Here is a 59994-nt window from a genome sequence, read left to right as displayed (position 1 = left end):
CGTACATTAATCATGGTGTGTGATATTTAAAGATATATAATTTGCGTCATCAAACTTTACGATGCATTGAAATCAACTCCAAAAAATTGTGCAGTGGTTTTTACATTGTTTACTCTGTAAGATGTTAAAGAATTAATGTTTTCATGCAATTTGTTTACATTTTTTTAGCAATGAAATAATTGAAATCATTGTTCAATGATGTTTATCAATAACGTGTATATGTTTTTAAAAGAAACCCACACATTTTGGTCAATCGTGCGTCGTTTTGCAAAGTTATTCAACATTAAATATTCAACATCAGCCAAATGTTTGTTTTCAGGAAGTCGTGATGCTTAAATGGTATTTCTGATTTCATTGGACCGACCAACGATTTCCAAATCCTTTGCTGCTTCATTCATCAAACATCAACTGTAATGTGTGTTTATTATGCTCACTGAAGCACTGTAAACAAAACTAAATCTTAAAATCACTGGTAATTCTTAAATTGTTTAATTTTTCATCTAGTAAGGTTTATGATAAAACATATAAAACTGATTATTTGTTTCTGGTGTTTATTCGCACAAAATACAAAATATGTTCTGTGTTTTGTTCAGTTCTGCGAAGATCTTATCGTTTGTGCTTATATATGATATACAAACAAAGTTACAAAAAGTCTTCTCGAAAAATTAAATGCTTAATCAAATTTTGTTTTAACTATTGCCAAATTGCTTATTATGCAAATATACTACGGGAAATACATAACTTAAATGTTTTGGTTGCGGTAGAATTGGGGGGGGGGGGGGGTCATTTCTAAGCATGTTTATTGTGGTAACAACAGTAAAATGGTAAAACAATATTTTCTATTGTCATATTTATTTTTAGAATTCATTTAACCCACCGATTAATGAAGATAAGGATTAAAACCAACAATCGTGTAGATTCTAAAATTGTCAACTAGTACCTAGACTCTAGAATATAGACTTCAACCATGAGGCGCGATTTTACTGCGAAAGTGAATAAAAAAGGACTAATAAAACCACAATGTTTGAATTTAAATGACAATACCATTCACAGGGATGAAGCATCCGATCAACGGGGATAGCGGGAAGCATATTCAATACTTATTGACTTTATATGATTTAATTTAAACAGATTTAAAATATAAGAACTGTGAATACATTAAAAAAATTGACACATACAGATATTAATGAAATTTATAAGAATTAATGACTGTTCGTCTTGAAAATTAAAAAGATGCAAGACGAAAAAAAAAATGGCACGTTGAGCAATAAAATTTACGTTGTAGAAAAAGAATTCAATTCTTGGTCACAACATGACAACTTCAAATGTAATGATAATGTTTAAATATATCATGAAAATTGTAGTGTTCAAAATCTTAATTCTCCTAGGAAAAGAAAAAAATGATTAGTTAGATACTAGTGCAGAAACAAAGCAAAAGACTTAAAAGCTGATATGTATGTGATTAAAAAAAAGATGCGACTTCAGCTACAAATATTACAGATTTGTATTGTTATGGTATGTACATGTATGACGAATAATATTCAGATCGGAATCAAAAATTAAAATAGATTAGATGAATACAATGTACATGTGTATTATACACACCAGAAAACTGGGACGATCTAAAAGTTGTAAAAAAACCAAACTTGTTCTAGATAAAATATCCCCAGGGCTTAAATTCAATGACAGAAAAATGCAAAACGTAGAAACGACTGTAATTAAGGGATCCACCATTATGGTCAAAGTTGTTGACAAGCTCGTATTATAGAAGAACTATATAGACGATCTAAAAAGTGCAAATTAGGAAAGATTTAAAGACAAGTACAATGATAGTTTAACATTATTACATGTAGGACATACATATTAACGAGTCAACTTGACAAGGAAAAATCTAATAAAACCTTACTTAAAATTTGAATGCCTCAAGGTTTGTTCATTCAGAGGATGTTTAAGGGGTCGGAGACAAAAGAACTTGGAAATTGTGGCAATTCCACATACAGAGATTAATAGAGGTAGTTGTGGGGTTGATGGACAAGTTTATCTAATAAACTTTGAAAAGAACAACTCACAACAGAAGAGCAAGACGCAATAATGATGTAGGTAATGAAAAAAGTAACAAATTTTATGCAGATAGATTAAAATATATTTAGAGGAAAGTTACATTAGACAAAAACAAAGTAAATATAATGAAAAAATGTAACATCGAGTTATCGACATATACCAAAATTTAATAGTGTAGAATATTTATAGAATTTATAGATCAAGAAATCAAAAATTTAATCTATCAAAAGCAGAAATTGATTTTACTCCTACACACTATATAAGATAACTGTAGCATTACTATTGATTAATATCATCAGACAAAACTGGCATATTTTTGCCAATTACATATATCTCCAATACTCTAACGCTACAACCATTTTTGACAGGCAAACAAATGTTGAGATTGGTTGTTTTTACAAATCATTATTAATCCAGGTGTGACTCTGAAGGTATAACAAATTATGTTGTGCAAATTAGAGATTTACATGTATACACATTTATTATAGAGGTACTTCATAAGAAAAATGTACCATAAAATATCTTGATCCTTATTTCACCCAAAACATTTAATAAAGTAACAATGTTATCATAAATACTCATATGAGTGCGTCTTTGCTTACATTAAAAAGAAATGTCAGTGGATATTTCCCCAGCAAATATGATAGCAAAACAAAGTAGATGTCATCTATTTAATCATCCTGACGTCGATGTAGTAATCATGATTGCAAGCCTGACTGACGACATTGAGTACGGATCAGCTGAGGTGTCTTATTTCCTGCGACTCTCTGCTACTGATATTAATTTGAATCATCTTAGACAAAACCACCCTATATCTTGTAAAAAAAAAAAATAACATTATAGGTTATATCGAAGTCAGACTCTACAAAATCCCAAGTTATTCATATAGAGAAGATTGCTGTTTACTTACATATCTTCGTTTATCCTCACCAGAACTGTGCCCTTATTGTTTCTATCGTAAGCCTTTTGGATTTTAATTTTTTCTGAATATGGAAACGAAACCCAGTTTCCCTCCTTATTTTTCCATTCCCAGGATGATAAATCATCTGAGGAGTTGCTGTTATCTAGTTCCTTTGAAACATCCCCTGTGTTTTGATTTGTAGAAGTGTTTTCCCCTACCTTGTCTAAAAATTCAGTTTTTTCTTCTGAGTCTGGTACACTTTCATTATTTGTTTGATGATCTCTTTTGACAGTTTTTGTGACATTTGTCGTTGTGTTCCTCCCATTTTCGTTACATTTACTTCCTATACAACCACAGAATAGAGTATATTATTTATAATTAATTTATTAAAAATCATATTTTTTTTATATTGATCACATGGGTGTAAAAGAAAACGTGATATCAGATATAACTTATTTCAACCACTTGATTGAAAAATAGTAATTCTTTATTTCAAATTTTTGTATGGTTCAGAATTGCATTGGCAAAGTGTTTTGCACAAAAATGAACACTAGAAAACTTAATATTTAAAATTGGTTTATTTAAAGAATGCGTCATCTTACAAGAATTAACTGGTTACATATATATGGGCAGCGGAAAGGGCAAAAAATGCATTTTTACAAAATCAATGGTGATTTAAATTCAAAAATGCAAAATAATATTATCAATGACCATAAATGCAAAACCAACAGGCTTCTTTGCAATATAAATATACATAAAATCAACTAAAGATGTCTTTATACAAATCAATCAAACAAAAAATAAAACCAACATACATAACTGCAAAACGAACAGACATATCAACATATAACAAGCGGACGCACAAAAACGAACGCCAGGAGGCGTGTTGGAGAAACAATATGCGCGGTGTCCAGTCAAGTCGTCCACAGACCATCTCGTAGTTCATGTATACAACTGGTCAAATCGTATACAAAACCGAGACTCAAGTCCTTTTCAAAATTTTATTCGTACAAAAGGCTTAAAAATGTTTACAGTATTGTGAGAAGTTCGTATGCAAAACGGAACGTATACTTTAAGGATGACGTTTACTCAGAATGAAAAAAAATTCCACTGATGATAATGAAAACCAACTATTGTGTGCTATAGACCTTACATGGTAGTGTTATTCTTCACTTTCAAAAAAGTCAATAACATACTTTTTGAGTTAATGGCCATTGAAAATTTTTTGAAAATTTAAGAAAAATCCATAAAAATTTTACTTACACTGTGATTGAGATTTTCTTAATTGTGAAAATAATACAAATTGCTAAACTCTTTAACAAATGAAATACATTTATTGAATGGTAGTGACATTAAATAGATACAAAGCATAAGGTTTTCATTCACAATTTTTATAGATATTCTAGTCCGAATTTCCTCTATCGGTTTTCAAATTACTACCCATTTTTGATTATATATAACAAAAAACTGAATGGTGATAAAGCTAAAATATTTATAGTATTAAACTAAGTATAATAACCTTTCTCTGCTGGCATAAAATTTAGATGAGGTCAATGATCAAAATTTTGAGATATGGTGTCTTATCATTTTTAATCATTTTACAATATTTTTGTAGTGTGTGCCATACGATTATCTAATCGAAAAAGCAAGATAAAACCAACAGGAAATATTCAAAATTATGTTGAATAACAAATAAAATCTTAACTTTAAATATTATAGTACTACCAAAAATATTTCAGTGGAAAACAAAATCTGAAAAATTTAGTCCGAATTTCCTCTGTTTTGCTAAAAGTCAAAATTTTTTAGAGCCTAATTCTATAATTTAGTAAAAATGTCGATTGTTATGTCAATAGTAATAATTAATTACAGAAATACTTTTTGTATCTAAAACAAATTTTACTCATGAAATTGAACTTTTCAGCAATCCGGATTTGCAATTGAGAACTCAAACCCTGAGTAAACAACGTCCTTAAGATACTGTAAATTAATTACTTTATAGTGATTTAAAATCTCCTACACTCATTTGGTGTAGACATCGTAAAAGGTATTGTCTTAATATATGTAGATATTGGATCATGTAATATATTCACAATATTTTGAATCAAATAGTCAATACAGTAAAGATATTATCAATATAATCCATGCACAGTGTTATATATATCGCGATCAATTAATTCGAACACTTACCATAGGTGGGACTACGCCACTGTAAATAATATTTTAGAAAAAGAATGCGGTGTGCAGAAATTGATTGCTGTTTAAAATGTATACTTCACTATTTGTTTTAAAAAGAAAAACCACACATTTTTAGTTCCAAGTTATGACTTTAGCTAATTAAAGATCACCCCTTACCCGCGAAAAGCTTATAAATGCGTGCATGCGCTTAAAGAAGCCAGTTCTCCGCTGACTTAGCTTTATTCTTAGTTTCCTGTGTTAAGTTTTAAAAAATCTTGATATTCTTTTTAAATTCAGTGATGGATCGACAGCATCCTCTGTAACACCCGTACACTTCATTTATAGATCCGCTCTATTTACATATATCATTCTATGTGAAGCGAAAGTTCAGGTCTTGGCGATTACAAAATTCAAATTCATCCCGGTTCATATTCTGGATTTTAAAGACTTTTTTGCTGATAATTAATTAATTAATCAATTAACACTTAAAATTTTATATACATGTATTAAAATTACTTGTTCTAAAAGTACAAAAGGATTTCTGATATTTGTAGTAGTATAGATATCTCTGTCATTAGATCATCGGAATATACAATTGCATATGCAACAACATGTTTGAGCCATTTGTGTAAAACATGATTTCATATACAAAAATTTTGTCAAAGATTAACTCTTTCTTCTCTGTCTTGTTTACGAGTTGATTTTTTGCAAGCGAAATGACCTGTGTACGAGATGGTCTGTATAAAACTTCACGGGACACCGCGCATATTGCTTCCCCAACACGCCATCTGGCGTTTATTTTTATGCGTCCGCTTGTTTTATGTTGATATGTCTGTAATGTAATTTTTGCCCTTTCCGCTGCCTATACATATACATCATACTCTCTTCAGGAAGTGTCTGAGAGCACAGTTTTTAACTACAGGACGGATGTGTAAAAAATATTTACCGTTTTTCAATACGACTTTCTGCGAATCATCTAAGCGCCAAACATTTTGTTGATTTCCAAGTGTTCTCTTAACAGTTTCATCAAAGGGATCACTTATTTAAAAAAGTGTTACAATATCAATTATTTTATCATCAATTGAGTAACCGCATTTTAAATCGTTATACTACATACCAAAGTATAACATCATATTTTCCATCATATCCAAATCTGTAGTTGCTTTTTATACCGTTAGTCCATCGCACCTACTCAAAAAATTTTAAAAAGTAGGTTTTTAACATGTGTTATAAACATTTATGTGTCGTGCATGAAAGAGACAGTACTGCGCATCTTATCAAAAACCGATTATTATTGCGATACATTGGGTGGATCTGAAGTTAAACATACCTTCCTTTTCAGTTGTACTGTCTCTTTAAGGATAATTGATATCAACATTAATTTTAGTTTAAGTAAAACACGAAAATTAAACCATTTTGTGGTTGTTGTTAGAAAAATAATTGACAGTAATGTAGACATTACAAATACGATATTGTCTCCCTTTACTCTGTAGACCGTCCCAATATTATCCTTCCCGCCATCTTGGTCAAACCACTTCCAGTCAGGACCTTGAAGATAATTTTATTAAATAATGATACATTTTTATTTACTAATGTCATTAAATCTTTTATAAATTATATTTCAAAATGTAGAAAAGATTTTGGAAAACAAGACACAAATCAACCAAATTTGTTGTAAATTTATCAGTACCCAACACTGCAGACAGCATTATTAGTACATGTAATACAATGATACTGTTATTATGTATGCATATTGTTTCGGCGTTTAAAAAAAAGGAATTTAAACTCTTAAGGTACGCCTCATCAGGGTCCACTTTAGTGATGGATAAACGCTATGAAAAACTTTATTAAATCATATTTTCGAATTTTTCGCTAATGATTTTTTGTTAACTTTAGACGTTTTGGTTCATTTTGTGAATGCGCTTTTTAAGACCTTTAAATGTCGGTTATCTCGTCATTTGCATTTTAGATCTGTTTCACCCAATTATTTTTTTCTATTTGTTTTCCCCACTTTGTTAATAATGAAGGTTATATCCTTATCTGAATAACCTCCCTTTAATTGGTGTGCGTTAAAATTCTGTAATGCTAATTAGCTGTACTTCATTGAACTTTGAGTCTTCCAGATAAAACTTATGTAATAAAATGCTGTATAAAGGATCATTTAAAAAAAGAACAGTTTCTTTTGGTTTACATTTTGCCTTATAGTTCATGTATTGCATAACCTCTCTTAACAAGACATCCTACGGCAATTTTCTCTGTTTGTAGAACTCTTGGTACGTCACAGACCACCACATTAGATTTTTGATGATCTCCATGCTTGTCGAAATGATATGGAAATACCATGCTCGTATCCCATTCAACTAGTAAGTTGAAATCTGCAATGTGTAGCTTTGTTACCGTCATGTATTATAAAATAAGTTTCATATACAAGAAGGAATACTATTCGTTTTCACATTTTTTCATTTATATATTCAATATTTGCTACTTTGTGTATTTTCATTAATATAAATTGTAAAAATTTAAATCTAAGGACTTAAGTTTGATATTTTATTATTTTCTAATGTTTGCAAGTCAACTGAATGATAATTTCAAAACCACTTATAAAAAAAATTATTAGGAAAACTATAGAATAACATGTACAAGTGCTAATGCACAACATAACTACAAATTAAAATATTTACCAATTAAGCTCTTAACAATTTTATTTTCGTTATAAATATAAATATAAAATTTTATAAAAAAATATATATATTTCAAATAAAAAGTTACAAAGTCAACCGGGTTATTTTTAATCCAGACGTTTCATAACTTACGGCTCTTTTTTTATTTAGAAGTGTTATCGATTAAAAAATTAAACTTTATATAAGTACCATTCAACATCATGATAACTGTATATATACTAGCGGAAAAAAGAAACTGTGCATTATTTAACATATAAAAAAACATTTAGAAATTATAATGAACAAATTTTATTTTTTGTAATACTGTTAACACATGTATTCGTAACAACATTAAAGTCAACGTCGAATAACGTCAATTTCAGCACACTCGAAAGTCACTGTTATTTGAAATTGAATTAACAAAATTAATAACGCGTGTGACCACCATTTGCGTTCATGCATGCTTCACAGCGACGCCTCATTGATGCCACTAAAGTGTTCAGAAATGCTTGAAGGATGTTGTTCCAGATGTTGGTTAAAGCCTGGTCTAAATCAGCCAATGTCACTGGCTGATTTGGTAAACGGCGTAAACGTCTCTCCATTTCATGCCAGACCTGCTCGATCGGCGACAAATCGGGGGAAACAGCTGGCCAAAGCAAAACATCGACATTCTGTTGAACAAACAAGTCCCTGACTCCACGTGCAACGTGTGGCCTTGTGTTGTCTTGCTGCAGAGTGAAGTGATTTTGATGTCTCTGTATGAAGGGCATCACATGACGCTGAATAATTTCATCTCGATAGCGTACGCCGGTGAGATTTCCATTGACAATCTGTAGAGGGGTCTTTCCACGTGCTGATATTCCATCCCACACCATTACTCTACCTCAACCAAATTGTCGACGTTGCACAACACAATCGTCCTGGTAACGCTCCCCAACGCGACGATACACTCTACAACGACCGTCACTGCTATCAAAATGAAATCTGGATTCATCAGTGAACGGAATATTGGCCCAGTCCTGTATTCTGAATCGCAGATGTCGTGTGCACCACGCTAGTCTGGCGATACGATGACGTTGAAGCAGTACTGGGCGCACCGCTGGACGTCTTGGTCTGATGTTTTGCTCGCGCAGACGATTACGCACAGTTCTTGAACTAATTGGTCGAAGCCCTGGAATGCTACGGGCAGTCAAACTTTCTGTCTGGAAACGATTTCTCAGATGCACAAGTCTAATGTGGTTGTCCTGTTGACGTGGCGTCCCACAAGGTCGCCCAGAGCGCGGTCGATCCTGAGTGTTGCCAGATTATTGAAAACGTCTCTATAATGAATGGATGGTGTTCCGATGAACTCCAAAGTGTCTTGCTAAAGTATTTTGTGCCATTCCAGCTTGCAGCATCCCAACAGCACGATTACGTTTGTTTTCGTTGAGTCGTGGCATGACATAGGGGTTGATTTTGTTGAAACTAAAGTGGTTTCCTTAACAAAAAAAGTTTAAACAAATCCTTTACAGTTCTTAAACTAAACAGTATTGGCCCGTAAAACTCGTGCGTACAAATTCTTCAATTAAACAACAGGTGCTCACTAACCATAAAAAAGTCCGTGCACCCGGACGGTGACCATCCGATATTGTCAAAAACATTACCATTATTGATTGTTTAAATTTTATAAATACAAACAATAGACATTGAAAAATTATACTATATTTCATAATGCACAGTTTCTTTTTTCCGCTAGTATATGTCTGATAATCTTTTTTTCATAATGACTAATGTACTTACGATCATCCCTATAACCAACTACTGTTCCAGACATGCCGGAGTTCTGGTTGGTGAATGGCCAATTTGGACCTCTTCCGACACGCGTTCCAATCGGTGGTAACGTAGGATCACCCTCACAACGTAAATCATTTTCAACGCAATCTACGTTTGGATATGAACCGTTTCCATATGCCTGCCTTTTAGTCAGGATCTCATAAATGTCACACTGAATAAAAAAATACGTTATTTTCTTTTTGATCTCGAATCCGGTGTTTTAAATTCTTGAATTCTCATGCAAACAGGAGTATAAGCTTGAATCTGATTTAATAGTTATGTTGTTTACCAATGATGTCAGAAAGACGAGACTCTTTAAAACAAGCTTCTTTTATTTTCTCTCACAAAAATTAGCGTGAATAGCCCTAAATTCACTTTAAATTTGTTGTAAGAACTAGTTATTTATAAATACATATAACATACGTTTTTATTTATAAATGCAAATGAGTAGCTTTTTATTTATGAATTGATGATTTTACTATATCTTTCTCTGATGTTGATAATTTGACTTTAGACCTCACAGCTTCCCTTACGTCATCTACAGAGTAATTTCTTGTTGGAACACTGCCCATAATCTCAGATGCTACTACCTTATAAAAATATTCATTCTGTTCATTAGCAATGAAACATTATTCTTGTATTTTTTTTTACTCATTAAAAAATGCATTCAAAGACATGTGTTTTATCCCGGCGCTGAACAGAAAAAAAGACTTCACCATATTTGTTGAGTATCTCGCAAACTGTGGCGCTTCGTCGATATCCAATATTTTTCCACGTATCGATGAATATGCAAATGATCCCAAGAAACACTAACAAGCAAACAAAAAATAAATGAAAAAAATAAGATGTGTACTTAAAAAAGAGTTCCATGAGCCACATCGCTCACCTAACCAACAGTTTGTTAATATCTCTTGTACATCTCTTTCAAACATTTTTAAAATATGAAATTCTTTTGATTTACTGTAATGCTTAATAAGAAGATTTCATATATTTGACAAATACTTAAAACAACAATATATAAAAAGACATTTACTTTTGGGATATCATATCTAAAGATATAAGATATATTAACTGAGTAATTTTACTATATTATAGGCATCAACATATCAAAGATAACAATAAAATGAAAATTGAACTTAAAATTATTGTACAGATTTAAAAAAGGTCATTGTGACATTAATGAGGAAATGACGATTTGAGGATGTTAACATAGTGCAAAACCTAGCGATAGATTTTCAGGAAAGGATTTTTAAAGTGTGTCCCTATTTAATACTATCAATGTTAAAATTTGAACCCCGCTTGGTGCTCAGCTTTAGTTCGGGGTCTCATCTTTTCTAATCTATGCTAATTTAGGATGCTTTCATACTAATCTTACAAAGTGAATCACTGTAGTCCCGAAGAACCTTTTCCCTATTTGTTTATAAATAAGAATCCCTTTTGGGTTCAAAGCATTGGCAAAGGCATTGATGATTGAATAATAAAGAATCTATACTACCTGATAATGATTGCACAGTAAGCGCACAATTCATTGCAAGATATCGCTTGGGGAAAAAGGTTTTAAACGTGTCGATCCCCTTTAACTTTCCTTGTTCAATTTTTAACCACTTTGTTTGGCCCCAGTTTTGTTCTGGGAATCAGTTTTATCCATTAAAAAGCTACATTATCTAAGGATGTTTGATGGTAATTGCTTGCATAGTAATAACACTGATTGTTGAATTGTAGTTTCTATTTTAAATTAAGAACCCCTTATGAGACCCCAGAACTTGCAATCAACACTATCATCAGATGCTTGCATAGTTATCTTGAAAAGAAGGTTTTTAAACATTTCCCATATATATATATATATATATATATATATATATATATATATATATATATATATATATATATATATATATATATATATATATATATATGTCTATATTAAACTTTATAACTTTTGTCTTAGCCCCAGTATTGGTTAGAAGATCAAAGGTTTTACAATATGAAAATTTCACAACGTAAACAGATTTTGTGTAAATATTGGCATTACTGCCGCAGTGGTTCTTGAGGAGAAGATATTTCATAACAAACACCTTATCTCTACTGTTTTGTTATTATCTTTTTTCTGAAAATTCCTTTCCTTTAATCAATTTTGAAATCTCTTTTCTTTTCATAATGATGTTTTTACCAAGTTTATTTAAAAACGGCCGTGTTGTTCTAAAGAAGTAATAAAAATTGAAAGTTTACAGACATGCAGACTGCCGGACAGACAAATAGAAAGACAAGGCAATGGACAACAGATGATTAGAAAAGCTCAACAATGAGCTAAAACCGCACAACATTATTAAACACTATCAACGTAGCATATCCTAATTTATTTAGGGGAAATAAAAATAATATACCATGTCCGGATTGTCGCCAGCTGGAACACATACAATCGGATTTACTTTGCCAATTTGTTCAGCTATCTGCAGTACATTCATTTTCTGCGAATATAATTTCAAATTGATAATCTGTTGTAAGGAATGCATGTAAATGAAGAATTTGTTATATTACAGATGCCTACGAGCAATTTTATTTTATAAATTTGAATGATTTCTGGGAGTTGATTTTAATCAACTCTCCTATGCAGTTACTCAGACAAACCGAAAGTGAAACAGTGTTTGAACCTCAGCACAAATCATCGCTGCTGACAAGACTTCGTTCTTGAAAATAATTGATAAATTCGATGTAATGTATGCTAAAGCATTGTTTTTCAAGGAAAATTATTTATAAATACCTTGAAAATAGTCAGATTTTAAATGGTACGAACAATTTAGATATTTTTGTAGTCGTATGTATTCCTACGCCAGAGTTCAATATAGTCTCCTTCAACCCGATGCTCGTCTGTCTTCGAAAATCTTCGACAAGCAGAGAGTCTCTCTTGCTTGTCGGAGATTTACGGTGTCAGCCGAGCGTTTGGTTGAACGAGACTAGAGTTCAATATCGATTGGATCCATACAATTTTCGCGAAATATTTCTATTACTGATACATAGTTTGATTGAATCAATAATTATTTCATCTTTAAATATTATTTAACATGATTCATGTGAGGGTTTCTCGACATTCTTGTCGAAAAAGTCCAAAAATTTATAATATAAAAATGTGCGTCATTCAAATACAAATTAGAAACTACATGTACTTGTCATGCAAAATAACATATCATTGATTTTAAAAATAAATAAACATCGACAAAATCAACTCCCTTCAGTTCTTCAGTACTTTGATTATATTATTTATTTGTTTCCTTTGTCAGAACAATTTCTGTAGTACTTTATTTCTTTTGTCTTCGTTGTCCTGGCCGGTTACATCACCTCCAGAGATGATAATCAAGTTTGCGTTGATCGAGAAAGGTCCAATGGAACTCCCGTTCAATCCTTTTAAAAGTTTAAAGGGAAAGTTATAAAGGAATAATTGTATGATTTGAGAAATGACAAAACACGTTTGCTATTTTGAAATCCGAAGTTTCTATCTTCAACTTACCCCACGCTCTCGTGATCAGATAACCACAAAATAGAATAACTATATGGTATATGATTTAAGGTCAAGATCTAGTAAATGAAAGGTGCCTACAGGTTTATGATATTCAAGATATAAGCTCTTTAACGATGCTTCATAACAATATCTTTGTTTCATAGGGTGTACTGGGGCTTAAATATTTGGTAAATACACATTAAAATGATGTTTTAAACAACTATTTTCTATGAAATATGAAGAATAAAAGAAACAAATCTTGAAGTTTTGTCCATTTTTGACTAATGAAATATATCTAGAATGCCTACAGTCTCTCCAAAAACGGCATTAAACAAACTCTTGATCTCATCTTTAAAATGATGTCAAGGTGAATATAGGTTCCTGGATTACTTTTCCCGTGATTAAATATAGTATGTCAAAATATTGATTTATTTTCTACATAATTCCTTTAAAGCCGTAAAATACGGGAAAAGATTGATTTATAAAAGAAAATATTTGAATTTATGCCAAGTCGATGGGAAATTTAATTATGGGAGTTTGCTAAAACTAAAACCTTGTATGAATATAGTCTTATTCCCTGGAGGAAAATAAAACTTCGTTACCCGATCGTAAAAAAGGTGCTGCTGCTTCCAGTGCTTCTTTAAATGACGACGGCCCTTCACATTGTATGTCATCTAAAATACGTTATTTTGAAGGAAAAAGGTATAACACTTAGAACATTGAAAAAATTCAAGATTAAGGAATTTTTGACTTGGAACTATAACACTTACCACCAGTTTTATATTCATTGACATTTATATTCTATGTTTTATATTTTACCTTATGTAATTATTGATTGACAAATCAATTTTTTTTTATAATAAATCTCACCGAGAATGTGTAAAATTGCCGTGTAGTCGTTTGAGAAACTTTGTAAAACTTTTGTTTCTCTTCCAAAACTTATGACAGCAACACAATGATCTACAGAGGGTTGATCAGAATACCCTGTAACGTATACATTTTCCAAAGTGAAACAATTGTTTTGAAATATATTACAAAAAAGCAAATATGAACAGGATAAAAAGAGGATATTTATATTATGTGCTTTTATACCTGCTTTATCCAACTCGTTGAAATGATCATATATTTGCTCGGCAAGCCTTGCGAATATATATACACCATTTCAACTCGTTGGATAAAGCAAATATTAAATCACACATTTATAGATGTTCGTTTTATCTCATACGATTTGATTTATATTGTCACAGGTGGTGAAAAGTCAAGTCTTAACCGGGACTCGAACCCAGGGCCTCTGGCCTACCGTGCCAGCGCTCTTACCACTGAGCCATTGAGACCCGATATATTGACTGATAGTCACACACCTGTGAACCCGGTGACAATATTAAGGAGCTTTTGAGACGGCTCCTTAAATGACGATTAATCGATGATGCAACGTTGTGTTATGCGGTTAGTGTGACCTTGCGCAATGAAATTTAGTACGTCATTTTGGAGATAAATATGTTATACATGTAATAAAAGGTTTCTCTGAAATAAACCTTGAAATAATTTCTTATCTCTGAATAGTTTTTCTCAGAGCTTAACTACTTAACTTAATGGAAACACTGATTAAAAGACTTGAAAAACCAAATTTGTACACAAACATAAAAAATGCGAATGCTCGCTTTGAATAAGGATGCTTACTGGTGGTGAAATAAAAGTTTTGGGAGACATTATTTCAGTAAGTTCTTGCATAGAAAAAAACCCAAAGTGTTCTGTTTTCATCGCGTCGCCAGGATGAACTCTTTAATAGCTAACGTGAATTGCAGTTTTATAAACTTCACAGTTATATATTTGCATTTCCATTGTTCTTTCCCACTGTAAGCCCATACGGAGGAGCTGCAATTATTTAAGAAATAAACAACGTTATTTAGTGAACATGGCGTTATGAATAGCAACTGCTCTGTTGGCATATTCCATGATGCGCGCTAGCGCATCATGGAAAATATGCCAGCAGAGCAGTTGCTATTCATAACGCCATGTTCACTAAATAATCGTTGTTTATTACTTATATTTGCATTTTACCACTCGCAAATACCCTGAATTAGCTTAGACCTTGACATTTAGCTATTACATCAAAAGTAAACATTCAGACTGTAATATATCTTTTTAATTCACATAGATTTGTTAACAGAATCAATGATATGTTATAACAGTAATTCCTTTAAAATATTATCAAAAACATGTTTTAATATTACATGTAAATACGTCAATTTTAATTGAGTTGGCGAAAAACACATGATGTATCGTATAGTGGTTTAAATCTATAACGTCATGGAAAAGTATATATAACGTTACACCTTTATGACGTCATAGTATACTGACAGAGCAATTGCGATTATAGAGAAATAATTGCAGCTCCTCCGTATGGGCTTACAGTGGGAAAGAACAATGGAAATGCAATTATTTCTCTATAATCGCAATTGCTCTTTCAGTATACTATGACGTCATAAAGGTGTAACGTTATATATACTTTTCCATGACGATATAGATTTAAACCACTATACGATACATCATGTGTTTTTCTCCAACTCGAATAAAATTGACGTATTTACATGTAATATTAAAACATGTTTTTGATAACATTTTTTAGGAATTACTGTTATAACATATCATTGATTCTGTTAACAAATCTATGAGAATTAAAAAGATACATTACAGTCTGCATAGCTAAATGTCAGGTCTAGGCTAATATAGGGTATTTGCGAGTGGTAAAATGCAAATATAAGTAATAAACAACGATTATTTAGTGAACATGGCGTTATGAATAGCAACTGCTCTGCTGGCATATTTTCCATGATGCGCTAGCGCGCATCATGGAATATGCCAACAGAGCAATTGCTATTCATAACGCCATGTTCACTAAATAACGTTGTTTATTTCTTAAATAATTGCATTTCCATTGTTCTTTCCCACTGTAAGCCCATACGGAGGAGCTGCAATTATATCTCTATAATCGCAATTGCTCTTTCAGTATACTATGACGTCATAAAGGTGTAACGTTATATATACTTTTCCATGACGATATAGATTTAAACCACTATACGATACATCATGTGTTTTTCTCCAACTCGAATAAAATTGACGTATTTACATGTAATATTAAAACATGTTTTTGATAACATTTTTTAGGAATTACTGTTATAACATATCATTGATTCTGTTAACAAATCTATGAGAATTAAAAAGATACATTACAGTCTGCATAGCTAAATGTCAGGTCTAGGCTAATATAGGGTATTTGCGAGTGGTAAAATGCAAATATAAGTAATAAACAACGATTATTTAGTGAACATGGCGTTATGAATAGCAACTGCTCTGCTGGCATATTTTCCATGATGCGCTAGCGCGCATCATGGAATATGCCAACAGAGCAATTGCTATTCATAACGCCATGTTCACTAAATAACGTTGTTTATTTCTTAAGTGTTTTCCTTCATATTTGTAATTTAAATCTTCGACAAAATCCAATTTTAATAAAGTTCTGGTAGTAGATATTATAGTTATGTGTAAAATTAAAAAAAAAACGAAAATACGTTACTTACGTCACTACGTCACATAACGCAAAGGTTTATAACACGGTTAGTATACACCACACGTATGAGATAAATATTATTGTTACATTCAGTAGTACAGGTGTATATTCTCACTATATATCTCTATAGACGAATGGTCAATATTTGTAATATTAGCTCGTCCGAAAAATATTGACCGGTCAATATTTTTTTGATATTGACCGGCTAGGAATAATATCTAGTGAACATTCCCTCTATTTCAAATAATCGCCTTTGATTTGTTGATTCGTTAACGATGACGTATATAACTCTTCGCGACTCCAAAACAAGGTGACGTCATAATAGACAGCCAGTCAAGGCAAGTAAACAACGGACGCGCAATGCGACGGTTTGCTATCAAAACGGATGTAAGGATATGCGAATTACTGTGAAGTAAAATCAGGTAGAACATCTGTATGTTAATTCTTACGGTCGGCGGAATATCACCAGTGACCGTTTGATGCTGAGGATAATTTGGTAATTAACTTTACAAAAAATTGAATTCGTGAATTCTTTGTTGAGCTGAGAAAATAACGGCGTTCTGTTTTCAATTACTTTCTTAAATTATGGTTTGTTTCTTCATATAACAAAACAAATGTTGACTGTGTTTTCGGGCAACATTGATTACATAAGCTCCCTTGGGACAAAAATATTGCCCTCCGCTTCGCGTCGGGCAATATTTCGTCCCTCGGGGGCTAATATAATTAATGTTGCCCTCAACCCCAGTCAATATTTGTACTATATTACGTTATATCAAAACTGAAATAAAATAAACATTTGTGAGTATATGCCTTGAAAAAATGCAGCGTTTATATTAATGATAAAAAAATGAAAGGCGAAAATGAGCAAAGATGTATTCAAAAGGGAATTTACCCCGAATAATAGACAGGAACGCTCTTTTCATCTGATCAAAGCCCTCTCCTCTCATGCTGTTGGAAGTATCAAGGACAAAGACTACAGGTACTCCGTGAATCCGTCTTTCCATGACCACAGTGCTTGAGTTTTAGAGTTTAAATTATTGAAGCTAAAAATACGTGATTTGCTATTTACAACCATTTATTTCATTTACGATTTTGAATTGTTAAGAAAGTCATTGTTCTATTTTATTTTCGGTGTAACGACGAAAAGTGATCCCCCGAAAATACTGACCAAGGGGGGTGTGGGGGGGGAGGGGGTGAGTCAGATTTCTGCGTAGAAAACTGACACATGGTCAGTATTTTATGACGAGAAGAGTCTTTTTTTAAACTCTGGTTGCTCTCAGCAACAATGCAGTTAAGATCGCATAGTGTTTCGGCAGTATGATTTTAACAAGGAAAATGGATTGATATATTATCAATCATTTTACTCTCAATCCATCCACATACCCAACTCTCTTTCCCAAAGCCTTTAAAAGCCTTTTGAAAAAAACTTCTAGATTGGCGCTTATTTTAATTATTAATCAAATAATGTTCAAACCTAGAATCAATTGTCAACTAAGATACGCATTTTCTTTGTTCCCAAGATGTACGGTAGAAGATGCTTTAATCATAGGGTACATTAATTGACGAAATTTGTCTGCATCTTTTCTTTTTTAATTAAAAAAAAATAGAGACAGACTGAGACCCTGATGATACATGTAAGCTAAAAATGTAATCGGAAAAACGCACTCAAACTCGTTATTTGGACGAGCTGATACAGAAAATATATATATTTACATAATCTAATGATCATGCAAGTAATATGACCCCCCCCCCCCCCGCACACACACATACACTAAAACTGCTGTTAGGAAAAATATAGAACCCAAATTAAATAAATATAGAATATGAATAAATAGTAAATATTCTACGGAATCATTTTTTCTCCAACCCACACGGATAAAAATGACCCTAAAGACATAATTTATACGAAACATTCGAAGTATTTCAAAACAAGCTTGATCATGTTCTTATGTAGAAAAAATAACCCCAATTAATATTCTACGGGGGACTCTTTTTGTCGTTACATCAGAAATAAATGTAAAATATGATCAAATTACTTTGAAAGTTTCTACTCAGATTGCTGAGAGTAGCCGTGCTTTTCTTAATATATTTGCCTTGGTATTCAGAGTAAAGAAATATCTCACCTATAATTGTCTCGTCTTGAAGACAACGCTCTTTTAAAAGATTACAGCAACATGATGGAAACCTAATTAATCAAAATTCCCTTGAATATACTTTTATTTCCTTATTTGTTATCTGAATTTGATAATCAGATATAAATAGACTACACTTCAGTTTTCAATTTTATTTTCACATTACACACACAATGAAATCCTTTTATAATGAAAACACAATAATTTACAATATTATTGAGATATCGTTGGTGTGTAAGCAACATCAACATTTGATTATTTGTAAGTAAATTCTATCAACTACTCGGTAGGTGATGTTACTATCATTCAAATAGTTTATATCATTTATTCGAATACATTATATCACCTGTTCAAAACATTTTGGAGATATCACTTAAATTGATTAATGATATCACTTGTTCGACCACTTAACATCACTCTTTCGTAATGAAATAAGTTTATTTCCCAAAGTCCAGTCGTTTCCCATTCTTATATTCTCAACTATATATTCATTTCCAGCTCTATAAATAGAATTCTCTCCACTCATCTGTACTTTGTACTTCCTCTTTTTAAAATCAAATTTAGTGCAGGGTATGGTCAGTTACATAAGTCATAATTTTTCAAAAACTTTTACTTTACCAGACAAAACTATGGTAAATTGTACACCATAAATTTCACACGGTCGATAGTTTTTGAAAATATCATTCATTGCTATGGAATGTTGCCCGTTTCTATAGGCTATTACATGATTGAGAGAGAGAGAGAGAGAGAGAGAGAGAGAGAGAGAGAGAATTCAACTTGTTTATGACAAGGGAAGAATTCATTTTTGGGAGTTGATTTTAGTCAACTCTCCTATGCAGTTACTCTGGCAAACCTAAAGTGAAACAGTGTTTGGACCTTAGCAAAAATCATCACCGCTGACAAGATTTAGTTCTTGAAAATAATCGATAAAATCGATGTAATGTATCTTGAAGCATTGGTTTTTAAGAAACTTATTTATGAATACATTGAAAATAGTCAGATGTTAAATAGTACGAACAATTTAGATATTTTTTGCAGAAGTATGTATTCATACGCCAGAGTTCAATAACGTCTCTTTCAACCAACGGCTCCGACAACCAGAGAGTCATTCTATATTTAGAGGTCGCGTCATCAAGCTATCACGTGACCTGGTGCACACATTCTCCTGCTTTTTGGAGATTAACGGATACAGCCGAGCATCTGGTTGAACGAGACTAGAGTTTATTATTGCTTGGATCCATACAATTTTTTGAATATTTCGATTACTTATACATAGTTTGATGGAATCAATTCTATCTTTAATCATTACACAACACGATTCATACGGTTTTTTTCTCAAAATTCTTGTCGGAAAAGGCCGAAAATTCATATTATAAAAATGTGCATAATTCAAAGACAGATTATACTGCCAAGCAAAGTAACATGTCGTTGATTTTAAAACGAATAATAATCGATAAAATCAACTCCCGTCAGTACTTTAGTACTTTGATTATTGATTGTTTCTCCCCTCTTTAATGAGACTGTCGCCCCTGTGCTTAATGTTGCCGGTGAAATGAAGAATAATGACCCCCGTAGAATAATGACCGGAGGTTATTTTGCGACGTAGAATAATGACCCCCCAAGCTGAAGAGTAATTGGATTTTTCTGAAGAAAAAAGACCCAGGGGTTATTTTTCTTCATGTTAAACATGAAGAAAAATGACCCCGTAGAAAAATGACCCCCTCTGTAAACAAGAAATTGGTTACCCCGTATTCAAGATACGACTTTGAAATTACTTACTCTGTTCAACTGATTTTGAAGTTATAAACATCAAACTTGTAAATAAATCGTTGTATATAGTTTTTAGCTCACCTGAGCTGAAAGCTCAAGTGAGCTATTCCGATCACATTTTGTCCGTCATCCGTCTGCCCGTCCGTCCGTCTGTCCGTCTGTCCGTCTGTCTGTCCGTCTGTCCGTCTGTAAACTTTTTACATTTTAACTTCTTCTCTAAAACTGCTTATCCAATTTCAACCAAATTTGGCACAAAGCATCCTTATGGGAGGGCAAATATAAGTTAGAAATGAAAGTCCGATCTATATTCAAAGCGGAGAAAACCTTGAAACTGTAGAAAAAGGGGGGGGGTGCATTTTTAAAAATCTTCTTCTCAAGAACTACCGAGTCAAATTCAACGTAGTTTAGCATAAATTATCCTTATGGGAAGGAAAATATAAATTGAAAAAATTAAGTGCTAATTCTGTTTCAAATCTGAGTTATTACGAAAATAATAATAAAGGAAAGGCGTATTTCAATCAGTTTAATAGCTTCGGGTTCGGCATACGGTAAAATGGGTAGGCAAGACTTGGCCTGAGCAAAACAAAAGATTGGCAGGTATTAATCTGCCAATCTCATTAAAATTTCAGGATATTTGATGGACCAGTATATTTGTATTCGCTGTAAATATTGCTGCAAAATAATGCGTATTTGGAATTGACAATTCCCGATCTGCCCCGGCTTTTATTTTGCCACGGCCCGGGTTTGCGAATGTCAGACATGTCGGCCCAACGACAATTCGGCCCCAGGACACCTCGGCCCAGACGGGTCAGCCCAATATTTGAGACACCTCGGCTCACGTAAAAGACATCTCGGTTCAAGCAAAGTTAAAACAAAAATATTTGATTTAAATGTTTTTATTTTATTAACATATATATTTTATCAAAATATTACATATCAAAGACGTGTAAAAGAAATTGAATTAATAAAAAAAAGGAGACCATTAAGTTCTAATTGTACAGCAAACAAGAAAGTAAAATTAAGAAAATGACGACAATTTCGACAATGACACTAATAGTTAAACAAACAAGAGGATGCAGCACTTTCCTTTGGAGTCGCAAACGCGTGTCAAGGGTGACAATGAAGATTTAAGTACGAGCAGTTATTAATAGACGATAATCACCTAAGTCCATATATATCCTTTCAAAGATTACCACCCCATATCAGATTTACAAAATCGTCAGAGAAACAACACATCATGACATTTATATATAAGATCTTAGAAAATCGTCTTCTCTACTCCCATATATATTTGTGCGCAAAATATTTTTATTCTGTCCACTTTCTGGTCAATCTTTGTTGATTTAATAAATTTATGAAAATATCTAAATATTGCAATCTTTATTCAAGTGTGTCATCAATTCCTGAAATTTCCGATCTACAAAATTCACATATTCTATAATTATTGTAGTGAAAAAAGTTAAGTAATTAGATTTCGACAACCTTAAAGTCATCAAATTTCTATTGGCTGTTGACAAAAAATGCAACATTTCCCGTATGAAGGGAAATTTTTGAAACATGCAAAATATATTGGTGCCGATTTTGTGAAGTAAATTGAGGCTAAATATTTCAATGCGTTGACAGTTTTTACACATGACGTTGGTGTTAGCTTGTTCTGATTTTCGTTTCGTTTTCATTATTTATGCTTTGTAACCTGGGAGCTATCGTCTGTATTTTGTGATTTTTACGTATCAAATCAAACAGAGACTTCGGTAAATCAAACAGTTAACTGTTTACCTGCGCAAATTAAGCAAAATCTGATGTATTAAAAAAGTACTGAAATACAATTCATTCTATCGGTATTTCGGCATTATCTTTTGCGTAATGGTAAATTAATGCAGTAGGTTTTGTTGAGATGCTCGGCATTTTCTCGAGTTTATTCAGTTTAAATAGGGTTTGATATCGCTGACGGAAATATGTAGGTATATACATGTATATATATGATTCATTTCGAAAAAATGAATTGTGTTATTTTTTTGTTATAGTGCATGTTTCTTGTGTTTAATTGTTTACAATTTCTATTTACTAACCATATTTGAGTGTTAAGCTTCGAATTATAAGCAAGATACAGAGATTTGCTAACAATTCTATGTTTGTACACAGATCTTAAAAACTAAAGATTAAAAAAGTAAAAAATTGGTCAATATTTATAAAGAAAATTTTCAAAGTCTGTTCTTCCAGAAACCAACTTTAACAACTTATTGTATAGTAAACTTAACCTTTTTTCGTCATTATTACTCCTACTGTACATGTGATCCTTAACTGTGTTTGTGTTCATTGGTATAAACTAATTTTGAACCTCAAATACCAGTGAAATGATCTTGAGTGAATAAAAGAATTGAAAATCTTAGGCCATTCTTTTTTTCCATTTTAAATGCTGAATAGGAAATACCAAGTTAAAAATCTTAAGCTGAATGTAATAAACTCATGTGAACAAAATATGACTCAAACCTAGGCGAACTGTGAGCTCTGTTTCTTGCTTATAATTCTACGATTGACGCTGAAATTTTGGTTGAATATTAAAAATTCTATATGAATTAGAGTATGTTAAATACTTGTACAAACAAAATAAAAGAATGATATTCTGTATATACCTACTCTCTGGGGCCCCCTCTTTATACAATAAATAATGTGAAATCTACATCAATTTTGATAGTTTTTCAAACACGAGTAAATAAAAACGACATCTTTAAAACAGTTTCAATAGTTCTGACACATTTCTGTTGCGGGGACAAAGTAATTATCGCTATTCCTAAGAAAATATCACAGCGGGAAATTATCCTGGTTTGTACGCAAAGTAAATAACAGTCATTTAATTATAATGGAGAAGACAAATAAAATTTTTGAATGTTTTTAATTTGAGGAATTGAGCACATTGAGGTACAATTTTCTTCTTCACATCTATACATGTAGGGTTTTTTAAATAAAAAACAATAACTATTATATTTTTTTTTAAAAATACAATAACTAGTAAGTAGTTGATGAAAAAAATGTACCTTTATGCTCTCATATATTTTGATCGCTTTACAAAGTGGGGGGGGGGGGGGGGGGGCAGAACGAAAATATAGGGAATTGGAAGTTAACAACTTAACAGTGTACCCCTACCAAATGTTTAGTTTTATATCTTGCGTAGGATTTTTTTATTCTGGTAAAAAATAGTATTTCATGAAGGTTCAATGTCAAAGATTACGTGTATGTAAAAATAAGTGTAAAATTCGAACACTTTACAATATTTATTTTTTGTTATTCTACCGAGGGACCATTTGGCACAATATCTTTTGAACGCCCATTGTTGCTCAGGTGAGCGATGTGGCCCCATGGGCCTCTTGTTTTTATATCCGTAGCAAGCACACACAAACATTCATACACAATGAGGATATTGTGTGATAATTACCGAACAATAATCATGAAAGAATAATTGTTGTAATAATATAAGCAATATTTATTTGTGAATGAATTGTCACTCAAAGAATGTTGAATATATATTTTTATGGAAAAAAGACTACGGAGGCAGGTAACGTAGGAATATGAATACCCTTATTTACATTTCTGGGGAAAGTGATTTTTAAAAAATAATTTTACATTAGTTTTGTTTCCTTCTACGTAATACATCAACATCGATATTCTAAACATTTGTTGTAATGTTGTATTTGTGATCATGAATAGACTTTATTCTTTTAGAGAAAATATGTGAAGAGTACCTGACTATAGTACATTTTAAAAAGATAATAAACACTGTTCGATTATAATAAGAAGAGATTGTTTTTAAAGGCGTTGATAAGGGGTTCGGGGCAAATTAGGGGGTTTTATTCTTTTTGATTTTGATCACACGTTTTTATTGTATCCAATGTTATCAATGCTCATACAAACTATTGATATGCATTAATCATCTTGATGTTAACTAAAGTATGCCGATGATAAAGTGAAATATATTTTCTGTTCGAGTACTCTCAGTACTTTGAGGATTTTCCTTATTGGCCGTTAACTTCTACTGGCGTAATGGATGCTGTCAGTGCCTGCTAACTTCATCTTGGTTATAATGCCTAACAGTGGAGTAAACTTTTCATAATTTTGATTTCATCATGAATTCCGCTTGATGCACTTACATACCCAGCAGTTTGTAGTAGGAAAAATCGTCAATGCAATTATAATTCATGAACAATATCGACGCCAATAAATAGAATTTTGTTTTATAGTGTCTTGTATCTCGAAATAATTTTAATGTGTTGTCACTCGTAATAATGAGATACATATGATGTTCCGATGGGGCCACTTCGACCTTCGCACTTTCGCCTATAGTGCGAAGATGCGATAGTGCGAAGTTGCGGAGGCGAAGGTGCGACGGCGAAGGAGCGAAAGTGCGAAGATGCAACGGCGAAGATGCGAAGGCGAAAGTGCGAAGTTCCGAAGGCGAAGACTCGCCGTCGCTCTTTCGCACTCTCGCCTTCGTATCTTCACGCTTTCGCCTTCGCCTTTTTATCATTGCGGAGTTTTCTTTTATTTAAAGGGTTCCGAGGTTTATTTTGGAAATTTTATTTTATAAAATTAAAGCACGATGGTCTAGCGCATGCGTAACAATAATAGCATGAATTAATTGGAAAACTTTTGTGAGTACGGTGCCTGCATTAAATTCTATGTAATCGACCGAGACTTGCTGAATGCAATCAAAAAAAAAAAAAAAACGAAGGCGAAAGTTCGGAGATGTGAAGGCATCTTCGCACTTTCGCCTTAGCAACTTTGCACTCTGGCATCTTCCCCCTTAAGGCAAAGGTCGAAGTGGCTCTATCGGAACACCATGGATACATGTAAATTTAATCGTTAAGATGACAGCCATACTTCGATGCAATACGTCAGTATCTTGTTATAATGGCAGGATTTTTATTTTCTAAGATATACCCCTTCTTTCACTTTAAGTTTATTTGAATATAAATTATAATCTCTGTTACTTTCTGTAAACTATAGTAAAAATTACAATATTATAATGACTATTTCACAATTAATAAAAAAATAAACTGAAAAACTTTAAGATATAAGGAGGTCATTATTCTACAGGGGTCACTTTGATTCATGTAGAGTGTGCTCATTTTTATGAAAATGACACTTTTTCTTCAGGCAAAGGGGTCATTTTTCGACGTAGAATAATGATCGGGGGGGGGGGGGGGGTCATTATTCTACGTCGAAAAATGACCCCGGTCATTATTCTACAGGGGTCATTATTATTCTACGGGGGTCATTATTCTACGTTACAGGCGTAACATCGGCACTAATGAAGCAGCTACAATATATTACTTTGTAAGTTACACCGTAAAGAAAGATATTGTTTTGATGAAATTACATGAAAAGACCCTTCGTTTCCACCTCCATGAAAAACCCGCCAACACGTTTTAGCATTATTCATTTCAGAAATTCACTGCCAATGTTTGTTTCTAAAATGCATGTTTATTAAGGCGTTCATCCTACCGGCTTTGTTTTGAGTTAATAATGTACTCTCTCTCTCTCTCTCTCTCTCTCTCTCTCTCTCTCTCTCTCTCTCTCTCTCTCTCTCTCATGTTGCCCTTCAGTTTTTCCCTTCTATCTAAGTTAAATGAAACATTCATGTAAGATGCTACAATAAAACAAAACACGCTCTGCTGCCAGTTTATCTTAAAAGACACAATGTTTTTATATATGCGGAAATGGTGTGACTCATATCGACCTTGAAGGTAATGCACCATTACTCTTCATTCATATTTATACCGCAGAACTAGCAATTTGTTTTGCAAATAATTAAGAATTACATGTATCTCCCACACTCTGCGCTGCTATTTGAAATTTTGACAGGCAAACAAATGTTATAGGTTGAATATTTTTACAAGTTATTACGAACACCTGGGTATAAATCTGAAGATATCAATTATAAATTAAGAGGAGCAAATTAAATAACTACATGTATCACCAATTTTGTAGCGGAACTTCATTAAAATAAAACATCATGAAACGAATATCTAACTCATTATCTTACTCATCATTGGACCCTAATCATTTTAAAAAGCGTAGTAAAACTGTTAAAGTATAATAGGTGTGGTTTTGCCAAAATTGAATGTCAATGAAAAAAAATTCCTCAGCCTTTCTTAGTTTCCGGTGACAATTGTCATCAATATGTAAAGCGATGAGTGGAAGTTGTACTTTTATTGACAAGTCTAAGCATTTTACCACCTGTGAAAAGTTATCTTGTGGTTAACCTCTTGAAGCATTTCTATTGACGTTTTCTTGCATTGATATTACCTAGGCGTTATATAGAGAACCAAAACAATGGCAGTATGATATAATAAATGCACTATACTGATCAATTTAACCCTATAGTTTTTAACCATAAAGTACGTTTGACTAATATCCGGTCTCACGCATGACATTTTAAGTATTACTCTCAGTTATCATCTCTAAAAAATAAACTTACATACATAGATTTTAAGAAATAATGAAAAACGTGATGGTGAAAATCTGACAAATGCTGTTATAGAAGCATACATTATAATACGCGATTTTAAACAAAATAATTGTGACATTTTACATTGTTTCAAATGCTATTCATCAATCATCAACAATTTGTAGTTCCTGGTGAATGTTTACTTGTCTGAAACTATTTTAAGAAGTTTGGTTAAATGAAAACATTACAAGACATCCACATTTAAGTAAGAATTTTTGTGTATTACATAATGATATGACAACAATGTAAATTTTCTCCTTTATAAATCCAATTTCCATTTTTTTATTTATCTACTGTATGCAAAAGATACTGTATGCACCTGTTTATTTTATGACATATGACATATCTTTTTCGTCGAGAATGAATCTTTTAATCTGGATTTTACACGCATTGTTATTTTTTATTTTATATCATGTTTTAAATTAAAAAACTAGCTTATACTTTAAGGTACGACAAAAGTAAAAAATAATAATCTTTTTAATTCATTTAGTTTACCCAAGTAAAAATCAGAAAAATTAGTTTGAACTGAACACAATGTACACTACATTTTCAGTTACCGTGTTTTTTGAATGGAGCCAGGAAATATATTTTGTTTAAAGTTCCAAACCGCAATCCAATTACATAAGGGATCTTTGATTTACTGCACTAAGTTAACCACTTTATAACGATTATATAACGACCGTAATCGCGCACCTGTCGAATGTGAAATTGATTGGTGTCTGCAATTTTAATTATACATTAGACTTGACCCGTAGTAAAGAACATGACAGTTATGTTTTAATTCTTTACAGCCGCCCGTCTATATAAACAAAAATGAAACATACAACCGCAGGATTTCATTTGTCTAAATCTAAAAATGCTTCTTGTCCTCGCCATTTTAACGATATTGCTTGAATTTGAGGCAATTATATCTTGTCAACCAAAGGTTTTACACAGACAGCAACTCTTCTGCAGTTCTGATTATGGTATTTAATGGAGAAATTATTTCATATCAACTCATCGATGGATATTATCTAAAATTTTGAAGCCTAATTAGACGTGTTGGATATAGTTGTTACTTTCTCTTCCAGTATTTCAGGTACAAACAGAAGGAGTGACAAACAAAGGAGATGACTTATTTGAGCGATTTTACCGTGTCTCTGTCATAGATTCTTATAAGGTAAACTCAGTTTATATTAAAAATTAATGTGTAACTAAACTTTTGAAGCTAGGAAATTGTTCGGAAGAACTGAACTTAAAAATTTTGAAAGAAACATTTTTTATAGTTTCATATAACACATTCCAATAGGGATTAGATTGTAATAAACGAATCGGATTCAGGGTTTTTTTTGACAATTCAACGTTTTCTCTTGCTTTAACCTACATATTTCATTATGCAACATCTCATTACTTATGTATTTCTAGTGATATTACAAAAGCTTCATTGCTTCAGTGGAAATGTTGTGGTTTTTGTTATCAGAAATAACTAATGTGTCAATTAAGAATAATTACATAAGGTTGAGGGGCTAAATATAAGTATGAGCAAGTTAATCTGAATTATTTTTTAACTACGATTAGAGGGTGCAAGTGTGTAAAATTTTGTTGATATATTATTGTCATTTTGACATTTTTGCAGGGAAGTATAGGTACTGACTTTGATGGAACAGTAACAGGAAATGGATTCTTTATGTCTTGCGGTCCTCAAATATTGAAAAAGGGATCTAAATATTTAATTTACGGTAATTTGTAGTTCTAACTCATTTTAACAGTACCGTAGTGAATTATGGGCATACGAGTTTATTGTTTATTTTATTGTTTTATTTCAGCATACGTTTTTAATAATGACATTCGAATTCGTGAGTTCTACAACATGACCGATATCACAAAGACCGATTTAGAGTTATTTCAGAAATACGACTGCCATTGTGAGGTACCAAACGCCTTAACATTAAACATCATTATAAATTTACGAATTTATAAAACTTTAACTTGAAAAAAAACCCAGAGAAATAAATAACTACAGAAATAATCAAACCTATGAGGAGATTAATTATCACGATCTTTTAATTTATTTCACTTATTTATTTATTTTTTTTTTGTTAGATTGTTGCTGACAAGGATGGTATAATACTTCAACATCTGAAACATTCTGGTAAATGTTCATCTCCTATTCCTGGTAGCAGCAAATGTTCCTACAGAAGAGGTTATTGTCGACGAAACCAGGAAGGCGTGTGTCATTGGCAGGTCCTTAATCCTTGTTGAAATGTTATACAGGACGATTTTTTAAACCCTTTTTTTCTTGTTTTTGTTATCAAATTACTTTTTTCATAAATAAATGAAAGAAAACAAACATTCCTGTGTTGTGTAAAATGGTTTTGTACGCGTGGGGGAAAGTTACATCGGTTACGCTTTTAGCTAAAAACCTGTAACCCCCCCCCCCCCCCCCCCCGTTCAAAACATCGATAAAATTAGAGATGTCAAGAACAAGAATAAATACCAATAATTACAAGTAACAATTACTAGTTGAACGCGACAACTACGAATGGCTTATGGCAATCATTGCCTAGCAATTAAACTGTTGATTTTAATATGTTCTATGGCCAATTTGTAAAATATTTGTTCCAGTTTCCGCAGATTTTTTTCTAAAACTTCTAAAACTTCTCTTGCACTACAGAAACATTATTGAGTTGAAAATCTTGTCTTTTTAAATTTACCTTTCGGTCAAAACATTGAAGCTTGTTTGTAGATATTTCAGCTTTGGATACTAATAACACGCTATTATTAGCACATCGAGTCATGGACACTAACCTTATGCAATTGCTTTTGATGTGATTATCTTATTAGATATTTAAACACAACTTCGTTTTATATGAAAATGAATCAACTTTCTAAGGGATAATTATATATATATGGCTTTTTGGGAGTTGATTTTAATTAACTCTCCTATGCAGTTACTCTGGCAAACCGAAACTGAAACAGTGTTAGGACCTAAGCACAAATCATCACCGCTGACAAGGGTTAGTTCTTGAAAATAATCGATAAATTCGATGCAATGTACTCTGAAGCCCGAGTATCCATATTACGAAAATGTGCGTAATTCAAATAGAGATTATAAACTACTTGCCAAGAAAATTACATATCGTTGATTTTAAAGATAAATATTAATCGATAAAGTCAACTACCGTCAGTACTTCAGTACTTTGATTGTTAGCAAGAGAAAAACTAAAGTACTTACTCTTTCATGGAGAAAGAGTATATTAAAGAAAATATTTGACAGTATTTGTGTTTATAAATGTCTGTATGTCGGTGTATATACTTGTCAGTTCATTTACATGTTAATCTACGGTATGTGACTGTGTTTGTACATGTACCTATGTCCTAAATGAAGTGAATACGTGATATGCATACGTTGTAATCTAAATATATTTGAAGATATGAAAATGTACATTAAAGTTTGAAAAAAAAATCAAAGGGAAACAGTTCTAACCCGATGTCCGATAGACTACTGCATTCATTATTTTCGGTGAATAACGCACTGCGTATTTTATATTAATGTGTATTCTTTAACTGTCGCGTGCAAAAATAACTTTCATTTTTTCTCTGTTCTGTAAAAAGCTTTCCATCGATGTATACATTATTGTTCGTAACATGTAATTTCTGTGGTCCATCTTCGTTTCTTTCTCATTGGTACATATATTCTCTGTTATTTCCTTTTTGGTTGAAATTATTAGTTTACAAAGTTATCGGTTTGTTTCAAGTTTTTGCTCGACTTTAAACGTCTTTCAAGTCTTTGAATCTTAAATCTTTTAACTGATCCTTGTTGCTTATATTTTAAAATGTATTTCATGAATCAATTGACACTATCATTGAATACATACAAGGACATACATTTTCCTCAATCTTGAATTTACTTTACTTGTTTTTTTTTTTTATTTTTGGTTTCTTTTCAGCCTCCGTTATCTTATTGAGTATATTGTAATCTCGGTTTGATCTTGCTTTCATGACGACTATCATGCTTTTATGACATTTATGGAATTTCTCTTTTATAATCTTTACATGAATATTTCATCAGTGTATTTTTCCCTTATATCTTTCATTTTTTTTGGAAGGATGTGAATGAGAAAAAAGCAAAATTGGTTTAAAGTTTACACATTACATGCATTTATTTAATAGAATTCTTTCGCATAATGTTTTATAGAGGTTTTGGCGCATTTGACAGAGTCGACAGATTTGGATATGATATTCCCTGGTCTGTCGCTATCGCGATAACATTGTGACGTGGGCAAATTTCTTTACTCTACCACTGCATTCTCTCCTGCCAGAGATTAAAATGGGTACCTGGCACATGAGACGAGCTGGCTATGTGAATGTAAAGCATTAGCGTCGAAATTTGGCAGCTTTGCTTGAATGCTCCCCGGGGAGTTGAGGATGTTTTTGAGTATGCGGGTCTCGCCATGGGGTAATATGTAGAGGTCGTGCGAGGCAAAGTACTTTGCAAGCAAGACTATAAACCACTACCTTTACCTTTCATAATACAACGACTTGTTTTTGTAAATCTAATCAGTATTAAGACTTATGAAATAATTATGCAGTTAATATTTTCAATTGTCCTTTGCTCGAGTAATATCGTGTGCAACAAATCGTCTTACAGTTATTATCTAGAATATGATACATCTGCATGAGTTATATTAATATGGAATGTATATAAAACCCATTTATTTCTGGTCGTCAGTTCAGGTAACATTATAAAACAAAACTCATTTTATATAAACTTTATGTAATAAGGGACCATACCATTTATAATGTAGTACTTTCTATACTAGATAAAATACGTTCCTATTTTTTGTGGGGATGTGTTGTAAAATGTACCAAAAACATTTCCTGTTTCCTGCTTTATTGCAAAGAAATCCCTCCGCATTTGACAAAAATATCCACTTCATACTATTTTGAAAAGGACATTAAATACAATCTGTTATTTAAAACAGTTTCCGTTGTTCAAATCCCTCGTGATTCAATGTGCATTTTATAATCCAAAAACAATTTTCTGAACATATTACTTTTAAGCTGTTTTACAAGGTAATTTTGCTTTGACAATCATTTTAAACTTATTACTGTTTCCTGATATAGCCAGATAGTCAATCAATTTTCAGTTTTTATTTTTCTTCGCACCCAATAACAAATCTTTTTTTTACATTTCATAAAACAAAGATACCAATGTTCTCAAATATATACATTTCTAAGAAGTGTAAATACTAGAGAGCTACTGTTTTGTTAATAATACCCAGGAAGTACTGTCCATGACGTCATCGATTTTGTTATTGTTTATTTTCTGATGATGTACTTTTTTCATCACTGAACATTTCCTTTTGAAACTGATATAGCTGCATTATTTCTGGATCTCGAGGATCGCTTGCAAAAAGAAAGTAAAACTGGTATAAATTTGCAATTTAAAATGAATCAAACAAATGATATTTTTGGTACTGAAATTATTTACCATAAGAGCAAATCATATTTATTTTTGTATCCAAATCTGTAATTGCTTTGGACTCCGTTGGGCCATATCACCTGCAAAAAACAAGTGAATTGGACAAATACATAGACTTTCATTAATTTATCAACCTTGTATAAAATTTTGCCAATTTTAGGAAAAATGTTAAGCCTCTAGTTAACACAGCCGTACTAAAAAGAAATGAAAAAAATTTGTCAGAAATATAGAGTCTTTTCTGTACATGGTTGTCGTTTTCATCAAAATGGTGGGCAATTTGATCTTCTTTTACTTATTTGAAGCACATTGACTATTTGGTATTCTATGTATTAATACATTAAGTACGAAGGTCCTCATGAAAAGGATTTAACAGATAATGGTAGGAATATATAATGAAATATTGAAATGGCAAGTGTTTTTATTGATATTTAATTCCTTTTACATTTGTACATGTATTAGTATATAAGAGTCAATATGAAGGAAGAAACCGTGCTCCAAGATTAATGATTAATATAAAACAACCAACAAATGAATCAAGGCTAAGGAAAATTTTCTAAAAAAATAAAAATAAAACAAAATCAGTCAATTTAAATATTATATTAGGTTTGTGATGAAATGAGTTTTTGAATGATCACGCCAGGACGCTAAACTGATTGACATATATTATAAAATTATGATTTAACTCACATATACTTCCCCTCTGCCTTCTACTCTATAAACAGTTCCGATGCTCTCTTCGCTACCGTCTTGATCTCCCCATTGCCAGTCATACCCTTTCAAAAAAGTCAAATTAATCTCAGGGTCACATTGTGATGATATGTTTTAAATATACAGTGTATGGTTAATATCATGATTAAATCATCTCCTTGTACCAAAAAAAAATCATGTACAGAATATACGAGAATCTCAAGAACAATCATGTCTTTTTTTAAACGTATTCGCGAATTCGTCCCGATACGCTAATTAAGTTGATGTTACCTCTCCGAACAAGGCACCCTGTAGCTATGGTTTGATTTTCTGGAATATGCCGTGGTTCATCACAAACTGTCAGATCATATGCCTCCATTAATCCATTGTTTCCATATCGATAATCAAATGTTTGACCGTTATCCCATTCTACAAAAATCCAGCCTGCTAAAAAGAATTAAAAAGAGAAGATTGCACTGAAAAGCATGAAAATAAATATATCTTTTTCAAAACTGTTGGTGTGATAAGTGAATCAAAGTACTGAAGTACTGAGGGGAGTTGATTTTATCGATTATCATTTATTTTAAAATCAAACAATCATGCATGGCAATTAGTTTCTAGTCTGTATTTGAATTATGCACTTTTTTATTATAAAATTTTTAGACTTTTCCGACAAGAATTTCGAAAAACCCCATATAAATCATGTTGTGTAATATTTAAAGATAGATTTCAAACTACGTATTAGTAATCGAAACAATTCTTAAAATCGTATCGTTGTTAAAATGCAATCAATGGTACACACAAATAAAATACATAGATTTGTTATACATGCAGAATTTAAAATGTTGTTTAAGAAGAGTTCACAGTTTTTTTCTTAACACATGATATATTAGGAATATATGCTGATTTAAATAGACAACGGCACTTTTATGTCGTAAACGCATGGTCAAGATCGAGGCAAGGGGTTAGCATATCTGATACCACTGCATTCTTAGAATCAGTCCCCATCACTATTGTGCTCTCTGTTTGGTGGAACGAATTTCTGGAAAAGCGTTTAAATGATCATGCATAAAATAAAGGCTTTGCTACTTTTTCAACTCTTTATATTTTAAACAGTCTTGAATCTTTTAAAGGTCGTAGAAACACTGAGCGAAAACATTCAAATTTTAATAATAATGTCAGGTGTCATGTTTCAAGCAAGAAACAGAGCACAACTCATTAGCATGACTTCTGTGTTTGTGCCATTATAAAACGAAATATCAAAAAAATAAAAAAAAATTAAGTCAGCTTGGCCTAGCTATTACAGAGACAAGCACTTAGAAGGTTGCGTTAACTTCAACGCAATGAATATGGTCAGAGAATGCTTTGTCAGATTCAAAGCATCAGGGGAAATATTTTTGAAATCTCAAATAAATATTACAATTCAAATTCACATTTGCTTGCTCGTGATGTTCTCAAATTTCCGGGGTGTGTAACAGTGTTCTTAACCATCTCCATCTAGACAAGGAAACCTTACTCCGGAATTCTAAACAGCTGTCACCAAACCGGGAAGTGCTTTGCCCATGGTTGCCCATTTGCCCAACAGCTGCAAGTATTTTAGTGGATTGTTTTCGTTTTAGAAACTTAATCTTAAATCTGCTTTAAGTATTGCCTATTTGACTTTTTGTCAGTTATGTCAAACCACAGATTGTAGTTATATTATTAGAGTGTTTTATGTACCATTTGTAGCTGTAAAAACCATGCAATCTTAAATATGTGAGGTAGATTATCAAAATTTCGAGCAAGTATCACACATCTTTATTATAAAATAAAAGACTGTGAATAAAAGATAATAAGCCTGCGGAAATATGCAAGAATGTAAACTTTATACCTTTATCACAATGGCCAGTAACCGTTCCGACCCCGTAGCTATCCTGGTTACCATACTGCCAGTCCTCTCCTCTTCGTACTCTTGTACCAATACTAGGCATGGAGGCATATTGCTTTTGCTTGTTTTCTTTACATAACTTCCCATACACTTCCTTTTCATTCAATATTTCGCAAACCTGATTCTATAGACATATTTGATTCGTCAGAGAAAGCATGAACTATACTTAGTACACTTAGTATATTCTACCACTTTAAAAGAAATTGTAAATTATACAATAAAGTTTTATGCATTTCAGCCTGAACTTCCAACCCAACTCAGAACTTGGTTCACTTTATACTTACAATGTCGTCTTCATCCCCATGACCAAAACTAGAATATCGTGTTCTCACAATGTCTTCTGTTAGTGTCTCCCCGCGAAATTGGGAAAGAAGTTTGCCGGCAACACGCTATATTAAACATAAGCGATGCAATGCTTTTGATTTATACTTGTTAGAATTCATCATCAAATTATTCTTTGTAACGTAAAACTTGAATATTCTTACTAAATTTAACGACAGCCTTGCATATTGCCGAGCTTCCTTCCATTCAATGAGTCGTCCGCCTTTTGCTGCTATCGCTAATGCTCCTAATAGGCACTTTGAATTAAAAAAAAGATAGGGTTTGTTTTGTTACGTCATTTTGATGGTCATTTTCTGTTCTCAGTTAAAGGGGGATGTGCGGCCATCTTGTATATTTGAGGATAAGAAGGAAAACATTTCTCGAAATGGCTTGTTTCTGTCCGAAACTGGCCAAAAATGTTGCCAAAAGATATAAAAGCAATAATTATGACGTCCTACATGTCATTTTGTTTGAAATGTATGCATAAAAGAACAGGACAATGCCTTTTTAATCATTCAGAACAGCTGTTGAACTGCGCAGCAACAGACTTATTTTGAAGATTAAAAAATCTGGTAAAATTTGAATGGGGTTTATTGTTGTCCTCTCTACAACCATTTGTTGAGAAAAATGTCTAAGCAATTTTAAGTCTTTGTTATCAAATAAGTTTATAAAAATGAAAAAGAAATGGCAGGTTTAAAAGAGTCTCAAATAATTTTTAAACATCGAGCAATGACCCCTGTACAAATATTAGAGCACACACAGTTTAAAAACCCTGTAATATTGAAGATGTTGAATAATAGACGTCCACGTCCAGTTTCCTTCACAAGCCACAAAAAATAGTTGGTAAAACTATGATTATAATATTAAATGTAATACAGCAAGAATTTACTGATTGATACTATTCATACGTTAACTACATTTGAGTCGCCCCAGCAATATTAATCATGCATAAAAATCAGAATTAGACTAATAAAACACAAAATGCATTCCTTAACTAAGGGATCAAAAATAAATTAATCAACAAAAAAGGACCATTCAAAATCATTTGCCTCATTACTTTATCCAAACCAAAAGCTATCAGAGATTAAGACATTCCAATGAATGAATGTTCTGTATTCAATCATTCGAGGTACATATATTTCAATACTCTTTTTAATTTTGATGGCAAATACCGAATTAGCAAGTCAGATATAATTGATTGTTTGATGTACACATAAACAATAGTTTGTCAAGAAACACATCTGCCTCACAGCTTCCTCAATTTTACATAAAGCAACTTTGACATAATTATGCAGTGCAATAAATTTGAACCAAGTTTCATACTACGGTACCGATCAGACCCAACCTAACGCCAGAGTAACCCCAACTGGACCCGGTTACATTTGGGGTTTACTTTGGGTTTATTCTGGGTTTGCTTCTGAAAATTTGTTTACACTCGGGAGTTTACTTTGGGTTTTTTGGGGTTTACTTGGAAATTGCTTCTGAGGTCTGCAGTTCGCATTGAAGTGTTAAACAGACCCGTCTTTTATCTTACCGTCCTACTGCCTGTAATTCCTGTCCCTTGTATATTCCGAATAAGCAGTCAGCGTTTGCTTTGAGGGGTATACTTCTGGCCGGGTTTACTTTCTGTGTACACTCTGGGTTTACTTTGGATTTACTCTGGGTCCAATCTAGTAAACCCACAGTAAACCCAGGATTTAGTTGGAGTTTACTTTCTGTTAGGTTTGTCTGATCGGTACTGTATAAGTTTAAGAAAAAAGCAGACGTATTTAGTAAAATCCTTTACTTTACCATCCCACCTTGACCGAATATAACACATAGTCCACCAACAGTTAGCCTTGTTGATAACGGTGTGCAATAACCTTAAAGAATTGTTCTAGAACAAATATAATGGTCATATCTTAAATGCTCTTCTATATAAAATCCTTGTCTGGACCAAATACCTCTCTCCTTAGCCCTATTCGGCTCAAATAAAAAGAGTAACTGTGGGTAAATGATACACAGTCAACTTTAACCACGTTTCTATGTAAAATCTAAAGGTCATAGCTGATATCTTTGAAATCCATTCATGGACAGTTATCATATCTCCCCTTGGCTGCTTGCTCAGTTTTTACCCAGTTCTTGAAGGAATGCCTATAGAGTGGCATTTTGAATGTAAAGTGACAATGAACCAGTTTCAATATTTATACTCTTCCTGTTATGTTTTGAAAATACATATCAAATGCTTCAAACCCAGCGTGTTCTTAATAAAGCAAATAAAGGAAATTGGTTATAGTATAATACTTACATAGTTTGGAGAATTCCCAACTGGTATAAATGTAAACGGGTTCACTTTTCCCTCCCTCTCGGCAAGAGAGAAAAGTCTTTGAAATGTCTGAAATTAATTAACACAGCTTAAAATGCAACATTCTTATTCACAAAAGATTTTTATTTATAACAGAATGCATATTTGCATGTGTTACAATTCCTTCCACAAGGTTATAGTACAACACGTTTAATAATATGAAGGTTATATAGTATGTACTTATTGACAGCAGGATATGCAGAAAATAGTAAGATGTAGAGTCAGTTGATAAATAGGTTGATAAATAAGACTTCGAATTTAGCATGCTGTAGCAACTCCAGTAACACCAGAGGATCCCAATATGAAGCACAACGGAAATAGAATGCACCCGGTCAATAAGTTCGATGATTATTTACCGTCTATATCAACATACTACACGCGCCGGAAATATTTTATTAAAATGCTTATTAGATGACCTCAAACTCCTCAGCAGAACCATATGTTTGAATGCGCTTTAAGATTGTAAGCTATTGACTAGGATGCCAGGATATTTGAAAAAAATAAGTAAAAGACTTTTGTGGGAATGTATATGCTAACCAACACACATAAATGCTTGCAAATATTCAATAACTTTAGATAGATAGATAGAGAGAGAGAGAGAGAGAGAGAGATAACATCCTGCCTTGCTATTGGTCGTTGTCTCTTTAGGGTCTGATTTGTCTGTGGGGTTCCCATTTGAAATCACCACAACTCTAGGCCTGATTTCAAGAGGGTGTAGATAAACTGTGCCACCTAGAATACACATACATGTATCTATACTTATGAACAGAACAGACCGATTCGATATTCTGGCAATCCATCAAATGATTCACAATACCTCCTCTATGCTTGATACATGATAAAGTCAAATCAATTCCCGCTTCCAATTGAGGGGGTCCTATACAATCAATGCTTTCTGTTTGAAGTGAAAAGCAATTTATCGAATTTTTAAAATCAATATCTAAAAATTGTTTAAATAGTAATTTTTAAACACTAATTTAATGTGAGGAATATTCATTTACTAAAGTGATTAATACTTACTAAAACATTTCTTAATGGAGGTATAATCGTTTGAAAAATAATGAAGAACCTTTGTTTCTGCCCCACATACAATGACTGCGACATTGTCATCTAGGTTCAATGCACTGTATTCTTTAAGAAAAAGTGATAAGTATTAAAGCATTTATTCAGTAAATAAATTTATGTTACCGATAAAACGTATACAGTTTTTACTCGTTGTTTGTAAATAATTTGTTAAATTTATATAAACTACCATATCATTTTCATTTTGATCCAAATGCCCAAAATTTAGATATAAGACATCACAAAGTTAACCTTTTCCCGCTACTATGCATTTTTAGCATGTTTTTAAGACAGTTTTCCTTTCAGAAAAACAATGAGAACAAGCTTGAACAAACAAAATATGTTCATCAGAAATGTATTTATCCAAAACTAATAAGTGACAAAAACATTTCTTTGTTGAAAATGTCGCTCTTTATTTCTCATTCGAAGAATTTTTGACTGAATTTTATTGAATTGTGAAGAGAAATACTGCCATATGCTGCAAGCAAGTGCAAATAAATCAAATAAATATGTACCAACTTTATATTATTTCCAATAATCTAAAACTTACATATCAATTTAATGTACCTAATATAAAACACTTTAAACAATGGCGAATTATTAGGACTCATGCCATATACTTTTTAATAGAAGAATGTTGTTAAGTTTGGTGGTTTTAATCATCGATAAAATGATGAACTAGAGAAAGGTTCCAAAGACAATAGCGTATAATGCGTTTACGTTCGAAATTGATGAAAAATAATGTATGCATGTAAGGTAAGTAATACTAAAAAAGAAAAAAGATGTTTACCGTCTAAAATGTCAAAAACAGCTTTTTTCATTTGTCGAAAACCTTCTCCTGCCATGGTTTCAGATGTATCCAAAACGAATGCAGAGCAAATTCCATTACCATGTTGAAGTTTGTTTTCAAAACAATTTAACTGTTGCGTTAGAGCCTCTAGTGTTACTTGTGATCCTATCAAAGTATTTGAAAAATCTTTATCAACAAATTATTTAAAAAAAATCAAAATGTCCTCAAGCAATTTTTTTTCAAGCGAGACAATGTTTAAAGTTAATACTAGCATTTGGTTAATATAGTATGCATACACATAGTTACACCTGCTCGCCTATTGCTTGGTTGTAATATTCCAAGTTTTATAAATACGGAAATGTATACAAAAGAGTACTTTTCCCACATGATCATTTTTGGCAAATGCCAAATTGATAAATATTAATAGAGAATATGATTGCATGTTAAGATGAAGGCATAATTTAAACGCATAAAGAAATAAGCTACATGTATAATAATATTTCAAGCATTACAAAAAGGCTCGATAATTCAATAGATTCAACACATACATGTAGCTTTGGCTTAAATGGTTACGCATATCAATTGTCTATATGAAAATTGATTTGAAATGCTAACATTTTTTTAACTTACGACTTACTTTTGAGGACTTCCTCTGTTGATTTATATTTTTTCAATAAATCGGTTAATAGCTTGTCCATATCAAATATCTGAAATCTTCAGAAATACGAATTTAACTGATGGATTCTACACAGCTTATCATCAGTACATGCACATGTATACGTATAAGGAAGAAAGTCTAATTTAAGACACTCTGTTCATCACTGTAGTTTTTTTTTTTATTGCGGTTTAACATATACTATCAACAGTGTTTCCTATTCTTAAAATATTATATGTGCATTTCGTTCTTTCGGATGGATAAGTACAAGTTTGTTTTGAAACTAATGCCTGCATCGCAACTTGTCACTCTTCTGGTTTTATCCTCGCTTCCGCCAGGTTGTTTGATTGGGCTAATATGTATTCAGGGTTTTATTCACGAATATTAACCTGAATACAGTAGCTTCTCACTATTGGAATTTATCCCTACAGATAAATTCATTTATACAAGTATCAGCAACTAATTATGTTAACACTAAAATATTTTGACGGAGTTAGCTTTAACGAATCAATCGGGTTAGATTGACCTGATTAATATCGGGTTCAACATCCTTTTCTTCTCTACCCATCCATCATATAGCATCCCTGAAAAATTCCTCATTTGTCTGCTCCGGAAGGTAACAGTATTAATGACTTCATTGATCCCAAATATTGTTCAGTTAAGTAGTCTTCTTTTGACAAAGCAGTTACTCTTGTACAGTCGCAAGGCCCAGCTTGCCTGATCGGTAGGATGGACCTAAAGTCCGCCTTTCGGCTACTTCCTATTCATCCCAGTGATTTCTGCTTACTTGGTATCAAGTTCCAAGATTGCTATTATTTTGATAAATGCCTTCCTTTCGGGTGTGCACTGTCATGCGCGTTATTTGAAAAATTCTCAAAATTCTTACATTGGGCATTAAGCCATACTATTAAGTCCTGTAACATTTGTCACTACCTTGATGACTTTCTGTTTGTCGGTCTAAAAGCGTCAAACGAGTGCGATAGATTGATGCAGCAATTCAGCCACATTTGCAAAGATTTGGGTGTGCCGATCGCGGCTGACAAGACTGAAGGTCCCACAACTAACATAACTTATTTAGGGTTAGGGATTAATACAGTATCTCAAACACTTTTTATCCCACATGATAACGTCACATCCCTCAATTACTAACTTAGGGACCTCTGCAATCGTAAAAAAGTTACAATCACTCTGCGGGTTATTAGCATTTTGTGGCAGGGCATTACCAGCAGCTCGCGCATTTATCAGAAGGTTCTATGGTGCTATGTCTAGCGCTTACAGACCTCACTACATGATTAGACTCACCTCAGGAATGCGGCAAGATGCACTCATTCTGCTCAAGTTCATTCACTCCTTTAATGGAACCTGCCCCTTCCCCGATCAGTCGTGGTCTCTGGACACGGATCTGGAATTTTTCACAGATAGCGCTAAATTAACAGGTGGTGGTTTTCATTTCCATGGGGAATGGGCTTACATCTCATGGCCCGAACATTGGGACTCAGCCACTAGGCAAGATATGTCCTACTTAGAATTAATCCCAATTGTAATGGTCATTTATATTTGGGACTGTCAGTTGTCAAATTCCAAACTCTTGCTTCACACAGATAACATGGCCTTGGTATCCATTATCAACTCCAAATCATCAAAGTCTCAACGCGGCATGTCCCTCATTAGCCCATTGGTCCTAAAATGCTTACATTTAAAACTTCAAATTAAGGCTCAACATATTGCGGGCACACTTAATGAAATAGCTGATTCTATTTCACGATTTCAGTGGCACCGCTTTCGTCAGCTGGCACCAGCAGCATCACCCAACCCGCAACTAATCCCATCCGAGTTATGGAGCCTTTTGTAGAGGAGATCCAAACACTACTGTCGGCATCGATTTCAACATATACACAGCTCACTTATTCCAAAGGCAAGACTGCCTTTTCCCAGTTTCGTAATTCTTACCATTTACCACACACTAATCCCCCCCCCTTTGGACAATTTGATAAATTTCATAGCTTATATGTCTGCTTCAATAGCGTTCCATCAAAAATTTAACAACTTCCCGGACACTACTAAATCCTTCATAACTCAAAAGCTCCTGAATGGCCTTTCCATCTCTTCTCTCGACATTCGAAGACCTATCACATTACCTCTTCTTCATGCAATAATTCAGGCCCTACCACACACATGCCACTCCACTTACGAGTCAATTCTCTTCACTTCTGCTGACCTGTTAGCTTATTTTGGCTTCTTGCGTGTTGGTGAATTAACAGTCACAATTGGTAAATCCCCTAGTAGAATTCTGCAAGCCAACGCAGTTTCAATTACATCTCAAACCATACGATTACTCCTGCAGTTTTCAAAATCAGATCAAACTGGCACGGGAACCACCATAGTTATACCTATTGATCACGAATCTTTAATATTACAACAAGCTCTGACAAAATTTCTCTCTGTAAGACCACCTGTTGAAGGCCCACTACTTTGCCATTATGATAATAAACCCCTTACATCATACCAATTTTCCACAGTCCTTACAAAGACTTTACAGCATCTTAAGATCCCTCACGCAGCATTTAAATCCCACTCTTTTCGCATAGGCGCTGCCACGGCAGCTTTCATTAAAGGTATCCCAGAACACCAAATTCAGTCTAAGGGGCGTTGGAAGTCAATGTGTTACAAGAAATACATAAGGCTATAGTCTTAAATTCTCTATTATTGCATCATTTTAACACCAATGCTAACATACAACAAGAATTTCAGGTCAAGTGCCACACATATGGATAGTCGGGTCATCAATTACTTCCAAAGCTAAAATACACAGCCAAACGCGCGCTGGAGGCAATTCAATGGGCCTTCACGACTTGATTGGGGCTGAGGTACGCTGGATAAGCAGACCTGGTATGAGATGGGGGGACGTTTTTACATGCATTTCTACCCAGCTATTTTACTCTACTCCTCCTGACATGTTAGTGATACATTGCGGAGGCAACAGTATTGGCGCATTACCTTTATTGGACCTTCCACTAAAAATGTTTGAAACTATATCTGAACTAGCTACAATTTTGCCTAACACTTTGTTGGTTTGGTCCGAAATTTTGCCACAGTCATGTTGGCGTTATATGTCTCGTACTATTGCAGCAGAAAAGTCCAGAATTTGTCTTAACAATGCAATTGCAACTCATGTTTTGAACTTTGGAGGGGCTAATATTAAACATCTCGAATTAAATAAATATAACAACCAAATTTTTTATCTTAGACGGAGTACGTTTATCCGAATTGGGCAATAATGTTTTCCTTGACACATTGCAGGGTGCACTTTATCTGTTCTCACAAACCCATTCATCAGTATATCCTGATCATATGTATTAGCTTATCCTCGTCACAAACACAACCTTATCCTAACCCCTACCCTTTCCCTTTACCTAATCCCCAATAACCTGGTCATGGCTTAACCTTAAACTTGCCCCCAACTGCCCTGAACACATTGCCCTCTCTGGATGGGTTTGGGGTTGCAAATTGTCTGGCGGACAAACACCTTTGGAAAAGCTTTTTGTATGGCGGAATTTGTTTCTCAAGTCTTTGATGTAGGCAACTGTTCCCAGGGCTTGCTCAAAGCTTGGGAGTAGGTGGTCAACTGTTCCCAGGGTCCACCTAACCTAGCCAGCAACCCGCTTAAAGCAAAGCCATATTGATATTGACTTTCATATTTGAACTTTGATTTATTGATTGATTGATTGAACTTTGATTATTGATTAATTGATTATTGATTGATTGAATAACTTGATTGTTGAACAATTGATTTTGATTGATTCATTGATTTATTGTGCAGCCATATACCTGTTCATCAAGTGGGTGACAGGTCGGTTGTTAAACTTATTGCTAATTAATAAATAAGTGATTTATTGTGCAGCTATATACCTGTTCATCAAGTGGGTGACAGGTCGATTGTTAAACTTATTGTTAATTAATAAATAAGCCATGACCAAATCCCCAGCTTGTGTTTAGCTGTTATCTTTTATAACTCATTTTAACTTGTTCGTTTTATGTCGCCTGGTCTATATTTTTCGATGTCTATTTCAATTATTTTGCAATGTATTGCAAATACTTTTTACGTTTGTAAAGGACATTTCCCGTAAAGATTTCTTTTTTTTATTATTTTTTTTGCTATTTTTGTTGATTTTTTTAATGCAGTTTCTTTCCCTCGACTGTTTTTGATTAGATATGTGTTTTTGTTTTTCCCCCGGCTTTTGATCAATTGTGCAGATTGTCGATGAAAGAGGCGGCTTTTTTGCGACACCAGGGTTCCAAGTTCTGCAAATCCGCGGGTAGTGTTCTCTCTACCGCACTTGAATATTTTACCCTAAACAACACGTGTAAAATCTTTCTTATATTTTATACATAAGTGTAGGAGTTCATAGGAATGGCCTAAAATGGAACAGTAACAGGAAATATATTTTTATGTCTTGCGGCCCCAAATACTCGAACAGATCTAACTATCGAATTTACGGTAATTTCGTAATTTTCGATAGCGGTTATATAATACTTTATTTAGCAATAACGTTCATTGTGTACAAACTGTTTGTTTTTTGGAATTTTAATTATCTTATTTCAGCATACGTTTTTAATAATGATATTCGAATTCTTGAACATGGCCGATATCACAAAGACTGATTTTGGGGTGTTTCAAAATATGACCGCCAGTATGAGGTTCCAATGGCTCTGAAATTTATACCATTATATACCATTCTACTATTTAGTGTTTAATTAAGTTAACCTTAATTACAACAAAGTTCAACCAAAAAAAAAAAAAAACGAAAAAATAACCAAAAATCACAAAGTAGAAAAACTGAGCAAGGTGGTTTTATGTTTTTTTAAGTGGTTTCTTTTTTGTTACATCGTTGCTGATAATGATTGCATTATTTGTCTACATCTGCAGTATTCTACTAATTGCTTATCTCCCCATCCCGGTAGCAACAAATGTTTCTAGAGGAGAGATTTTTTTGTCATCAAAACCAGGAAGGTGTGTGTTAATGGCAGGTCCTTAATCCTTGTTGAAAATGACAGGTGTTATCTAAAATACTTTTCAGTTTAGTTTTTTGTTGCTTTTATTCAACTTTATTTAACAGAAATCAAATAGCTACATTTGTTGACTAATGTTAATTATTGTTCTTGTTCAAGTCAATCATTATACTATTATAATAACAACTTTAGTAGAAACATTAGTCTTAGCTTCATAAAAATGAAGGGTAATTTTTTTTTTGCAGCAAAAATCATCAGAAATATTTCAGTCAGGGTTTTAATTAGCTTGACCTTTCCCCTTTTCTATCTTTGTACATTGTTTCCTTTTGTGACTTATATGTTTCCATTACTTCTGGATCTTGGGGATCGCTAAAAAGAAAAAAAAAGAAAAAATAAATAACTAAAGCAATCTTTTAATTAAAAAAAATAATTTTGTGTTTATAAAAACATCTTACCATATGAACAAATCGTATTTATTTTTGTGTCCAAATCTGTAATTGCCTTTTACTCCATTAGGCCATCGCACCTGTAAACGTGGCACATATAAAAGCGCAAAAATATTTATTCATCCAAGCCCTGACGTATATTATATTGAAATGCATGCATATTCAAAATCGTGTATTTCCTAAATTTCTTGCATGCTTAAATTTTACCTTTGGCAGTCTGATTCAATAGCGCATCAGTCTGATATTTCATTGAATATCAGACTGTTGAAGGATTACTTTCCTTTAAAATTGGACTCACATAAATCAACATATCAACAATTGAGATTTAAACCGAATGTTTTAAGTGCAATTTATGGCTCATTAACTTCTGAATGATAATAACAAGCGCGTTCTCGGCCTGTACGGACCTCAAATATCTAATATTTATTCATAAAGAACTGTATTCGGTGTGCATATCTAAACTAAATCTTTGTTGTCTTAAAGCTAAAGTAGAAAAGCTTTTATGAATGCGTCTACATCTTTTACTGCCGCCATATTAGTTTTTAATTTTTATTATCAGTTTAATTTACCCTCGATTCAGAGAATAGCGGGAAAATGCGTATAATACGGGAGAGTACTAAAGCCCAGTGTTGTATAGTTAGGACTATTCTCCGCCAGTTTCACGCAGTGCATTTACCACCATAGAATATGTCATCTAAAATCTTATTAACGTAATTTCATTTCTGGATAAGTCCAATACATGTATATTCACCCAAAATATTAAAATAAGACGTGTTTGGAAAAACATTTCTATATCAGAACTATCTACCTGTAGCTTTTTCTTGGCCGTTTTAAACGCCAACTTGAAAAATTAATATTCAACAAATTTGTCTGTAATGCACGTGCTTGCCTTTTTAATATAATTATGAAAAGCCGGCTGTCCACCAAGCCTCTCTAGGTCACACGTAAGTTGTGTTATTTTGATATTTCCAAGAATATGAAAATTACTTTGATTAAATGAATAAAAACTGACTAGGGATCAACCTTAAATATAAGAAAATGACGGTGTAATCTTATAAAACTACAGAAAAAAGTATCAATATACCCATTTTCTACGTCCTATTGAAATAATAAAGGACGATGGGTTAAATGTAAAAAAAAAACAAAAAAAAAAAAAAAAAAAAAAAAAAAAAAAACCAAAACTAGTTAACTTACATATATCTCTCCTCTTAATTCTCTCACTCTATAAACAGTCCCAATGCTGTCTTTACTACCATTTTGATCTCCCCATTGCCAGTCAAGCCCTAATAAAAAACAAAATTTAATCTAAAAAATTCATTATGATAATGAAATATGGCTATCACTCATTTTTTTTCAAAACCAGAAGATTACTCCTGACTGAAATTGAAAGAGAAAAGAATTGGAATCTTCCGTTATTTTGTTTGTTCTAAATTCATTCTAATATTACATTGTCATTAACAGTGTAAAGAAAAGAAATAAAACACCTCAAATAAATCGTTAACCTGAATTAAAAATCAAATTACCTCTGCGAACAAGACACCCGGTAGCTATTGGTTTGTTTCGTGGGATAGGCCGTGGTTCGTCACATATTACCAAATCGTATGCTTCCTCTATCATTGTGCGGCCATATCGATAATCATATCTTCTGCCATTGTCCCATTCTACTAAAATCACCCCGACTGAAAGAAGCGTGATTCCTTCATTAAGTGTCTTTACCATGTTATCACAAGTCTAGTAAATTAACTGATGGACAAGGTTAAGCGAAATAATGTTGAACAATTCTATTTTGACTGGGAAAATTGGTGTTTTGACATCTAACACTTTATTAATGATTAAAAAAAATAAACTCTGAATATATTTTTATTTATAAAAAACGTCACTTAGAAGAAATTCACTATAATTATCTGTTAGTAATTATGTTGTTGTCCCAAAATGACTTAAACAAAGTGTTCCGATACGAATATCATACATTTAAAATGACAATTCGCATAGTATTGAAAATATTCTAAAAATTGAAGTCATCTTATATATGCTGATGATTTTGAATTTATTTAAGAGATTTTGCGCAATTCAATACAATTATCTGAACCTCGTAATGATAATTATGCAACATTTTGCCATCATGCAACATATTGCCCATATTAAGGCATCGATTAATTTTCATGTTTGTATTAACTTTGTTTCTCTCTGGAAACTATTATTACCCAAAGAGCTAAAAAATATGTTTTACTTAGGAAATTTACTTAAACAGTTTAAAGATATGAAACATTTGCATAGCTTGGCTCGTACACCAATAAACCAAGCATGATGTGTTTGACAGAGTTTTACAGTGTACTAAAAGGAGATGAGATGGTAGCGTTGGTTCTTGATCTATTTATAAAGCATTGCCTTCTTACTTTTTCAATTTCATCCACCCCTTCATCAAATTGTATAAGTATCGCCAATTGGCTCTATTGGTAAATAAATTGTTCTATGGAAACAGCTTTCCAATTAAATGTAATACTTTTAACAAATCTATAAATGCTTTTTTAATAAGCTATAAATCAGTTACTTTCATGATAATAAAAGAGCATGCAAAGAGCAATTGTGGTTATCATTGATAAATAAAAACATGTATCAAGTTCTTGAAAAGAATTAGGTATCGTACACAAAAGCTTGGAGAAATATAATTTGATTAAAGTCGGACAACTATATCAAACTTATTTCAATAGGATAAAAAGAAAATATTTTCGTTTCTTCCGGAGATATATTACTATTTCGTATTATCCAAAATATTTGATTTTTAATTTAAATTAATCTGTGTAGATTTGATTGTAAACAAAATATCTGTGAGCCAATGCTACTGATACCCCTGCTCTGATGTGAATATGCAAAATAAGCAAAGTCGACATTTAACAGAAAGCTGGCATCCGATTGGTACAGAAATATATCCCACAATTTTGGCATGCCTAAACAAATAGTGTGTTAAAATTTCAAGCATTTGCGATAAATAGCTGCTGAGAAATCTTTGAGGAAATTTTCTTTGAAAATTTTGGCTAAAATATACAAAGTACTCATTTAACAGAAAGTTGATATGATTGGTAAAAAATTATATCCCACGATATGGCATGCTTTAACAAACACTGTGTAAAAATTTCAAGCATCTGCGATAAATAGCTGCTGAGAAATCTTTGACGAAAATTTTTGCTAAAAATAAACAAAGTCGTCATTTAACAGGAAGTTGACGTCTGATTGGTACAAAAATATATCCCACGATATGGCATGCACTGCATGAAAAAACATCTTTACAAATATTTACTTTGGTAGTAAAGGTATAATAAAAATCAGGTTAAACTTTACATTGAAAAAAGACGACATCAATCAACCAAACTTGTTGTAAATTTATAAAGACCCGACACTCTAGACCACATTATGAGTACACGTTATACACTGATATTGTTATTATGGATGCATAGAGTGTTTCGGCGGTTTTTGTAAGAGTTATGGTTTTAACTCTTAAGGCCCGCCTCATCAGGGGTCTACCTATTATGATTTTCACATTATTGTAATCGTGATTGAATTATCATTTCGCCGATATTCTTGTGTTTACTGTAGGCGATTATAGGTTCATTGGTAAATAGATCTTTGCACATTTCATCATTTTTAAGGACATTCCAGTATTTCAGGATTCGCTTTTTGAGACCCTTTAAGTGTGGGTTGTACTTGGTTATCATGACATTTGGTTGCCGTTGTTTGCATTTTATATCTGTTTTCACCAAGTACTTTTTTCTATTTGTGTTTTCCATTGTACGCACAATAGGATCTATTTCCTTATCAGAGTAACCTCTCTTTGATAGGTGTGTCTTGAAATCCGTTAGAATTGTAGATAGAATGCAAGGATCACTGGTATTTCTTGTATGTCTGATGCATTCGCCTTTTATGAACCCTTTAAAGACAGAAGGGCTATGGGTGCTTTTTCTGTGTAGATATTGAAAATTGTCACGAACACCTGAAATTCACGTATGAAATCTCAGAAAAAAGCGTCAATTTTCTGGACACTACTATATACAAAGGCGTGAGGTTTCAGGAAAATAACATACTTGATATTAAATCATATATAAAACCAACAAACAATTTTCAATATCTACACAGAAAAAGCACTCCCAGCCCTTCTGTCTTTAAAGGGTTCATAAAAGGCGAATGCATCAGACATACAAGGAATACCAGTGATCCTTGCATTCTATCTACAATTCTAACGGATTTCAAGACACACCTATCAAAGAGAGGTTACTCTGATAAGGAAATAGATCCCATTGTGCGTACAATGGAAAACACAAGTAGAAAAAAATACTTGGTGAAAACAGATATAAAATGCAAACAACGACAACCAAATGTCATGAAAACCAAGTACAACCCACACTTGAAGGGTCTCAAAAAGCGCATCCTGAAATATTGGAATGTCCTTAAAAAGGATGAAATATGCAAAGAACTATTTACCAATGAACCTATAATCGCCTACAGTAAACACAAGAATATCGGCGAAATGATAATTCAATCACGATTACAATAATGTGAAAATCATAATAGGTAGACCCCTGATGAGGCGGGCCTTAAGATTTAAAACCATAACTCTTACAAAAACCGCCGAAACACTCTATGCATCCATAATAACAATATCAGTGTATAACGTGTACTCATAATGTGGTCTAGAGTGTCGGGTCTTAATAAATTTACAACAAGTTTGGTTGATTGATGTCGTCTTTTTTCAAAATTCGGCGAATTACTCAGCGCCGTCAGTGAAACTTAAAAAAAACGCAAACAAACCAAAAATCGACATTCCTTATCCAGAGAGCGAAGATCTTATCTTCTTATTGAAATGCGTCTTGGAAAACAATTACTTTGAACTCAATGGAAAATACTTTAAACAAATCATAGGATGCAGTATGGGTGCAATACCATCTCCAGAAGTTTCAGATACAAGAATGTATCAAATCACCAACTATATAATGTCAAAATTCAAATTCGCCAATCAAGTTCTTTACCACGGGCGATTTAGAGACGATGGTTTTATAGCCTTTAACGGCACACAAAATGAAATTTTAGAATTTTTTGACATCGGCAATACATGTCACGAACACCTGAAATTCACGTATGAAATCTCAGAAAAAAGTGTCAATTTTCTGGACACTACTATATACAAAGGCGTGAGGTTTCAGGAAAATAACATACTTGATATTAAATCATATATAAAACCAACAAACAATTTTCAATATCTACACAGAAAAAGCACCCATAGCCCTTCTGTCTTTAAAGGGTTCATAAAAGGCGAATGCATCAGACATACAAGGAATACCAGTGATCCTTGCATTCTATCTACAATTCTAACGGATTTCAAGACACACCTATCAAAGAGAGGTTACTCTGATAAGGAAATAGATCCCATTGTGCGTACAATGGAAAACACAAATAGAAAAAAGTACTTGGTGAAAACAGATATAAAATGCAAACAACGACAACCAAATGTCATGGTAACCAAGTACAACCCACACTTGAAGGGTCTCAAAAAGCGAATCCTAAAATACTGGAATGTCCTTAAAAATGATGAAATATGCAAAGATCTATTTACCAATGAACCTATAATCGCCTACAGTAAACACAAGAATATCGGCGAAATGATAATTCAATCACGATTACAATAATGTGAAAATCATAATAGGTAGACCCCTGATGAGGCGGGCCTTAAGAGTTAAAACCATAACTCTTACAAAAACCGCCGAAACACTCTATGCATCCATAATAACAATATCAGTGTATAACGTGTACTCAAAATGTGGTCTAGAGTGTCGGGTCTTAATAAATTTACAACAAGTTTGGTTGATTGATGTCGTCTTTTTTCAAAACCTATACAAATAATGTGTAAAAATTTCAAGCATCTGCGATAAATAGATGCTGAGATAAATGCGACGGAAATTTTTGTTACGGACGGACGGACAGACAGACAGACATACAAGGGTAAAACAGTATACCCCCTCTCCTACGGAGCGGGGGTATAAAAAAGAATATTCCCCTAATAAAGTCTCCAAAATTCTTATAGCAGAAAGACTAGAACCATGTCATATAAGATTACTGAACAATGCAAAGAAAAGTCACAAAGGTTCATTTGAAAGTACCTAGATTAGTATGACCAATAACTGTTCCGACCCCATTACTATCCTGATTTCCATAATGCCAATCTCTTCCTCTTCGAACCCTTGTACCCACACAAGGCATTGTGGAATATCGTTCTTTGAAGTTTCCATCGTCTTCATCTTCATCATATACCTCCTTCTCATTTAATATCTCACATACTTGATTCTATGAACAAAAAGTTTCAAGAAAATAAATAATTATAACGTTTGCAAAAATTTTGAAACTTTGAGTAAATGGAGTTATCTAGAAAATATATGAAGGAATCTTACATATTCTTCAATAAGACGTTTTTCTATATGACAATATTAACCCCGCTCTTAGGATGAAGTCCAATATCCAAGGGGCATTAACTTCTCAATTTAGGTAGAGGGTTGATCATTCATGAACATCATAATCATGCATATAGTTTTCCCTAGTTATATATAGGAGTATGGAACAACATGTTTTTAAGATTAGCTACAATTTCACTATATGGTCCCGCCCTAAGATATGAACCCATGACTCACGGGACATGAATTTTACAATTTAGGTAGAAAGCTTAATGTACATCATAATCATGCACTTTATTTATCTTTCACCATTGTGGAAGTAGAAAAGCAATTTTTTTTAGATTTGAATTATGTTCCCCTTCCCTATAAATGCTAGACAACTGTGGTCAGGATAACCCTATTAGTTTTAGAGAAGAAGTAGCAAATGTTCCATGGACAAAAATAGATCGCAATTGGTCACTTGAGTCATGCTACCTTAATGTATTAAATGTGGAGTTATTGATTTAATTTCAAATGATGACAGCAAAATGAGAAGATATGATTATACTAACAATATCTTTCCAAGTTCCAGTTCCATGACCAGAACTTGGATATTGTTTCCTCACCACCTCTTCTGTTATTGTCTCACCGCAAAATTGAGACAGAAGATGACCAGCAACACGCTTCATATGGAATTGATAAAGGGTACAAATGTGTTAAAACAAATTCATAATAAGTGTTTTATCAACAGTTTATCATAAACAATTAAGATATATCATAATACTGATTACAATATTTAGCGATAATCTTGCATATTGCCGAGCTTCCTCCCATCCAATGAGCCGTCCACCTTTTGCTGCTGCTGCCAACGCTCCTAGGATGCGCTATTACATGTCATTAAAGAAAATAAAATCAGAAATTGAATTGATTATTTGTTGTTTTTGACTGCTTTGTTGAATGCCAATATTCATATTAAAATAGTATTGAACATGCATTTACATATACTTTTTAGAATATTCATAGCCAAAAAATCCGCAATTAAACTATATAGACATATCATATTTATTACACCTTACATCAGTAAGAAAACTCCCGGGAGTTTTACAGACTTTACCAGGTTTTATTTAATAAAACAACTAGTTTCAGTGTGTTGTAGGTTTATTTTTATTCAATTTCATAACCTGCATGGTTATAGGGTTCGATAGTCTTGGGCCATTTCAGACCATATAAATATCCTTTGAAAAAAGAGCTTTTTTGTAAAAACATAGAAAAATATTCAAAGGACAGAAGCGTACAAAGCCTGTCAACTTCCCGAGCATTCCGTAAACAGGTACGACAACTCCCTATTCAAAAAAGATAAATCCAAAATATATTTTAGTACAGCTATGACCTTAAAATTGTATCACGGTAGTTGAATTTTAATCTGGCAAATATGTTTCAAAAACGTATTGCACAATATTGAAAATAAGATGAACAAATTATCAGACACTTCATTTTATCTAATACGTTGTACTTGGTACTTGGCTCTTAAGAAGTTAACAGGTATATCAATTGTGAATTTAATCACTTTTCTTGTCAGTCCTTTCACTTCGATTTAGTCAGTTTCGTCGATGGTCGATGCATTTTGCAATGAGGGCGAATATTTGGTAGCTTTTGGTGCATACTGTTCATGTCTTGTATAGCTTAAAAACCACATTACAGAACAGACGTGCTAAAAACATCCAGCGGTCCTAGTCCCTTCTTTACACTGACAGCCTAATCCCAGGATTTTGGTAGAGGAATATTCATCCAATGGTTATACTGGATACATGCATGCAGAGTGTCTGGTTCTGCTGTAGATAACTGAATGTGATAATTACTCCAAGTTAAATGTTCATCAGTATATCTAGATACCTGTTTACGCTGATAATACCAAAAGTAAGGATTCTAAGATAAATAAGGAAAAGAACAGGGAAGTCAACCTGAAGATCATGAGCATCAAAAGTTTTCTTAATTTTAGATCGTCCATGAAATATGAGCAAAGGAGTGTCTGAGAAACGTTTCTCGACTTTATACATTATATTTCTTAGGCATATTTCTTGCATAAGTATCGTCTTCTTCGTTGTTTGTGTTTATGGGCGGTTTATATTTGTTGAAAAGACTGGCCAGGTTACGCAGTTAATTTCATGTGTATGTATGTGGCTGTTTGGAACGACATGAACCAGACAGTTCCACTTCTTTAACCGCCCATTAAATGTCTCAAAGAACCAGCGTAATTTGGTCACGCACCTCTGAAGTTGTATGCTGCTCCATAGACTTGTCAAAAAACGAGAGTATCTATGTTAAAACCTACAATCATTAAGAAAGTACAGTGCATTGCAAAAACCTTGATCAACAAATGTTGTGGTCATTCATGAAATCCATAAAATTCCCACAGTTAGACTTTATGATATGAGTAATAATTGACGAGGCATTGCTGCCTCAATTGGCAAGGTATAGGCCCATGATATACATGATATAACCAATAGTGCTTGAAGTTCTGAATAGTTTTACTAGAGGTCTATTCTTGAGCATCTTGAGCAGTCAATCTTTAAAACCTGTACTTTGAATTCTTCTGAATGAAGATATTTGTACCATCCAGAAACAAAGTAACCCTGTTAGAAATGGGATCCGAAAACGATTGTTTTGTTATGTCAGTTGTGTGATTTTATACAAGCTCTTTACAAGTGAAATAAATAAAACCCTTGTTCTTTGAAGGCCAAAGACTATGAATTTCTTTCTTTACTTAATATTAGTTTAATATGTAGGTGTACTTAAATAAACTATGTCCAAAACTTGAAGGTGAATCTGACGATGAATTTGTTGACCATCCTTCATAAATCTTCAATTTTTTTAAGTAGGAGTCCGATCTGCAGGGGCCGTCTATCTGTTCGGAAATTAGTTTTTCTTTCTCCCTTGCCATGTTAGACTACATTGTGTAGTACATTTGGATAAACTGCAGGAGGTGAAAGACCTTCGACCAACTTTTAAAGGGTACCTGCAGCCCCGTGTGTGTGAAACTCATGTTGTAGAATTTATTTACAAGATTTTCATGCAAAACACCGTATCGAAATCGAAATCGATGAAAAAAAACCGGATTTACGCCGCTACAAAGTGGCTAATTTTGCCTGCTTTGAGAAATCCAATCAAGAGAATTAGGCGATAATGAAGTTTCAGTGGAAGTGACGTCATGAGGTCAACATGAAGGAAATTTCCTTACAAAGCTTTACAAAATTCGATTTTACAGCCAAAATGATTCATATAGGTCTGATGGTTTGACGTATCTACTTATTTTGTACAGTAGGATAAGAAATCAGTAACCGTATACATTTTGTTACAGCTAGATGTCTTTTTAAGGGATTTTAAAATTTGCTACTCTCGTCGCCTTATTACCGATGATTACGATATCTTAAAACCTACTGCGCATGCGTCAAAGTGGTGAGGGTGGGTGAAGAGGGAGAGTAATTTTTTCCATTTTCTCAGAAAATTTCGTGTGGAGTTAACTCATCTGTCCCGTCTCAATAGAATGAGTTCTGTGTCTCCAGTAAAACTACCGAAGAAGAAAAAAAAACCCCGAACCTAATCCAAAAAAAGGTCAGGAAGACAACATAGCGCCCAACATGAACACTACTATGTCGGGCCCTGCTCCTAGCTTATTCCAACATCCATACACTAGCCCTGTCTCGTCAGAAAATCAACACTACCATCCATCGACAGTGGATCCACAATTTTATGCAAGTACAAACCTTCTCATATGCACGAAACATGCAACAAAACTTTCAGCCGATCATTCAATCGAACATTCCTAAAAATAACATTACGTCACAAATTACAGGCGTTCCACCTCAGTTGGCGATAGATTTGTAGGTTGAGGGAATTTCTCGCCGTCAGGATATTTGTTCATCCGAATTGGAAATTATAGAAGACATCAGCATCGAGAGAGCGCACAGGATTGGCAAACGAGAGATTGGAAAGATTCGCCCGATCGTTGTGTAATTCATCAGATATCCTAAGAGGGAACTTGTGCGTAAGAGTGAATTTAAGTTGAGAAACACATACCTCTCCTTTTCCAAGCATTTTCCAAGGGAGATCCAAGACGGAAGAAAACAACTACCTTCTATGTTGAAGCAAGCAAAGACCAACAATAGAAAAACTGTTTTTGGAAAACACAAACTTTTCAAACAACGCCATTATCAAACCGTAAGGGATTCCAGTCGAGGTGATGAGGCCTGGAGAATATTCAAAATTATTGGATGGATCATTAATGAAGGTTTGAGAACAAAAGGGGGACAATTTAAGGGCTTCTTGTGTACGTATGACATAATATGCCTATTAGAATATTGGATTCGTAAAGACTTCTCCGTGGATGTAGAAGGCTATTTTGTGCTTGTAAATGCGATGTTTGTGCAGATATACATGTTTACCACTAGCGATTTCAATATTTTAAAAAAAAACTTAAATTGTGTTATCTTTAGTGAATTTTTTTAGTGTAATTATCTGAATCAAGCTTTTTGGAGACTTTAATAGTAAAACGCAATCATTGCCAGACTCTATTGAAAATGACTCATTACATAATGATGTTTTAAATAGTTTACATATGCAGCGATAAGGAAATAACAATACAGAGAGAACTGTTCATATATCGAAAAAAACAAGAAAACAAACAGTTTTAATACTATTTCCTTGTTTCTAATCTAGCAGCATTGACCCCTTGATGTCACAGTTCATTTAGCACTAAAATCGTTCAGGTGGGAAATCGGGTTTTCCCAAAATATATCGAAAAGTACATTTGTGCTAATGCGATCGCAGTAAAATTTTTAGGATGATGTTGGTTTTTTTTTCACAAAGACCTCCATAACATGGTTTAGGTTAAATTTAATCCATAAATTGTTCATTCACGGATCATTGCATTAAGAATGCAAAATAATGATGATAAATGATTGTTGGCCTATTTTCCTTCATTCAAGCGGAAACCTTGGATGTCATCAGCATCCAAATTATATCTTAAGCTCCATTCATTTTCATAAACAAATATCTTACGCTATGCATTTGAGTAAAAACAAATTGAGAATAAAACTGTTGTCTTATAAAGTAGAGAAAATGAATTTTATTTATAAAGAATTAATATATTTGCACAAAATTCCAACCTACATAATTTGGATTTCTGCCAACTGGTATAAAGGTAAACGGGTTACATTCCCCTTGACTTCCGACAAGTGCTAAAAGTCTGTCAAATGTCTGAAATAAATCACTAAGTATTGACAGTAATTCATTGAAATTAAAACCGATAGTCTTGATTATTTTGAATTATATATAACGCATCCTCATTTATCTGAGTACTACATGTGTATTCAATTTCTTTTTTATAGTATATAAATTATATTCTATATCCCTGCAATAAAAATCAATTCATTATTTAATGTTAATTTTACACTGTGTATAAGAATGTATGCATAAACAATTTTAAGTACATGTATGAAGATTTTATATCACAATCGTTATAGAATAATACTCTAGAATAGTCTTTATATATTACAAATTATATTTTTCTTGCACCAGAGATTAAACTTCAAATCTGCACAGGTAATATTTTTAGTGTAGTGAGGAAAAATTGAAAAAGTTTAGAATTTAGGAAAACTATGAAGGACTTAAACCAACTTCGCTTTCTGTCGTTGTTTCCAATGACTCTCTGGGGTCGGACAGGCCTGTGAAGTTCCCATCAGAAATCACCACCACTCTAGCTCTGATAACAAGAGGGTGTACGTTGGAGGTGTGACCTAGAAAATGCATGTCACTTATGAACTTCCGTTCACCATAAGTATTGTTTTTCAACAGTTCATTTTATAAATGTTTTGACAATACTTGAGTACCTCCTCCATGCTTTAAACACGAATAGGACAAAATAATTCCTGATTCCAAAGGTGATGGTCCTTTGCAGTCAATGTTATCTATAAGAAAAATCTAACAGTTATTTAATGATTTGTTTTAATTAATGGTGTACTTTAAATGATAAATATTATTAATGAAAGTTAATAATAAAAGAAACGTAATTTTTTTTTGAATGAATATTTCAAGATTGCGATTACTCACCAAGACATTTCTCGATAGAGCTATATCTGTTTGAATAATAATGAAGAAACTTAGTTTCGGCACCAAATCCAATAACAGCAACGTTGTCGTCTAGGCACAAGGTTTTGTATTCTAAACAAAAAGCATTCCTGGTAAAATGGCATGACTTTTGATACTGAGTTTCATAAAACAAATTTCGCAATTGATAAGATTAATAAAGTGTCTATTGAGGGCGGGGGGGGGGGGGGGGGGGGAGTAGGCAAACCATGACGAGAAATAAAACAAAGACTTATAATTTCAATGACTACATTTTCTGAAACAGTAATGTATGAGATAAAATGCATGTGGTAACGATAAATACACAATGATCAAATCCTTAGACACGCAGTAGCACAAAAAACCGTCGTTTCATTTATTTTTATGCCATATAATTTCGATCATGCATTGTGCAGTTCGACTGTACAAGGGGGTATAATGTTTTACACATCTGTGTCTATTTGTCTGTCCGTCTTTCTGTCTGTCTGTCTGTTCGTAACAAAAATTTCTGTCGCATTTTTCCTCAGCAATTATTCATTGCAGATGCTTAAAATTTTAACACACTATTTGTTAAAGTACGCCATATCGTGGGATATATTTTTTCGTCAAAGATATCTCAGCAACTATTTATTGCAGATGCTTGGAATTTTAACACACTATTTTGTTAGGCATGCTATATCGTGGGATATATTTTTGTTTTAATCGGACGTCAACTGTTTGTAAAATAACAACTTAATTTGTTAAATTTTAGCCTAAATTTTCAAACAAATTTTCGTCAAAGATTTCAATGCAAATTTTTATCGCAGATGCTTGAATTTTTAACACACTATTTGTTAAAGCATGCTATACCGTGGGACCTGTTTTACCACTCGGATGCGAACTTCCTGTTAAATGTCGACTTTCCAGATTTTTGCATTTTTACATCAGACCGAGGGTATTTACAAATATTTTGTTTCCCCTGGTATTTTTTATCCCTTTCACTGCGCAAAAAATAAGCAATTCACTCTTACCGTCTAATATGTCCCAAAGAGCTTTCTTCATTTGATGTAAACCTTCTCCTGCCATGGTCTCAGATGTATCCAGAATAAATACAGTGCAAAAACCACTGCCATGTTCATGTTTTCTTTTCTTATCTAAAAAAATGTAACTAAAATATCTATCTATCAATCTATCTAATCATCGATCGACCGAATTATTTAATTTATAATGCATAAATTTCTATAAATACAATAAATTTTTAAAATCACTTTAATCAAGATACATGTACTTACTTTCGAATGTTTCCTCTATTGCTTTATTTTCCCAAAACAGTCTCCCTAATAACTGTTTTTCCATTCGTTTAAATCTAAACTTTTACCAAAAATAAAGAACTTAGTTGTCAATATAACCAACATTTGTAAGTTGAAAATACATATGAATAAGGAAATAATATAATTTGTAGTCAAATAACTATTTTTTAAAATTTCCTTTTATCTAATTACAAAACCCTTCATATCATATAGAGTGAACATTGTTTCCGATTATTAATAAACATAGTACAGAAAAAGAGGATCCAATTTAAATAAAGGACAACCTTCCCTTAGTAATTTTAAAATGGCACGAATGGTTTTGCTTTGGTAAAACAATGAACTTAACGTTAACGTTATTAGTATAAAAAAAACAAACA

At 32.9% G+C, this 59994-nt stretch overlaps 4 protein-coding genes across 11 annotated transcripts; 1 reads left to right on the top strand and 3 right to left on the bottom strand.

The window, feature by feature from the left end:
* Positions 1-555: 555 nt before the first annotated feature.
* Positions 556-19066, bottom strand: LOC128177080 (uncharacterized). Of its 4 annotated transcripts, none has more exons than XM_052843610.1 (15): positions 18800-19065; positions 17569-17719; positions 13976-14089; positions 13708-13779; positions 12905-13008; positions 11994-12077; positions 10326-10418; positions 10089-10199; positions 9577-9781; positions 7360-7512; positions 6600-6685; positions 6255-6325; positions 6084-6175; positions 2972-3305; positions 556-2876 (listed from the first exon to the last, which is right to left on the bottom strand). In XM_052843610.1, exons 2-15 carry the CDS (start codon positions 17678-17680, stop codon positions 2798-2800), a joined length of 1710 nt encoding a protein of 569 aa, XP_052699570.1. In that variant the 5' UTR covers positions 17681-17719; positions 18800-19065; the 3' UTR covers positions 556-2797. The 4 variants fall into 4 exon arrangements, with proteins under 4 accessions (XP_052699570.1, XP_052699569.1, XP_052699571.1 ...); XM_052843609.1 differs by having other exon boundaries at positions 17569-17690; XM_052843611.1 differs by having other exon boundaries at positions 6624-6685; positions 17569-17690.
* An 8815-nt stretch (positions 19067-27881) lies between these two features.
* LOC128175060 (uncharacterized) lies at positions 27882-29412 on the top strand. The gene is made up of 5 exons (XM_052840468.1): positions 27882-28048; positions 28154-28242; positions 28699-28801; positions 28889-28992; positions 29166-29412. Exons 1-5 carry the CDS (start codon positions 27940-27942, stop codon positions 29322-29324), a joined length of 564 nt encoding a protein of 187 aa, XP_052696428.1. The 5' UTR covers positions 27882-27939; the 3' UTR covers positions 29325-29412.
* A 2789-nt stretch (positions 29413-32201) lies between these two features.
* Positions 32202-40551, bottom strand: LOC128178312 (uncharacterized). Of its 3 annotated transcripts, none has more exons than XM_052845421.1 (13): positions 40316-40551; positions 39679-39843; positions 38847-38957; positions 38644-38721; positions 38449-38558; positions 37770-37856; positions 35647-35739; positions 35446-35550; positions 35105-35285; positions 33526-33678; positions 33235-33320; positions 32557-32627; positions 32202-32471 (listed from the first exon to the last, which is right to left on the bottom strand). In XM_052845421.1, the coding sequence occupies exons 1-13, from the start codon at positions 40374-40376 to the stop codon at positions 32378-32380; spliced, it is 1395 nt and encodes a 464-aa protein (XP_052701381.1). In that variant the 5' UTR covers positions 40377-40551; the 3' UTR covers positions 32202-32377. The 3 variants fall into 3 exon arrangements, with proteins under 3 accessions (XP_052701381.1, XP_052701380.1, XP_052701383.1); XM_052845420.1 differs by having other exon boundaries at positions 33526-33681; positions 40316-40543; XM_052845423.1 differs by lacking the exon at positions 40316-40551 and adding an exon at positions 39975-39995 and having other exon boundaries at positions 33526-33681.
* A 4744-nt stretch (positions 40552-45295) lies between these two features.
* LOC128178313 (uncharacterized) lies at positions 45296-59737 on the bottom strand. Of its 3 annotated transcripts, XM_052845424.1 has the most exons (13): positions 59600-59737; positions 59339-59461; positions 58314-58424; positions 58094-58171; positions 57882-58000; positions 57375-57461; positions 52997-53089; positions 52778-52888; positions 51939-52122; positions 47313-47468; positions 46984-47072; positions 45799-45869; positions 45299-45712 (listed from the first exon to the last, which is right to left on the bottom strand). In XM_052845424.1, the coding sequence occupies exons 1-13, from the start codon at positions 59661-59663 to the stop codon at positions 45625-45627; spliced, it is 1374 nt and encodes a 457-aa protein (XP_052701384.1). In that variant the 5' UTR covers positions 59664-59737; the 3' UTR covers positions 45299-45624. The 3 variants fall into 3 exon arrangements, with proteins under 3 accessions (XP_052701386.1, XP_052701385.1, XP_052701384.1); XM_052845426.1 differs by lacking the exon at positions 47313-47468 and having other exon boundaries at positions 45296-45712; XM_052845425.1 differs by lacking the exon at positions 45799-45869 and having other exon boundaries at positions 45297-45712.
* Between the last annotated feature and the right edge of the window lie 257 nt (positions 59738-59994).

Source organism: Crassostrea angulata, chromosome 3, assembly GCF_025612915.1.
Source record: "Crassostrea angulata isolate pt1a10 chromosome 3, ASM2561291v2, whole genome shotgun sequence".
NCBI lineage: Eukaryota > Metazoa > Mollusca > Bivalvia > Ostreida > Ostreidae > Magallana > Magallana angulata.
Note: the sequence above shows the minus strand (reverse complement) of the source record. Positions and strands in the feature narration are given on the sequence as shown.

Coding starts and splice junctions, on each gene's coding strand:
- LOC128177080 (XM_052843610.1), bottom strand. CDS start 17,680: ATGGAAAGACGGATTCACGGAGTACCTGTAGTCTTTGTCCTTGATACT. Junction 13,009..13,707: donor AGCACCTTTTTTACGATCGG/GTAACGAAGTTT, acceptor AACTTTTAAAAG/GATTGAACGGGAGTTCCATT. Junction 7,513..9,576: donor AGTTGGTTATAGGGATGATC/GTAAGTACATTA, acceptor TACACATTGCAG/ATTTCAACTTACTAGTTGAA.
- LOC128175060 (XM_052840468.1), top strand. CDS start 27,940: ATGCTTCTTGTCCTCGCCATTTTAACGATATTGCTTGAATTTGAGGCA. Junction 28,243..28,698: donor CTGTCATAGATTCTTATAAG/GTAAACTCAGTT, acceptor ACATTTTTGCAG/GGAAGTATAGGTACTGACTT. Junction 28,802..28,888: donor ATCTAAATATTTAATTTACG/GTAATTTGTAGT, acceptor GTTTTATTTCAG/CATACGTTTTTAATAATGAC.
- LOC128178312 (XM_052845420.1), bottom strand. CDS start 40,376: ATGGACAAGCTATTAACCGATTTATTGAAAAAATATAAATCAACAGAG. Junction 38,559..38,643: donor ATGTATCAAGCATAGAGGAG/GTATTGTGAATC, acceptor TGTGTATTCTAG/GTGGCACAGTTTATCTACAC. Junction 35,286..35,445: donor ATGGGGATGAAGACGACATT/GTAAGTATAAAG, acceptor ATATGTCTATAG/AATCAGGTTTGCGAAATATT.
- LOC128178313 (XM_052845424.1), bottom strand. CDS start 59,663: ATGGAAAAACAGTTATTAGGGAGACTGTTTTGGGAAAATAAAGCAATA. Junction 47,073..47,312: donor CGGGTGTCTTGTTCGCAGAG/GTAATTTGATTT, acceptor GTTTTTTATTAG/GGCTTGACTGGCAATGGGGA. Junction 45,713..45,798: donor AAATACGATTTGTTCATATG/GTAAGATGTTTT, acceptor TTTTCTTTTTAG/CGATCCCCAAGATCCAGAAG.